The 71359-nt window shown below is 48.5% G+C and overlaps 2 protein-coding genes and 1 long non-coding RNA gene across 6 annotated transcripts; 2 read left to right on the forward strand and 1 right to left on the reverse strand.

Moving 5' to 3' along the window:
• Nucleotides 1-551: 551 nt before the first annotated feature.
• On the reverse strand, nt 552-11441 carry LOC122367108 (calcium and integrin-binding protein 1-like). 2 transcript variants are annotated; one of them, XM_043339921.1, is made up of 6 exons: nt 10765-11441; nt 7902-8448; nt 6571-6673; nt 2166-2313; nt 1695-1810; nt 552-1398 (listed from the first exon to the last, which is right to left on the reverse strand). In XM_043339921.1, exons 2-6 carry the CDS (start codon nt 7988-7990, stop codon nt 1285-1287), a joined length of 570 nt encoding a protein of 189 aa, XP_043195856.1. In that variant the 5' UTR covers nt 7991-8448; nt 10765-11441; the 3' UTR covers nt 552-1284. The 2 variants fall into 2 exon arrangements, with proteins under 2 accessions (XP_043195856.1, XP_043195857.1); XM_043339922.1 differs by having other exon boundaries at nt 11071-11432.
• Nucleotides 11442-16472: 5031 nt separating this feature from the next.
• Nucleotides 16473-27637, forward strand: LOC122367109 (L-threonine 3-dehydrogenase, mitochondrial-like). 3 transcript variants are annotated; one of them, XM_043339923.1, is made up of 9 exons: nt 16473-16924; nt 21036-21190; nt 22945-23058; nt 23687-23836; nt 24302-24450; nt 24710-24824; nt 25014-25119; nt 25723-25883; nt 27013-27637. In XM_043339923.1, the coding sequence occupies exons 2-9, from the start codon at nt 21043-21045 to the stop codon at nt 27177-27179; spliced, it is 1110 nt and encodes a 369-aa protein (XP_043195858.1). In that variant the 5' UTR covers nt 16473-16924; nt 21036-21042; the 3' UTR covers nt 27180-27637. The 3 variants fall into 3 exon arrangements, with proteins under 3 accessions (XP_043195858.1, XP_043195859.1, XP_043195860.1); XM_043339924.1 differs by lacking the exon at nt 16473-16924 and adding an exon at nt 20586-20659; XM_043339925.1 differs by lacking the exon at nt 16473-16924 and adding an exon at nt 20668-20706.
• Nucleotides 27638-29820: 2183 nt separating this feature from the next.
• On the forward strand, nt 29821-32226 carry LOC122367110. Its single transcript, XR_006253994.1, has 2 exons — nt 29821-29943; nt 31209-32226. It is a non-coding gene; the product is annotated as an uncharacterized LOC122367110 (long non-coding RNA).
• The last annotated feature ends 39133 nt before the right edge of the window (nt 32227-71359 follow it).

The following is a 71359-nucleotide window of genomic DNA, read 5'->3' on the forward strand; positions in this document are numbered from 1 at the left end:
GGTAGCTTGAGCTGAGACTAGCACAATTTTGAAGCTTTTACACCCAACGATCACCAAAGATATACCTATCGATTTTACTTCCGAAATCAGTCCCTTTCGGAGGAATGCGGTGCCTCACGGAAGAATGCGAAGAATGCGGCCACCTGTATCGGATCGGAGGCCAACCGTCAGCGCCGATCAGCATGCAGTTGGTTTAAAGCAATATGGTTGGTCAATGCGTTATAAACCTCCGTGGCAAACACTATTTAACCTCTGACAAAAATGAACAAAATAGATCTTTCTATATGATTTATTTTTAATTTCATTGGAAATATTTTTTTCTCTTCTGGTGATTTTAAGCACACAAAAACATAAACTGCCTAGCAAAAAAAAATGAAGAGTGGTTTGTTTCATCAACTGGAAATGTGCCAATTTTACTTTACTTGTGTCTATTTTGGTATCTTGGTTTTCTTCAAGTACATACCTAGATAGTAGATATGAGGGTCATTGTGAATTGTTATGTTGTCGAAATAGCTGAATCGTCCCTTATCCTGTTAGCACCAAACGTCAACTTTTCTGCAGGTAAAAGTTCATTTAGGGTCAAATTTGTGTTCAAACAAAACACCATATAGCCGGTCCGGTCTGTCTCGAGCACTAAAAGCCATCAGTCGAGTACCTACTCCAGGCCGAAGTGGCTAGCAGCGCCGTCTGTTCGCCGAACAGTGCTGCCATCTGTCGTAAGTGGCTTTACGGCAATGTTGGACGGCATCCGGCGTGCAGAATGCGGCTCTTGTCACCCGTTGGCTTACGTCTCATCTACCTGATCGCTTACCAATGACTTGCACCTTACTTCACGGTTTTCGTCTCAGTAAGAAATACAGGCAGAGTATGGATACAAAGTAAACAGTCGGAAATGTAAAGAATCGTGCCAATTGTGCGGTGACCCAGGCGATCATAATACATCTTTGCCGAGATCAGAACATAATATGCAACATTGATTCAAGCTCACTTATATCCTCCTACAAACACATATAGTCAGAAAAATACGGCGAATGTTCACTTCAACATATCACAAAAAATGCACCATTTATAGATTGATACCGCCTAACATCCCTCACCTACAAACACTCACACGTGGCATTGCACAAATTGCGGAGTCACTTAGGTACAAACGTTCATAAGCTCACTGCCCGCATCCAGCAATCTCATTTGTCCAGGTAGTTGGGCTCTCTGCGGCTCCGTCATGTTTTTAAGTAATGTCGGCGGGACCGGACCATTGGGACTAACACTGAGCACCAGACAACTTCAGACGAGCTCGAATGAGAAGGACTGGGTGAATTCAGGACAGCGGGCCACCACGTGCTGGAACTCCTGGAAGTTGATGGTACCGCTCCTGGCGATGTCTGACTCCTCCAGGATCTGGAAACAAGTTCAGATTCACGAGTCACAGGATACCTACAGTCACGAATGCTTCATGATAGGGAAGTTCCTTCGGGGCAGATTACAACTGGGTGTAAATTGCTGCAAAAAAAAAATATATAAAATATAAGGGTATAAAATAAATAAAAACAAATAAAAATAGACAAATTAAACCGGCCGCAATTGGCCGAGTGCTATAGTGCTATATTTATAGTCCCAACATCGAAACACGGCATTTTCACACCATATTAAAAGCACATAGAACGACAACTGGCTGCCTGCCGCTGAGCGTTTACCTTGTCCACGATGGTCTCCCTCTCCTCCTCGGAGAGAACGCTGTCCCCCTGGACGGCCAGATAGTTGAGCACGCGCTTCAGGTCCTCCTTGCCAAGCTCCGAGTCGCCGTCAAAATCTAAACAAAAATGCAGCATTGATTGGTAATGGTGAAATTTCAAGTCTCGGTTAACTTAGCCGTATAGCATTGAGCACACCACGGTTGAATTTTTTTTCTCTCTCTCTCTCTCTCTCTCTCTCTCTCTCTCTCTCTCTCTCTCTCTCTCTCTCTCTCTCTCTCTCTCTCTCTCTCTCTCTCTCTCTCTCTCTCTCTCTCTCTCTCTCTCTCTCTCTCTCTCTCTCTCTCTCTCTCTCTCTCTCTCTCTCTCTCTCTCTCTCTCTCTCTCTCTCTCTCTCTCTCTCTCTCTCTCTCTCTCTCTCTCTCTCTCTCTCTCTCTCCCTCTCCCTCTCTCTCTTCCCCCTCCCTCACTCACCGTACAAGCGGAAGGCGTAGCTGGTCTTCAGTGTGATCGGAGCCGCCCTGCTGAACACAGACAGCATGTCCAGGAAGTCCTCGAAGCTCAGACGTTCGTCATGCTCAGACGAAAACAGCATCAACATCCTGGTGCCGAACGGGTTGCACTGGAGCGAAAATACAAGCAAGGTCAGGGCCTCGGCTAACATGTTAACTGGTGGGCCAAATGGCCCACCAGTGACCCGAAATGGCCCACCAGCCTCAAAGATTTGGCCCACCAGTAATTTTCCGAAAAATCTAAGTTTTCACATTTCAAATTGAACTAGCAGATCTTATCGTACATTTCCAGGCTGTAAAGTACCCATCGGTGAAACATATTCTTGTGAAAAAACTTCAACCTATTGTTTGCAATATCCTCTTGGGGTAAAAAGTGGAAAAACAGACCAGTTCAGACAGTCGGGGATAAGCCTGCGAGCGATCTCAGACGGCTGGCCGATAGACACGATATAAGCCAGAGTCAAACTAGAGGTAGTGTCGGCGACTTCCAGCCGATTGAAGTCTGCAAGCGATATTAACCCGCGCCGGGCCGGGGGGTGTTTGAACACCCCCCCCCCCTGCGGTTTTTCGCAGATATCTCAAAAACGGCGGCGCGGAGCGCCGCCGTTTTTGGCACACCTGTTCGTACATCTTTTCCGCACATGTTGTGAAAATTTCAGACCCAGGTCGCCTTAGGTCAGGTCACCAGGTCACGCCAAGTGACCTCCCCTCAGAAAAAATAAGAATGCTCGTCATAGCTACACCGATTGATCGATTGCCTTGAAACTTTCAGCGATTGATTAGAGCAACAGTATCTACAAAATGTATATCTCGGAATTTTGATATCGGTGACCTAAGGTCAGGTCAATTTTGCGGCCTCTCCATTATAAGTCAATGGGAGAAAATTGAAAAGCGTCTGTTTTGCACGAACGCCATTCTAGACACTCTCAAACATCGAGATGTAGGTAAAATTGACACACTGAACCAGAAAATGGCAACTGTGACCCCTCGTTATGTCCCCGAGGTCATCTCAGGTCACGAACAGAATCTAACAGTTTTTCGCTAATAACTTCTGATAGAGGCGTCCTAGAGCGCTGAAAACGCCTTAGATGTGTTCGGCTCGACGTTGCGGATCGACTGATATGCAACATGACCTTTTCCGGTCAGATCATGACCTTGACCTGAGGTCAAATTTTCAAGTTGACCTTTCAAGGTCAACTTATAGTTCATTCGACGCGTCTCGACGAGAGGAACACGATGCTGGCAAAAGTAATGTCATGGCTCTTTTGAGTCAAAAGTTATCGCCGAAAAACCGATTTTCGTAAAAACGGCTATTTTTGGAGTTTTTGTCCTCTGGAGGCTAAACCGTTGACCTGAGGTCAAATCTGAGAACAATACTCAGAAAGGCCTGTAAAAGGGCTATCGAATGCGCTTTTCCGCGGCGCTGTAGCTCTATCGGTTCCCGAGATAGCCGTTGGCAGTTTCCAAAATGTTGAAATAGTCAACATTTTACCTTTGGTGACCTCTGGCTCTGGTGACCTGACCTTTGACCTGACCCAAAAAATGACCGAAGTGTTTTCGTCCTTATTTTGGACGTTCTTTCGATTGCCGCTTACTGCGTGTCGCTACGTGGCCCAGGAGCCGAGTTAGAAGGGGGGGGGTGTTCAGACACCCCCCCCCCCCGGCCCGGCGCGGAATCTCAGAGCACCGGCCCGGCGCGAGTTAACTGCCGAATTTTGGCCACGACCCTGTCGCCGAATCACGTCGTGTAGGAAATCGGCGAACAGTTTACCGACAGAGGCGAACAGTTCGCCGACATAGCCCGATTTGCAGAAAACGGGTGGGGCCCCCCTAATCGTGCGCGGGTCGAAGCTGATCCATGTTTCGGCGAACATCGCGAATGAATGGCGAATCTGTTGCGAATAGTCGGCGATGCCTTGGCAACAAGTCGACGCACGCAGCGACATGTCGGCGGCGACTCGGCGACTGTTTGGCGATCATGTTCGTTTATTATAAATTCGGCTAACGGCCACGAAATTTTCATTTTTCATGAAATATTCGTGGCGGTCGTGACAAACCGTAAAAGTCACGCGGTGGACACCGACTGGTCTGCGAAATGCCAAGACCGTGAAAGAAAGATCCCGAATCGGTCCGTGACATAGGATGACTTGCATATTCGTGCACATTCGTGTACCAAAATTCGGCTTTAAGGCCGTGTTACACTGCCGAATTTTGGCCACGACCCTATCGCCGAATCACGTCGTGTAGGAAATCGGCGGACACTGTTCACCAGAAGTGTACATAACTTTCTTAAAGAAAATATTAGGGTTGCGCACTCACGCGCAGTGCGCTTGGGCTTTTGAGTCAATTCTTTTCCATGCGACACCAATAGGCTTAATGATCATTTTCAGAGATGTTGGGGTTGCTGCTACAACCCTCTTTTGGGGTTCCTGCTACAACCCACTTTATATATAAAGTTGCACTCGTGCTGTTCACAATTCCTCCCGATCCACCCGACAACGCCCGATCTCTTCCGACCGCTTCCGAATCTCCGACTAGTCGGCGAGCGATCCACTCAGGGCTCGCTGATTTTTAACCCGCGCCCTGCTGGGGGGGGGTGTTTGAACACCCCCCCTTGTGGTTTTTCGCGAATATATCAAAAACGGCGGCGCGGAGCGCCGCCGTTTTTGGTACACCTTATCATACATCAATTCTACACATGTTGTGAAAATTTCAGACCAAGGTCATTCAAGGTCAGGTCACCAGGTCACTTGAAGTGACCTCACCTCATAAAAAGTTTCAATGTCTGTCATAGCTACACCGAGTGACCGATCGCTTTGAAACTTTCAGCGATTGATAAGGGTAACAGTATCTATAAAATGTATATCTCGGAATTTTGATATCGGTGACCTAAGGTCAGGTCAATTTTGCGACCTCCCCATTATAAGACAATGGGAGAAAATTGAAATGCGCCTCTTTTGGACGAAAGACATTATAAACACTCCCAAACACTGAATTACAAGTGGTTTAGACACAATGAATATGAAAATGGTGTCCGTGACCCTTGTTTATGCCCTGAGGTCATCTTAGGTCACGAATGGTATCTAACAGTTTTTCGCAAATAACTTTTGATAGAGGCATGCTAGAGCGATGAAAACGCCTTAGATGTGTTCAGCTCGACGATGCGGATCGACTGATATGCAACATGACCCTTTCCGGTCAGGTCATGACCTTGACCTGAGGTCAAATTTTCAAATTGACCTTTCAAGGTCAAGTTATAGTTCATTCGATGCGCCTTGACGAGAGGAACACGATGCCGGTAAAAGTAAGCTCGTACAAGGCTTGGGTCAAAAGTTATTGCAGAAAAACTGTTTCCGAAAAAATCGGCTATTTTTGCAGTTTTTGCCCCCTGCAGGCAAAACTGTTGACGTTAGGTCAAATCTGAGAGAATTACTCAGAAAGGGCGTTAATAGGGCTATCGAATGCGCTTTTCCGCGGCGCTGTAGCTCTATTGGTTCCCGAGTTATGCGTTGGCTTCTTGGAAATTTTCGATATTCGACCTGGAAATCGGCGAAATTTTGCCTTCAATGACCTCTGGTGACCTGACCTTTGACCTGACCAAAAAATTGACCGAAGTGATTTCGTCATTATTTTTGACGCTCTTTCGAACGCCGCTTTCCGCGTATCGCTACGTGGCCCAGGAGCCGAGTTACAAGGGGGTGTTCAAACACCCCCCAGCAGGGCGTGGAAATCCAGGACCCCCAGCCGGGCGCGGGTTAACATCCGACCGGCCGTAAGTTATCGTTCAAAGTTTTATAATCTGCGTCAATATTTTGTGCATACTTGTGCGATTTTATGTGCACTGCCGGAGTATCACCGTTGAGAGGGTTGTGGGTCCCTTGTCTCTCCTCTCCCTGAAGAATCGGGGGGGGGGGGGTCGAACCCCGTTTTTTTACATTTTTTAATGCCATCCTGACGTTTTTTGCAGAATAAAGTGGCCGAAATCTGGGGAGAAATCGAAAATTGGGGTGGGTGGGCTCAAGGTGGGCTATGGCTACGAAGGTCAGTCCATGTCGCTGCCCAAGTGGCCCACCAGTCAAAATTTTAGCCGAGGCCCTGAGCAAGGTTTAACAATTGCTGATAAATATCTTTATTTTAAAGGTAAAAGTGGAAAAATATATCCAGCCGTTATCAATATATTAACCTGAAGGAAAAAATAATAATTATGCCGAATCACGCTGACCTTTATTTGAATAAGCAATTGAACATAATTTGAAAAGCGATTTAGCTCATTTTTATAAGATGGAGAGTTATTGCATTTTTGATCAGGTTTCAAAACAAGTGAATTTCTCTTTACACGTGCAGCACATTTTAGTCGCGTATCTCACCTTGATTTCGGCCACATTGTCCCGAATAAGGTCGTATCTCAGGCGGGTCATGCTGTTCTCGTCCACCGTAAGAGGATCAATGCTCCGAAATCTCGAGAAGGCTCTGAAAAGGGCATAAACAGGATCATTGTATATAACGTTAATTTGATGGTGTCCTAAATTGTGATTTTTTAAAGTTATCCTCAACCTTTAGAACAAAGTTTGTTGCTAGCCGAATTTGGCAACCGAGAGACAGCGGGAAAGCGACGAAAAGAAAGAGGGGAGAGAGAAAAAAGTAGAGGGCGAGTGAGATAGACCCTTGGGGAAGAAGAAAGCAGGACAGCTTATTGGCATACAATCATACATACATGAAAGGAGAGGGTGGCAGCGAGTCCTAATTGCTTCACGTGCAAAGAGAGAAAATTAACAGATGTCGTTTAACTGATTTATTAAACGTCTAGTGACGATTAACAAATTGTTAAACGTTTAGTAGACATTCTTGCCATTTGACTGTCTCGTTATTTTCATCAGTATGCGCAGGGAAACGCAATGAAACATCATTTTCTTTTTCTTTTTTAGTTGTATTTGCGACTTGATCTTCAATGTACCTGTCAATTCCAGACCGATCACATTGTCTGGACCGTTTTTCAAAGATTCATCTGTCTCTGCTTCTCTTTGTCTCTGGCTCTGCTGAAATGTGTCGCATTTTTAAATAAAATGCCATTTTTACCTTTAAGCTCCCGAAAGATATCGGCGGTACGGGATGAGGTTATTAAACCGCTCGTAGGTAGAAAAATCTGTTAAACGTCTCGCCTATCGGCTCGACGTTTAAAAGATTTGTTCTACCTACTCGCGGTTTAATATACTTTATTGGACGTAACCGTACACAGCGAATGACACCCAATTAAAAAGATATCTGATCAGCCGGTGATTTGAGGCCAGGTTAATGACCATAAGGTCGAGGTTCGCTTTTTGGTCAATCACTTTCACAAAATTTTGGTACCTTTCGCGTTGGTATTGCCTGAAAGAAAAAAAATGGAGTGACTAAGGTCTTTCTGGGTACCTCAGGTCAAGGTAAAATCAAAGCCGGTCACGTTAGAAAGCTGCTCGAGGGAGGTCATCCTGTATGTCATTCGCTTTGGTGAAGCCCATTCTGAATTTGACCTTTTTCCACCCACCATTGACCTCTGTCAGAGGTTCATTTACCCATTGACCCATGTTCACTCACCTAGCGACCTCTGTGCAAAGTCAAACACACAATGACCTCAGTCCACTCACCCATTGACCTCTGTCCGCTCACCCATTGACCTCTGTCCGCTCACCCTCTGTCTTCTCGCCATTGACGCACTCACCTGATGATCTCTCGTTTCTTGAGGTAGGTCAGCTCGGCGTACTCCTCTACCTCCTCGCTGGTGAGGGAGGTCGAGTTCTTGTTGCCCATTCCTCACACCGACGACTGTCCTCTCTTAGTATCCGTCCTCCTCGGCCGCTTTCGCTTGTTCCTCGCAGCAGATCTTTATCCTAAGCCACAGCGATTTGCTTTGCTTTTCGTTGGATGGCTCCCTCAATGAGTCTATTCTTGCGACAGAGCCTCAATAGGTCCAGTCCTCCGCGTCTTTTGGAGTCCTCCCGGCTCTCACCGTCCTCCCGGCTCTCTCACTTTGTCCCACCTCTCTCACCGCGTCACAGCTCTCCTCTCTCACACCGGAGGTGTCTGGCTCTGATGACCTACAGAGTAGATATCAGTCCGCCGATAAACGACCACGCACTATCATGCCCCGATGACGTCACAGGTCGCGGAACGGGGCCGGCGGCGACCACCTGACGCTGCCGGTGACGGTGTGACGGTACCGATCCTCCGCCGTCACGGCCGTCCCGTGACGCCACGTCACGGCGCGGCTGCAGGCAGATAAACAAACGGGGACAGAGTGTTGTGTGGTGAGAAGACAATTGTGGATGGCAAAGGGTGGTTGGTATATTTGCAAGTGCTAGTTTCATGGGTGGGAGCACTTCATAACCAGGTGTCGAAGCACTGGGCAAGCATAATGTTCAAGCCGGCGTAGTCTGGTGTTATCGGTGTGGATAAGATTGCGGGAACAGAGACCTGTTGTAAATGTGCATCGTGCTGATCGCAAGACAGGCAAAGGAGCCTGTTGAAAAACACAGCACAGTGCCCCACTATCGCAGAGCACAGCACAATACAACACAACACAGCTCGGCTCTACACTCTACAGCCATAGGCGGCGGAACGGGAGGGCACCGGGGTACCGTGTCCCTTTGATTTTCGCATTTTAACATTGGCCCTATGGGCGTTGCATGGAAAGAAGGGGACCAAAAGGCGGCAGTGCCCCCCCCCCTTAATTGAAGGTGTTCCGCCGCTACTGTCTACAGCCTAAGCACAACACATCACAGCAATGAGATGAGCACACACAAACCTAGCTCATCACATGCAACGATAACTCTCCACACAACACCTTACCTCTCAGCCCTAAAAGGACGACACTGCACACTACACACCACTCGGCGGCTAACTGACGCGCTGACCGTTTCCATACACACGTGTAAAGCCGAGGAAAACGTGGCGAACCATACACGTCACTGAAACTGAGCCGTGCCGGTTCCCTGTATCGGCACCAGAGCCACGAGTTCACGGCCTTGGAGGGGCGCGCGAAACAATTGTGAATAGGAGCGGAGGATCAGCGGGCATAGCCGTGGAACAAGTCAATGAGGTCAATCGTGATGTTAGTTGGGTAGTTTGTATCACGGAGGTGTTAGGTATATGATACAGACCGGATCCAGTATGAGGAATGTGCAACTACATTATGTGCATTATGCATTGTGTAGGCCGGCGAAGTGATGGAAGGGGACAGTGACAGGAACAGAGGAGCAGCGAAGGACAAACCGGACGGACGGGGAAGGAAAACGCGGCGATGGAATAGCCGTTTGCCCAGCATGTTGACAATGGGCTGTTTGGTTGAAAAATAAGCCATTGGCAAAGGTAATGAAGTTATGTTTGTGTTTGGCGCGATATAAGGATTATAGTTATTTGTTTTTCATGTTCCTTTGAGAATGTTCTTAGCATGAATCTGTATACTGACTTGTGTAATGATAACGAGAAATGATATAATTGCCTACATTAGGTACATATGTCTGCAGTATGTATATTGTTTATCTTCCAATATGTTGCAATATGTATGTTTGCCCAAGTTATGCCTGAAAGATTGAGGGTTTTACTTCGTGAATGTTCACCGACGGACCCATTTAGGAAAAGAGTTGCCGCGAATTTCACCACTCCCAACTATTGACAGTTGCGATGAGACGTGCCCCGTTCCCCAAACTCTATCAGACAGCTGAGCTGGGCCCCGAGCCTTTCCAGCCCGACATTGGCGACTGGGCCCAGCCGTGACCTCACGGAGATATGGCGTCTGTTACTGGTATTGAACCAGCCGTGACCAGGCAGCGGCGCAGTGGTGCAGTGTGTCGGCGGGCCGCAGTGCAGGGTCGGTAGGAGATGCCGTATCTTGAATGCATGTAGGTGGGTACTTACCAATGGCGCAGTCACACGACACAACGGGAGTAACACGATAACAATAACGTTAGTGTGAGGTATACTTCGCATAGTATACTTTCGCAAGTATACTTCCTTCGTACGAAGAAAGGGGAGCACATTGGTAGCGGAGGAAATCACCGTATGGGTGTCATGTAGTGGAATAGGTCATGTAGTGGAAGAATAACAAGGAATGAATGCGCTGTAACCAAATGTGAATTGTGACAGGCATAAGGGCACAACACGGTTTACAGTATACATACAGTGTATAAGGATTCTCCGCATCCCTTAGTACCCTGCAGTATTTACTATTTATAATACTGGACGATGACTCTTGGCACGGCTGGGCACGACACAATCACACGTGTAGGGTAATGCATATAGGCAGAGGTGTTGGAGGGGGATCGGAGGAGGCCAGTTACGACTAAGATATCAGATATCAGCAAGTTACATATGGAGTGTAGTATCGCATATAATTTATGGACATATAGTACCTACTCAGCAGTTAGGTATAAGCGATGCCTTGTGTATGTAGATCAAGACGACATGTGCGCCATACAGATTCTCCAAAGTCGTTTTTATCAGCCGAATAGTACCCGCCACGATGCATAAATCACATTTTCTTTCCGCGAAATATCAGAGAACATTTATAAGTCAAAATATCTTGCCTGAAAGAGAATGTTGCAGCAGCTGGCAGGGTTCTTCAGGGGCGCTATAAATTTACACAGTGCTCCGTTGACCGCTCGCCAACCATAATGCACAGCTGCAACTTCAGCAGCCGAGCAAAGTCATATGACACTGAGTAGTGTGTATAACACGGCCTACTTGCTCATGCATGCAAAATTAAACGGTTTATCGGTCCGTGCGCGACGGCGCGGCGGTCGGGCGCCGCCTACCCAAAATCCCGACACTGTTCAGCGATGCGTGTTCCGTCTTTCAACTGCTCAGTGCTCATCAATGTTACCTCTTCTCACCTGCCAGCTGTGTTCCAGCTGCTCCAGGTGTTCCTGCCCTTCACGGCAGTGCTTCCTCTGTTCACCAGTGTTTTTGGAACACAAGGGTTCCAGCTGCTAAAAAACGTCCCGGCTGCTGACCGGTGTCCCCCACACACAAGTGCTCCCGCTGATAACGTATTCTCACTTCTCACTGCTGTACTCCCGGCTCCCGCTTCTCAACGGTGTTCTGCAGTGCTCTCCAATCGGCGACCCGTCTGACCCATGTGCTCTCCGTGGTTCCTGTGCTCCGAGAGCTGTCCCTGTTCCCAGCTCACCAGGCTCCCCGGGCAATGCCGCCGGTCACCACGAGACCCTCCACGCCAAACGCGACCGCGGAACTGTACCAGAACGTCGCCTGCTGGATCTCACTTTGGCCTGCAGTTGCCATGGCCAGAGGCGTGTCCAGCGCAGCAGCCCGGTAGGGCAGAGAGTGACATCGGTCAATGGTGACCACAACTGAGCTGTTTCAACGACAGATATCATAAAGTAAAACAACGCTGCATCGATGACTTACTATATAATTTATGACACCTCCGATAAAAATCGCCTGTGACCGCCACTGCGCAGCTTTGAGGTGATGGACGTTCTTTGAACCAGCGAGGGACGGCGCCGGCAGTTTGTGAGCGTCGTCGATGCCCCTCCCACTACCCCCTCTCCTCCCCTCTCCAGTCGATACTTGTTTATTGATAACGCCAGACTGTAGACGGAATAAGTCGAACCCACTTCCGGCTGCAACAGTCAGTGATGCAATGGCTGCGGCGCAGCGAATCGGAGCGGAGTGATTGTCGATTTGCAACATGCTCGAATGTAGCAGATCAATTGCTGATGGTCGTTTGAGTTGCGCCGGGGTGGTGTAAATGTGATCAATGTAGTCACTAGTCGTGTAATAATAAATGAGACATTGATGCAAAATGTTACGTTTTAATACGTAACGAAACATCATGACATACCGGGTGATCATTTTTGAATGATACAAAAACATTTGTTAATATCAGCCATGTGTTAAGCTGGATAGTTAAACCAAACACACCCATCGAACACGTACGGTGGGACATTTTATCTGGAACACACAGTCAGTCATTAATGTCAATAGCCAGCTTAGAGGAGCTACCCAAAGTATGCACCCCTCGCGGACCGCCGACCAGCTGAGCTCCGCTCGATGCCGGGTTTGTCTGACCATTTTCTGCTGATTATTGCCGTCCCATGCTCCGGGTAAAGTCTCCTTCTGGCTTCTACCACTATTAGATGTGCAATTGTCTTCGGCTCACATCTGACCACACCTGTCATAAAGTGAGGCCAGACACTCAAGTACAGTCACGAGAAGTCCGGGCTGTAAGATGGGCGGTCGTGCTCGCTTATTCGCAAGCTGCAGGCTTACCAGCTGTGGGGCACGGGAACTCAATGACAGGCGCGGATGTGTGTGGAGAAGCACACTCTTGTTGAAAAGAGTGTCGGAGACGCGTGAATTAGTCATACAAAGCCGGCCAAACGACAGGTTACAGCATTCTCTAGAAGGCCGTACCGTCCCCGGGTCCGCCAAAGCAGTGCACTCGAACGCACTTCCATCAACAATGTCCACTTCGGAATTTTTGTTATTATTAGTGTCTCCGTGCACTCCAAGATCCTTTGCAGGTTCCAGGAAGCCCGCATAACCGTGCTATTGCCTTTGCACATGCGCCATGAACTAAAATTTGTTGTGTTGCAAAGCCATCCAGCTGAGATATTGTATCGTTACACTAAGATGTCCAAAAAGGGTATGCTCTAAAACGGACGATATTTACCGTACCTTAGGACGGACTTGGACAATGTTGATAAAAAACAAAATGTCCAAATGTCCCTCATGTAAACCAGCACGTGAAATCAAAATATCTTGTCCTATCTTTGCACGTGGCGACTTTCTTTTTGTATCATTCAAAAATGATCACCCGGTAGAACCTGTATCTGAATAGCTTCATAGCCATCGCCGAGGGGAGAGGGAAGGCGGACGCCGCCTCTTAAGTCTTAAGTTTTTTTTCAATAGCTCCGAACACGCCGGCGATATACAGTTGAAACTTGGCAATCCTGGCCTTTGCTTTCAGCCGGATCTTGTGAGTTGTGACACCAACCGCATTTTCAGGTCCTATGCCGTCATTATTGAGCCTCTGCAGTGTCCTCACATGCCGTAATTTCGCAACACCCTCTGCAGTGCCAGCCAGAGGAACGTTCAAGGGTAGATGAAATTTACAAGGACTAGTACCCTCCAGAGGCTTCACAGCTTGTATATCTCGGATTTTTCCTAAAGGCCACATGAGGTCAGGTCGGTCACGTGCCCTCACCATTATAAGGCAATGGGGAAATTGGAAAATAAGAACTGCTATTTTGGCGGCGGGAACGATCTAAAACTATCTCAAGCACATGATAATCATGATTTCATGCACTCCTTGCAAGGTCCGATGCTTCGCTTTTGCATAGTTGACTAGGGCGAGTCCGTGAGTTAGGCCACCTGGCCTGTGTCATGTGTTCTGACCTTGCATCAGTGACCTCTTTTAGCAACAACCTACTAGACAGTCGACGGTCTGTCATGATTTTCGATAAAATGTGTTTTACTCGATGTTATAACACATTTCGTAGAAGGCCCTGAAAGGCGAAACATTTAAGCTTTGACCTGACCTGTGACGTCATCGGTGTCCACGAGGTCAATGAAATTAGTGTTCCCTTCACAGTTTTACAGGGCTATCGAGCACCGTTTGAGTTTTCCGGATCCGTCCAGTAGTTTCGGAGATACAAGGAGGAGATCATAACGCTACCCCACCAGTCAGAAATGTATTTAACTTACATATACAGTAGGGCATCCGTTTAACCCTCGCCCTGGCAGGGCATTTTTCATAACACGGCCTGGCAGGGGGGGGGGTCGATGCGACCCCCCCCCCCTCGCGATTGGCTCCTATGGCACCTAGAAACACCAAATTTGGTAGGTAGGTGGGCCCCCTGGAGTTCTCGCCCCTGTGCAAATTTGGTTGCTCTAGGTCAATATTTAGGGGGGTTTTGGGGGGTATAAATGTAAAAATTTCGCTAAAAACAGGTCAAAAGTTTTTCGCTTATAACTTTTGATCTAATTAAGATAGAGCAAAAAGAAAAGCACCAGTGAACTCAGCACGTCAAGGCGCGTCGAATGATATATTTTTTAGCTTGCTTAAGTGTACTTAAAGTTTTTCTTAAATTTTAAGTAAACTTAAATTAATAAATTAAGTTAAAATTGACCAAATTGCATCATATCGCATATCATTCGATTCGGCTGATCACCACGAACACAATGATACCATTTTTGAAGCTCTAGCGTCATTATGTGCCAAGTTATTGGCAAAAACGTCATTTGACCTCAGTTGACCTCATTTGACCTGACCCATGGATAAGTACACCAAACAAAGAAGCACCAAGTGACCTGCTGTTAAGTACTGTGGTTTCAAAGCACAAAAGTGATAAAACGAAGCGGATATCTCCAGTATTTTCCGAATTTAGTATTTTCCCATAGGCTTAACATTACGACGTAATGACCTCTAACTGACCTCAGGTCAGTGACCTCAAAAAACCCGAACTATATGTTATACAACTTGGTGAACCTAGCACATCCTGAAAGTTTGAAGGAAATCAGTGCAAAACTGTGAGTTGGACAGGTGCAAAAAGAAAATTGAAATTTGACCATGACCTTGTACCGGTTTTTCTGACCTGGTGACCTGACCCAAGGTCACCCGGACCTGAAATTTTCAGGTCATATGTAAAAAGGTTGCCCCATAGGCTGTGCCAAATTTGGCGGCGCTGCGCGCCGCCGTTTTTACGCTATCTTCGAAAAACCTTAGGGGGGGGTCGCATCGACCCCCCCTGCCAGGGCGAGGGTTAATAAATCCTCGGATGATAAATCCGGCCGCTTATTGTGGCCACGTGAGCTGTTCAGATTTATCTAAAGAAGCATAACTGACTCCGGTTAATAAAGCCACCGCTTAATAAATCCAAAACGCAGTGATACCAACGTGGATTTATCAAGTGGATTCTCCTGTACCTTTAAAATGTGGGGATTAAAGGAACTATCCCACCTTCTATAATGTTGTTAAAACCAGTTAAATTGTGCCCGACTTTATAGATTGGATGACCAGGAACACGGTTCTGGCATTTATTTTTCATTAAACATTTTAGGCTTCCCATATTCCAAACACAAACTTTCAAATATGTGACGTCACAACTCACAGCCCAAAATTACATCCTTCCCCAGGCCACATTACTGTCATAAAGCTGATTCTTTTTACTCTGTAGGCACCACAACAAAGTTCAGACCAAGTTTTAAGCGATTTTTCAACGAACAAACCCATTTAAATCAGAATGACTAAACGAGGTGACGTCACACTAACGGTCGCTCCATGTTGAAGATAGGGCCTTGCACAAGGCCCATTTTCAAATGAAGGGAACGAATTTCTTCAACACCAAGAGGCCGCGGGGGTTGCAACCTAGATAGATAGTGGTTTCTGAACCTCGCCGCAAACTTGGCTATCTCAACTCAAACCCCATGTTAAAGGTGGGATAGTCCCTTTAAGCTGTCGTTTTTTTTTCCTCGCGAAGTGCTGGGTATTTGAATGCTGTACTAGGAAAAATTAAGCTATTATTTAATTCATCCCGGCATTTGGTTTTTGCTTCTCACGTGATTTCTTTTTTCCTATTAACGTCATTCTTTTTATGGTGCGCAACCTTGGCCCTTTCAGCAGACGTCAGCGGGGAGGAGATTCCTCAGAAAACCGAACGACTACTCCAAATTCGTTTCTCTATGCGCCTTTATGCTAAGCGTGTCGTTCATCTTTGACCTTACCCACAGACTGGACAAGGGATGCCCGCCCCATTTAGTTGCTTCATTTAAGAAGAGTTAGCTGTAATTAGTTTCATGGAGTCGCCCTGTCCAGCCGTGCGCTTGGCACGGCTCCAGCACATCAAACGCCACAATGACGTCATAAGTTCACTGGCGCGGCGCCAGCGATAGTCACGCGGTCGACCAGCCCACCGCGGGAGCCTCGCGATTGGTCGAGAGCCTGCGCTGACGTCACCGGCCGCCGACGATTGGACGCCGGCGGGGGAGCGTCGGCTCCGACGATGAGCTGTGCACGGCCTGGGTGCGGTTCGGGTCCCATTTACACGCTCACCTCACCCACCGCATAAACTTTACAAAATAGATGCTTTATGCCCAGCAAAAACATCACGAAAGAAAAGTCTGATAATGACAGATGATGCACGTCATGCCACGCTAGAAATACCAGCCACGATTTCTCTCCATCGCGTCGCTCCGGCTCCCAGCGCTGGCACCGACGGAGCCATGCACATCTCTAGCGGGGTACGTTTCCGTCTCGTCGTTCCCCCTCCACCGCAGTCGGGCCGAGTCGCCTCAGTCAGGGGCCGGGTTCCGACGACACTATCACCCTGTCGACCGGTGCCGTTCGTGTAGGGAGAGGCGTACAGCTGTGTGTCCGCACCTACTGGGAACACCGAGGGAGCAGTGCCGACGACGGACAGACAGACAGACAGACAGACAGACAGACAGACAGACAGACAGACAGACAGACAGACAGACAGACGGACAGACAGACAGACGGTCAGACGGACGGCGTCGCGGACGACGCGAGCCCCTGGTAACGGCGGGGCGGCTCCACGTGGTGACGTAGGCCTGTGGCGGGGCCGTTCGATACGGTCGCCGGCTCCGACGGACCAGAAGCGCGTCAGGAGCAGGGCAGGCGGTCGCAGGCACGTCAGGAGCGGGCAGACGGTCGCAGGAGCCGTCTGGGAGCACACGGTGCATCCAGGACACAGGAGAACACAGGTGAGATAAAATCAAAGGGAGTGACCTACCTCAAAGCTAATGACCATGCCAAAACATGACAAAATTTGCGTGATATTTCTGTTTTTAGCTTAAAATATCAATGGAGTCATGACAAGAACCACACAATTTTCGAACGGTGAAAAGTTCCGAACGGTTTTGCCTGCAGAGGGCAAAAAAAAATGCCAAAAAGGCGATTATTCGGAGTTTTTCTGCAATACCTTTTGAATCAAACCATGCACGAGCTCACTCTCACCGGCATCGTGTTCCTCTCGTCAAGACACATCGAATAAATTACAAATTGACCTTGAAAGTTCAATTTGAAAATGTGACCTCAGGTCATGGTAATGACATGACCGGAAAAGCTTATACCTATTGCATATAAGTCGATCTGTGTTGTTGAGCTGAACACATCTAACCTCTAGCATGTCTATTCTATCAAAAGTTATTCGCAAAAAAACTGGTAACTAAATACCATTCGTGACCTTAGATGGCCTCAGTGACATAAGGAGGGGTCATGGGTGCCATTCTTTAGTTCAGTGTGTGTCATGTTTACTTTTAATCCGGTGTTTGAGAGTGTTAAGAATGGCATTCGTCCAAAAGAGGCACCTTTCAATGTTCTCCCTTAATTAAACTGACCTTAGGTCACGGACATCGAAATTCCGTGAGCAACATTTTGTAAATACTGTTGCTCTTATCAATCCCTCAAAGTTTCAAAGCTATCGGTCACTAGGTGAAGCTGTGGCAGGCATCGAAATTTCCATAAAGTGAGGTCACTTGACATGACCTGGTCACCTTAGGTGACTTTGGTTTGAAATTTTCACAACGTGCAGAAAAGTTGTATGATAAGGTGTGCCAAAAACGGCGGCGCTCGCGCGCCGACATTTTTTGAAGTATTCGCGAAAAGCCGCAGGGGTTCGACCCCCCCCCCCCCGGCAGGGCGCGGGATATTGAACGTCTTGCTGACTTCTGTGATCTGCCAGGAACATACAGAATTGCAGAGTGCAGAGTATTTGCATACCCAGAGGTATGCAAAATTTGGCGACGCTACGTGGCGCTACGTGCCGCCGTTTTTACGCTATCTGCGGAAAACCGGTGCGAGCGACTTTAGCGAGTGTCATTTGAGCGAACGTCATTTGAGCGAATCATTTTCAGCGAATGGCAATTCAGCGATTATCAAGTTCAGCGATTATCAAATATAGCGATTATCAATTTTAGCGAAAGCTATGTTTCAGCGACATCTATTTCGTCGACTACAGTTTGAGCGACTGCCAGTTCAGCGAAACACTTCATCGTCCTGTAACGTTCTTTTTTTTTGCGAGCGTATACGCGCGAATGTTTCCGGAATTTCTCATGATTATCCGGAACTGGATGGGCGATGGCGAATGTCACGTCCAAAGACCTCAGACATTGAGATCCAAATGTAATGCTACATTTCTAAACAATTCAATTCCAACGGTTCATTTTCACCCCCTGTTCTTTATAGAATTTAACAAATAGAATAGTTATATTAAGTTTTGTCCAGACGGTACCTACTCATAGGCGGCGGAACGAAGGGGGGTACCGGGGCACCGTGCCCTCCTTGATTTTGGCATTTTAACATTAGCCCTATGGGCGTTGCATGGAGAGAATGAGACCAAAAGTCGGCGGTGCCCCCCTTAATTGAAGGTGTTCCGCCGCTACTGAACGGTAGCTAATCCATTGTATTTAATTTTGTCTTTACCTCTGGTGGATTACAAACTGTTAGGTGTTATCATGACGTATGATATAAAACAAAAAATTTAAAAACGAAACGTTGCAAGATCAATGATTAAACGTTGCGAAATGAGGCCTGATATTTTTTTGTGGTTTCAGGTTTCCAACAAGATTACTATAAGATAACAGATTTTCAAGCTTTAAAACAATTTTTTTTTATTTTGTCGCGCGCAGCTTGAAGCATGACACAAACCAAACGGGTATTCAAAGGGCAAGAATTTCCGAAAAGTAGAAATGATTGACTTTCGTCGCGTTCGGTTTCACTGTAACTGTATTCGCTCAATTGGTCTCCCATTGACCACCATATATTCGCTCAATGTGGTTTCGCTGATTCTGGTCCTCGCTTACGTTGATAATCGCTGTGATTGAATTCGCCGACTTGACAATCGCTGAAAAAGTCAATCGCTTAAATTGATAATCGCTGAAAATGTTTCGCTCAAATGTCGTTCGCTGAAATGACGCTCGCTCAGGTGTCGCAGAACCGCGAAAAACCTGACGGGGGTTGCATCAACCCCCCTGGCCGGGTGATGGTTAACTGCACAGTCGCTGTACATACTAATTTGAGAGGAAGTTGACAAGCTTTACCCCAAGGTAACGAAATCTCAAAATGACAAACTTATTATGGTAAATGGTTGCTGTCGCGCTGGCTGGCAACGACTGCTGACGTTTCAGGCAAAGTGAGCGAAACTTTTAACTTGAACGGAACAATGGCTTTCGGTACCAGGCAAAAACAAAACTCAAGAATTTCGAACAATCTTTATACGTTGTTTTGTGTGGTCAAGCCCTTCTTTCAATAAAAACCCTTTCAGACCCATGAATCGGCCGACGACTACTTGTGCATGTACCGCACTGGCCGAAACCATTCTGTAGAGACCGAAGTGGCCGGTGGGGACTGGCCGTCCTGTTACTCAAACGCGGCGGCATAAGTAGGCATACTCGTATGCTCGCTATCGGATGTCACATCCACTGGTTGTCGGATGGGTTATGGGACGATCGTCAGCCTACGTAAGGAGAGTCATGAAGACATTTATCAGCAGCAACATCCGTCAGCTGAAGCCTTGCACATTTGTCTTGTGCGTGTATGCAGTTGTATTACAGGATTGTGCTCCACGAGAGATAAAGGCCGAAAACGGCACTGTCTGTTGTTATACAAGAGCTGCAAGCAAGGATCGGCGAGGAGGAGCAATGCGCGGGGAAGAACATATTTGCGCTGTTGCGGCTGGCGTTGCTGAGTTTTCTGAGTCAGCAGCGAAAAAAAAATACGTAACCGTTTATTATAACGAAATTAGTCACCTAATAACAGTGTATGTAAGCAGGCAGATTAGTTTCACTTGCAATTGACCTTGGATTTCTAGCGTGTTTTCTCGAGTTCCACTCCAGCTTGGTTACCTCAACCTATTTTTAAGGTAAATATGGGAAGCCCACTAAGAAAATATTTTAGTGTATTTTTCTCATGACCCTATTCTGACCAAAAATAGCGCTAGCCACCAGCACAGCTAACCCCGCAAATTTGACAACTCTGGGGCTGGCATGAGGTGACCCGAGGCCGGATGGTGACACAAGTGGCGGCCAACTGGGTCATGGGCCGCCGGCGCGTCCCTACTCATGGCACCCTGACGTCACCCGTCGGCAGCCAGCTGTCTGCGGGGGGAGGAGGAGGGGGAGGGGGTGCCATGCCAACAACTGTAACGCCGACGGCGCCCCACACCGCGCACTCGGGCTGCCTCCAGCCAGTCGCCAGCAGTTCCTAGGCTGTAGCTAGGGGCGGCCGCCCGGGCTCCCCGTGCCGTCGAGCCCCCGGCCACGCCTTCGTCGGGTCGAAGACGACGCTGGCAGCGCGCCAGGTGGTGGCCCGACGTCCCCCCCCCCCTGCTACTCGACCCCTGGAGGGCGGCGGTCTCATGTGGCACACAGATGGCCGGGCCTGTGTCGGCCTTCAGGGGGTCGTCACCGTTAGTGGTCGCTCGCTGTGAGGGAGCAAGGGTTAGTGACTGAGAGTGCAGTGTGCGGTACCGAATTTGTGTCTCGGTGTGAGGAAAAACATCCTAAACCATTCCAAAGAAGCCTAGCTAATTTTGAGGAAAAATTAAACCGAGCAATTTTATACCTACTAATATTTCCTTTTTTCAAGAGCCGACGTTTTGAAGGTTACGACTGCTAGTCTAACCTTGCTATCTGATGCGTCACACATTAATTTGTCATGCGTGACGCAAGCACATGTTTTCAACGCTATACATAGGTATATTTCACCTGTCATCTGTACTCTGGAAGGTCAAGGCTCTAAGCCTAAAGTGAAAAAACGAAGCTAAATTTCACCTCACTTTCCAATGTAATCTAACGAGCCACTCTCGGTCCCCAGGAGCACAATGAGCGTGGCTCTACACTCGTCGCCATGCGCGCGGCTGTGCGCCCGCGCCCTGTCTGCGCCCGCTCAGCAGAGGAGGACATTGTCGTCACGGAGAGGATTCGCAGACAGCCAGCAGCAGCAGGAGCCGCCGCGGATCCTGATCACAGGTGAGCAGACAGCCAGCAGCAGCAGGAGCCGCCGCGGATCCTAATCACAGGTGAGCAGACAACCAGCAGACAATCAGGAGACAACCAACAGACAATAAACAACCAGCAGGAGCAGGAGTGGCCGTGGATCCTTATTACAGGTGAGCAGACTAACAAAACCGGGGGAGATTTACCTGCTCTTTCCGTAAAACAAGGGCATTCCATATCAATGTCACACATATAAATGTATGCAAAATTATTTGTTATTTACCGTCAATTTCAGGCAGCGAAAGTTCCGAACTATAGCCGGTGCTGCCAAAGAGCCGTTTCCCGTGTCCCGCATTGGGAAGTTTGTACCCCAGCGCCAAAAATACAAAGACACGGTTTCGTTGGGCGACTGGTTACCGTCGCGCTCCATAGATGTCGCTGGTGCCGTGCGCCTGGAGGTACACTGTACCGCAGCGCTCACAAGCCATCGTGCTGCTGCCAAAGCGGAGACGGTGGAGGAGGGAGACGCTGATTTAATCTGAAAGCTGTTCTCACACACTTTACAAGACGGCTGAAATCATTGGTATTGCTGCTGACCTTTGCAATCTGCATAGCACATAGATATGTTATACATAATACACAAGGCCGGTTGTTTCAATGTTGTTTGGAATAACACATCTGACACCATGCAGCCTGTTTCCTTGTAATCCTGACATCACTCTCAACTGATCAAACACAGCATGAGTCCTGTTTTAGTTGCGGAGCAAGTGAAGCAAGCGAAGTCTTCCGTAGATTAACGGATTTTTTTTTAGTATGAGCGGCCGGCCGTGCGCTGAAAGTTGGCATGTAGGTAGACAGTAGACACCCACTGCTCACTAGTCAATGAATTTCCATGTGCCACATTTGGGGTGCTTCTGCACGTGCGCAGGGGTCGATTCCAGATCTTGAGAACGGCTGAAATCAATGCGCTCAAATTTGGTACACGTTTAGAGACCGGTTAGTAGGGTGCCGTGCAAAAGTCAGTTGGGACCCATTTTTTGGCGTGCGCACGTGAACGGTGACGCTTCCAGATCTCGAGAACGGCTGGGCCGATTGCGCTCAACTTTGGCACATCCAAAGTTGAAGACCGGTTAGTAGGGTTCCGTGCATTGCATAAGTCATTTGGAAGTATATACACCCTCGCAATTTCGCAGGTGCCAGGCTCACGCTCTCGCTCGCTCCGTTGGTCGCCCCCAAATGCGTTTTACTGGTTTATTTTTTATTGCTGGTGCTTCATCCAGCACAGTGTTTCCACTTCGAGGCCTTTATCTAAATACTCATCTTCTTAGGATGCGACATATCTCCAGAAATAACATTCTCTTAAGCTAAAACGTCACTCAGCCATCTCCTTGCGTTGAAGACAATCAATCTTTTTATTTGGGTGTTGAATGAGTAATTTGGGGGACTGATTTAAATGAAGGGAGGTAAAATGAACTCGCATTTAAGGTGAATTTCAATGAAAATGTTGGCGCATTTTACATAATTCGACCATAGCCTCCGGAATACTCGATGTTTTTGCTTCTGTTCGACTGAACGTTTCAAACCTTTAGTTGAGCATGCAAAGATAACCTTAGTATTTTTCAGCTTTCTCCCTCTAGTAACCTTAGTATGTCTAATCGACATAGATGCTTATCATCTAAATCGTTCAATCATCCTAAGCAGTGTCCACCAATCACGCCACGCATCGCTAACGGATGGCGGTCTTTTTACCGCCGCTGATTGGCTGACGGTCGCTGCTCCCTTTCCAGGTGGCCTGGGACAGCTGGGTACTGGGCTGGCCAAGCTGATGAGGGCCCGGTACGGCAGGGACAACGTCATCCTCTCCGACATCATCAAGCCCGAGAGAGAGATTGTAGAGGCAGGTGAGCTTATCTGTAGAGGCAGCTGAGCTGGTCTGTAGAAGCAGGTGAGCTGGTCTGTAGAAGCAGGTGAGCTGGTCTGTAGAAGCAGGTGAGCTGGTCTGTAGAGGCGGGTGAGCTGGTCTGTAGAGGCGGGTGAGATGGCTTTCAGGGGCAGCCGAGATGGTCAGGCGGCTGAAATTAATGGAGTGGATGGCAATTTCAGGGGTGTGTGTGCTGGTCTGCGTCTCTGTGTTTGTGCCTGTATGTTTGTGACTGTGTCTCTGCCTGTTTGTGTCAGTCTGTCTGTGTATGTGTTGTGTATGTTTGTCCGATGGTGTGTAATGTCTGACCGGGCTGCCCTATGTAGTTCATCTGGAAGCTTGGATCAATATTGGTCAGAGTTCCGACATCCGATCGGAGGCCTGGAGGGTGGGCTATTCATAGAAAAAGTAATAAGCCAGACCGATGAAGAAACTTAGCGCCGTGATTCTCATGTAACCTGATAAGGCTAAAACTCGACATCTTTTCAAAAGGATTCATGCAAAGTTCTGTTAGTTATTTGAGTAATGATACACCAAAAACGGCGGAAAAACGAAGCATATAAGCAGCATTAGCGCAAACAATGACGCTGCCTGAACCCATTCCCCAGGGCCGTACGTGTTCGCCGACATCCTGGACTTCAAGAACCTGCAGGAGATAGTGGTGACGTACCGTATCGACTGGCTGGTGCACTTTTCCGCGCTGCTCAGCGCCGTCGGCGAGGACAACGTGCCGCTGGCCATCCGAGTCAACATCGAAGGTCAGCTGCAGAGCGCTCCGAGAAGAAGTAGATGTAGAAGTAGAAGTAGCTGTACTGTAGAGCCGGGCTATGACCTTGTACGAGAACGGCCACGACACCCCCGGCCCCATCGCGTGTCGTTGGTTGAACTCTGATAAGAGGACCGAGAGCCCTTCAGTGCATCACGATAAGCTGCTCCATTCCTGCCCGATCAATAGTGATGACGCTTCGGCGACTGATAGGGTGGGCTACAGAATCTCAGAGGACTAATAACCTGAGCTAGCAGCAGTTTAAATGGGCCATGTCGTCCGCCAATAACTTTCAGCGGCTGTAATAAAAGTCAGATGGTATCGAAACTTATTGAATCTCTTTTGACATAACCATGTTGGGCTGTATCGAATCGAATAGCTCATTTGTAAATATACAACGAATATATATCTCTACTTATCTTCTTGGTTCGACGTTTGCCTGCCCCTCTCGCTTCAGGTCTTCATAACGTTATGGAGCTGGCGAAGCAATACAAGCTGAAGATATTTGTACCGAGCACGATCGGAGCCTTTGGTCCGACGTCCCCTCGCAACCCCACCCCGAACCTCACCATTCAAAGGCCGGAGACCATTTACGGCGTCAGCAAGGTACGCTGCGGGGCCGTACGTACGGGTGGATGGGTACGGCAAGGGGCGGCGTGACACAAAGCGAAGGACTCCGGTATGGCCTGCAATACGACACGATATTATGATACATGGTTATTTAAATGAATAGATTATGTCTTGGTAAGATGTTAAAATATTTCATTATCATACAAATGTTTTTTTTTTAACGAAAACATCGTTGCATTCGTCCATATGCAATATGCATGTCCATATTATGCAATATGGTATAATCACATTTCAGGTGCACGCGGAACTTTTAGGCGAATATTACCACAAGAAGTTCGGACTGGACTTCCGCTGTCTGCGATTCCCGGGAGTGATATCCAGTGACACCGCCCCGGGAGGGGGCACCACAGGTAATCTATGTGTGACAATCTGAGGTCACTTTAACGATTAACCCAGCCTTTTAGCCTTTTGGTGCCTCAATTGTTTTATTGTATCGCGCAAATTGTTTTACTCCCTAGTTTATTGCTGTACGTGCAATCATAACGCCCAAAACTCATTCAGTTTACTTGGAAATGTCACCTCTGCACTCGTGTTTGCAGACTACGCCGTCCAGATTTTCCACGACGCCGTGACCACGGGCAAGTTCAGCTGCTACCTGAGGCCCGACTCGCGTCTGCCCATGATGTACATTGACGATACGCTACGGTTAGTCACATCTCCTCCCCCTATTCCATCCTCGGGATAGTCAAATCCTTCTCCTCCACGCCTCAACCCCTGTTCCCGGCTGGACAGGCAGCTTTTGTCCCATGCGGGAATGCCCGTAAGAGCACTCCCGTAGCCGGGTGCAGTGAGTCATGAATGCTTGGGGGGGGGGGGGGCTGGTCGGCCTGTCACCTGAACAGGCTCAGTCCCGGCGGGTCGCCAGGGTTCCCGTCCAGACCAATGTCTCCCCCCTAATTCGTTTCATCTTTCCGGCACTGAAATGGTCTCGTTCGGCCGAAAAAAAAGACACCACAACGGGGAGCCGCCACTAACAGGCAACAACATTGAGGGTGCTTCACATAACTAATTGCGACGCGAAAGGGTCAAACGATAGATCGCCAGCATGCTCATTTTCAACTTTGGAACATGCATGCAATATAATGTTAGCGAATTTGACATGAACATATGTTAAAAAACATTTGGGAATTGAAATATATTTATCGGAAGTTAGATCTACAACATCAGTATTCAGTGCCAAAATTCAGCAGTCCCCGTCCTCCCGACCACCCTGACTGACCTGGCTGACCTCTGGCGGCGCTATTTCAGCGCCCTCTGGGAGATCATGGTGGCGCCCGAGTCGCAGCTCCGCTCGCGCACCTACAACGTCACCGCGATGAGCTTCAGTCCCGAGGAGCTGGTGCGCGCTGTGCGCGAGCACGTGCCCCAGCTGGAGGTCACCTACCGACCCGACTCGCGGCAGCAGATCGGTGCGTAGTGCCTGCATCGGAGTAGGCATCAGAGCGGCAATCAGTCGCAAATCATTCAGGTATATGAAGGGCATCTGTGTAGACTGCTTAAATGACATATCTGGTGATAATGTTTAGCCTTATCATTATCCAGCAGCCTGCCCTGTTTTCTATGCATGGAATACCCGCTCTAGGCAGAGCTTGTGTCCTTACTGTGTGGTCTCCTCTGCAATAAATAAATATCTACACGTTCAATAGCGTTCTGAAAGTTGTTCTTACTTATCGTCCGCACCCACAGGTCACATACGAGCAGAATAGAAATTTGTATTGCTCGTAATTGTATTTTCTGTCTGTAACTTCTCTCTCTCTCTCTCTCTCTCTCCTCTCTCTCTCTCTCTCTCTCTCTCTCTCTCTCTCTCTCTCTCTCTCTCTCTCTCTCTCTCTCTCTCTCTCTCTCTCTCTCTCTCTCTCTCTCTCTCTCTCTCCTCTCTCTCTCTCTCTCTCTCTCTCTCTCTCTCTCCTCTCTCTCTCTCTCTCTCTCTCTCTCTCTCTCTCTCTCTCTCTCTCTCTCTCTCTCTCTCTCTCTCTCTCTCTCTCTCTCTCTCTCTCTCTCTCTCTCTCTCTCTCTCTCTCTCTCTCTCTCTCTCTCTCTCTCTCTCTCTCTCTCTCTCTCTCTCTCTCTCTCTCTCTCTCTCTCTCTCTCTCTCTCTCTCTCTCTCTCTCTCTCTCTCTCTCTCTCTCTCTCTCTCTCTCTCTCTCTCTCTCTCTCTCTCTCTCTCTCTCTCTCTCTCTCTCTCTCCTCTCTCTCTCTCTCTCTCTCTCTCTCTCTCTCTCTCTCTCTCTCTCTCTCTCTCTCTCTCTCTCTCTCTCTCTCTCTCTCTCTCTCTCTCTCTCTCTCTCTCTCTCCTCTCTCTCTCTCTCTCTCTCTCTCTCTCTCTCTCTCTCTCTCTCTCTCTCTCTCCTCTCTCTCTCTCTCTCTCTCTCTCTCTCTCTCTCTCTCTCTCTCTCTCTCTCTCTCTCTCTCTCTCTCTCTCTCTCTCTCTCTCTCTCTCTCTCTCTCTCTCTCTCTCTCTCTCTCTCTCTCTCTCTCTCTCTCTCTCTCTCTCTCTCTCTCTCTCTCTCTCGTGACACCACCTCCTCTCTCCGGCAGCGGACGCCTGGCCTCAGGTGTTTGACGACTCGTGCGCACGTGAGGACTGGGGCTGGCGCCACCGGTACGACCTTCCCGCCATGTGCAAACTGATGATCAACGACTTGAAGGCAGCTTACGGCACTGACGCAGGATCGTCTGGCTCGACGGGCGAGTCAAGGACGTGATCTCGCAACAATGGTGGCCACAAATGGACACTTAGACAAAAAGAAAATAAAGCAGCGTGTAACGACCTTAAAATGCGCCACCGGGCGAGTGGATGATTGTGATGGTTTGAGTGGCGAGACCTTGCGCAGTTTTAGTCCATATATTATGACGGCGATCGAGAGATGAAACGCCAGCTTGCAGTTAGCAAGACTGGTCTGGAAGGTAATGGTCGATGGATTGGGTGAGATTTATTTTCGACGAGGTCTCTGGTGGACGCCGTTGCGGAGATACACTCCCACCGATGGTTGGACTCTCGGGTACGTCTCTAGTCTCCGGGATGTGCGCTGCAGATCACTGTCTACCCGAGAAACATGTGATGGAACCATCGGAACGTGTCGCTTTTGTCCGGGTGTCGTTTAGGCTATTTTTGTCTTGCAGCTGTGCTTCTTTTGCCAATAAAACGACAAATCTGAAATCATATACATGATTTTATATTCACTAGCAGGAGTTAGGAGTGAAATATATGAAACGGAGGTGTGCCCGGGACACTGTCCCCGAATGACAATGAAAAATTTATACAAAAAAAATCAACAAAAACCGTTGCTCTTAGATTATTTATGACATGTTAGCGAAAGAGCTTTGATGAGCTGCCATGCAACCGTTGACAGCTATTTATTGGTCGTTTTTCCGTGTCAACCCGCGCCCCGCTGGGGGAGGGCAGAATCTGCCCCTCCCGTTTTTCGCTAATAACTTCTAAACGCGTTACGCCAGCGACGTCAAACTTTCAGTACCTTATCATACATCAATTTGACACGTTCCCTGAAAATTTGAGCGAAACCCGTCAGAAAATGTTTGAGAAAATGACATTTTAGTGACGTCATGTTCGCAATTTTCGCCTCAAAAACGGCAAACTTTCAAACGCCGCTAACATCTTCATTTTTTAAAGGAATCAAGATGTAACAAAAAGGTTATACGTGATTCTACTTTGTCTATCAAATGGCTATCTCGGTTTTTTGAAAATTTTGGATTTTGGCCCAATTTTTTTCTTCAAAAAAACTGACTTTTTTGTGAAATTAATTATACAATCCAAAATTTTGAGTGTATAAAAAACGGAATATCTGTCAGAGAACTCGTCTATGTGCACCTACATACCAATTTTTAGAAGAATCGGTTCAAAAATGTGGGAGTTATTCAAAATTTTATGACCGTCACGACTCACGACACACAAAATTATTGAAAAAAATGTTTTTTTGGAAATTCTAGACCTCGTACGGAAACAAAAATAGCACCATTCGATTCGCCGTGAAAAACTGCATCTGATAGACACCTTTTTAGGCCTTAACAACAAACTTCAAATTTGACCTCACTTGACCTGACCTTGACCTGACCTCGACCTGAAATTCATCCAGATGTGGTCCACATCACTTATTAAGTGTGCCTATTGAATTCTATGAATAAAATGACCCATAAAACATGTGTCGCACATGCCCTTTTCTATATTTCGTTTTTGGTGACGTGACCTGACCTTGACCTTGACCTTTGCATGATATTTTATGCAACGAATATTGTCTTGGTAGCCTAAGGACACGTTTTGGGCAATCAGTCTCAGTCCATTCTTCGGCAACTACGGTGCAAGGCCGATACTGTAGAAACTTGCATTTTGTACCCTTGACCTGACCTCTGACCTACTTAAGCAAAAAAATGGTCTCTTAAGATCCGCCTTGTTGAGAGCTTTCGATTGCCGTTTTCCTCGTCTTTCTACGACCATCGGTTCGGAAGTTAGACAGGGGGCAGAATCTGCCCCCCCCCCCCAGCAGGGCGCGTATGGCTGAATAGCTCAGCGGGGCGCGGGTTAAGCTTTCTCAGTTTTCGAAATAATCATGTATGACCTTCTACGAACTCTTCCACCACTCCATAGCGAAGTAGACTGAGAGCTCGAAATGGGCACAGGCTAAAACTGTGTGCCAATTTGTTGCGTATACCTAGTGACTGGCAACCGGTACGATTGCTTTACGAAGCCCTTTGTAGTTATGAGTGGAACGATGCATGGGACTGTTATGCCCGCCCTCTCCTTGACTGGGGCATATGGTAGAAACGCGATGGGTTCGGCAACATCCAAGTTGCACTTGCAGCCCGTGCATAAATGTTCACTATCGCTGACGGGGGTCGGGGGAAAAGACGGGGAATTACCGCGCGTTAGAGTAGCGAGTTTTCTCCAGTTCGACAGCGCTGGATAGCCGATGTGTCCAACTTCAAATCAGGGGCAAGTAGGGCGCGAGCCGCGAAACTCTATGCAACATGGAGTCCATGCAACATTCTTCGTGTAACATTGACAAACTGGAGATTTTGAACTAAGAGAATTATGTTCAATGAAAATGTAATGACTAAGTGGGTAGCAATGGTGTATGGTGTATCATACCAAGACTTTTGGCATCTGACAACCGTAAAAATGCATAGTCGATTTTCACGCCGTAGATTGGACAGATATCATGTGATGTATGAGCCTGTTTGTGAGTCCCTTCCCTGATTCCCTCTCATTCTGGGTCCGTGGCGAGGCGGTAGACTGCAGCGGTCCGCTCTGCGCAAACATATCTGCAGCTCTGCAGTGAGTCACCAGCGCACCCGCTGACGTCAGTGACTGTGGAGCCCTCTGCAATACGTGGTTGAAGCACTGGCGGAGAGTGCACGCCGCACCCCGCACGGACGACTGGTGGGCGGCTCAGAGACCGTCAGCGGACTGAACAACACTCAACGCCGCTTCTCCACCCATTCGGCAGAAAACAGGTGAGAGTCTAAGCTTCATGGCTTCACCCGTAACTTTACTGTCTTCTTTCCAAACATAGGGGGACGCGGGAAACGTCTCAAAGAGTTGAGAGGGGGGACTAAACCTCGCATGAGACAAACAAGGAGTCGACATCTTAACGTTTTGTGGATCAATGATTCTTAACCCTCGCCCGTATTGGTGTTTTGCCGGCTGCGAACGTATAGGGTGGGGGGTCCATTGGACCCCCTTGCCGTTTCGCCCCTGATCGAGCTAGAGTTTCGCGGAAAAAAAACTAATGTGATGCCCGTGACAAGAGGAAGCCGATGATACCCAATTTTAAGGTCCTAGGTATTGGTTGACCTTTCAGGTCAGGTCAAGGACCCAAAAAGTCGGGAAAATCGGAACCTGTTAGAATGTCGTGACGTGTGGCTATTATAGAGCTTTTCGGGTTGCTGATCACGAATATCATGTTAATTTTGATCACAGATGATGTCTTCATGCATTTAGGCCAGGTCGGGTTAGGTCAGGTAAACCAGTAGGGGTTTTGCCGGGTATTCGTAGTAGGTGTCAACAGCCTCTGACAGCTTCGTTACATGTGACGAAGGCACCAAAACTACTTCGTTAATGTTCTAATGGTTGCTAAATTCGAATTCAGCTAAAAAAAACTAGCATAGAAATATGTAAAACTCGAAAAAGTGGACCGACGTCATCACGGATCAATGAACTGATCTGACCTTCAGGTGACCTTGACACCCGCCCTTATGCATGGGAGCGAGTAGCAACAACAGTACCTACATATTATGTTTGAACGCTTGAAACCACGAAGACTGCAAACACGCGGCTAATGCGAGCCGGCATACGCCGAATCGCGATTCCGGCCAAACATGGTCTAGAAAAGAAGGTCAAAGGTCAAAGGTCATTTGGTTCAGGGTCATGAAATTTTCAGGGTAGGTGTAACTTGTTGCGATCGGCCGCTCTTTACGCAAGTTATACGCGAAAAACCGAGGGGCTCCGTTCGACCCCCCCCCCCCCCCATACGGGCGAGGGTTAAATGAGGCGCTTAAGGTTAGTGGCGCAGCTAAGGGTAGATAGCATAAAGGGCACGTAATCATTATGTGCCCTTTTACGGTGCGCCCCTTGGTATCACTGCATTTCTTCTTCAATTAAGTTGGGAGGGGCGGTGCTCCGAACCCCAGGGTTTAAGTTAGGGGGGGGGGGGCTCGAACCCCGCGCCCCGGTTTCCATGCGTACCTGCGGCAGACGACTGACGCCTATTCCCTTTCAGGGTGGTCATGAATCCGACGGCCATGAGTACCCTCCGGTCAGCCACTCCCCTGCTGACGGCAGCCGCCGCCACACCCTGCGGGCAGGCCGCTCTGGTGCTGTTCGGCGCGGCAGCCGTCATCGCTTCAGTCGGATACACGGCCGGGAAAATCGCCGAACTCATCAGAGAACGCAAACAGAAGGCTCACCAGTACTGAGGGCATCAGAGAACGCAAACAGAAGGCTCACCAGTACTGAGGGCATCAGAGCAGAGGCGGATCTAGCTCAGAGGTTTGGGGGGGGGGCAAACCATAAAAATTTATCGATTCTTTCCATGCATCGTCCATAGGCGTAATGTTAAAATCATGCCGTTTGGGGGGGGCAAATGCCCATTTTGCCCCCCCCCCCCTGGATCCGCCACTGCATCAGAGAACGCAAACAGAAGGCTCACCAGTACTGAGGGCATCAGAGAACGCAAACAGAAGGCTCACCGGTACTGAGGGCATCAGAGAACGGAAACAGAAGGCTCACCGGTACTGAGGGCATCAGAGATCGCATGCAGAAGGCTCACCAGTACTGAGGGCATCAGAGAACGGAAACAGAAGGCTCACCAGTACTGAGGGCATCAGAGAACGCAAACAGAAGGCTCACCAGTACTGAGGGCATCAGAGAACGCAAACAGAGGGCTCACCAGTATTGAGAACGTCTCTGAGTGTGTGGGGATCTCGCTGGTACGGGGAGACTTGAGCTTTTGTTTTTCAAAGACTTGATACCAGTGAAAGATTGGCACGCTGTGGTAGCAACTAGCAATGTCCTGTAAAGATTTTCAGATGTTTCCATGGCTTGCGTCGTACGCTGACATGAAAAACATCTTCAGGCTCGGATGATACTGAGAATGAGATTGACTCAGGGCACACTTTTGTATAAAGATAATGCTGAACATGAGGTTGATCTCGATGGCAGTACTATCGATGTACCATCGATAGTACCATCATGGTACATGGTACATGTACATTAATAAAACGCTTTTTAAATGTACAGTTCTGACTGGCTTATTTTGATAATGACCGGTGGTCGACTCGAAACATCAATGATTATTTCATTATGTCATCAATCGGTATTTAATTGTAAGGAGGCCATTTAAAAGCGGCTTTCTCATACAACTTGTATTGTAATGTGATGAAACACAAACCAGCAGAGAATCGGACGAAAGAACCACCAATTAAGAACCCAGGCCAGAACCAGCAAACGCCATGTAACCAAGAGCGGCCAGGAACTTGTGATAGCCTTCAGAAGACCTTGGAGGGCAGTAAGCAATCATGAGATTCTAGAAAACCAGAACTTGCTTGAAAACGATAGCAGCCAGGTAGCCAGATGTCGGCTGGAACCATTTCAGATATAGATCCTGGTGCCCATGACAGCTTGGAGACATGGTGTAAAATGGTGTACCTACCTTTTAACCCGCGCACCGACTTAGAACCGACGGGGGGGGGGGCGGTCATCCGCCCCCCCCCCCCCGAGATCTCGAGAACGAAGCAAGATAGCGACAAGCGGTAAACGGCATGGGGTACGCACGGACAAGGTCTACATTTTTTTACTAGGTCATTTTCAGTTCAGGTCAAAGATGACGTCACAGGGGTCAGAAGTCAAAATGGTCGCGCTAGATATGGAAAGTTTTTTTTTCTCGAATATCTTTCGAACTCGTCAAGATAGGAACACACTAAGGGCATCATCGTGATCCTCTCGTCAATCCGCATCGAATGATAAATATGTTGACCTCGAAAGGTCAAGGTCAAGTGACCTCAGGTCACGTGACCTCGAAGTCATCATGTATATCATTCGATGGGCCTTACCGAGCTGAACACAATGAGACCATCCGCGCGGCTGTATCTTGTTCCTGTACGGAGTTATTGGCAAAAAAAACCTTGGTGACCTTTGATGACGTCACATGACCTTACAGCTGCCCAACAGCAAAATAGACCTCAAGGTAGTGAAGGTTGATCGTATATGAAGTCATGTATGGTTTATGGGCCATTCCGACCCGTTTTAGTGGTAGGTACAAACAGGGAGTTGATTTTTCCCCCATTGACTTATAATGGGGAGGTCGAGATATTGACCTGACCTTAGGTCATCGATATCGAAATTCCGAGATATACTATTTGTAGCTACTAATGACCTTATAACATCCTGCGACTTTCAAAGGCCTCCAACATCTACTGTAGCTCTGGCACGGCGACAAAGTTGCAAAAAAGTGACTTGAGGTTGGGTCATTCAAAGTGACCTGGTGACCTGACCTTAAAAGTTAGGAGATTCAAACTTGCACGCCATGTGTAAAATTGATAAGAGAATAGTCGTACCAAATTTCGCGCTGCGGTTTTCCCGCTATCTACGAAAAACCTCAGGGGGGGGGCGGATATCCGCCCTCCCCCCCCCGTCGGTGCGCCGGTTAATGACTTTAAGGACCACACATTTCAATATCGACCGAACTGTATACTGTACTAGCAAAATTGGTTCAATTATTGTTTTTTTATCTGCACCCTTCACTGCCAAAAAAAACACTTATAAGTAAAAAATAGAATACCTGATGTCTTTTTCTACTGAAAGTTAATTCTATTAGTGGCAGGAGATGTAGAACAGAAGGCAATGAATTACCTTCTCTTCATTGAAATATAATAGCCTTTGCTCATTAAGTTCCAAATGGTAATTGAACTGCAAAATTCTTTGAAAAATACCTTTATTTCGTCCATGAGACTTCTTCGGGTCGCAATAAAAAAATGTTACGGTTACAGAGAAAAGTGGGTTTTGAATTTTAAGATAAGACAGGCATGACACGCGACATACGAGGGGCGTTCAAAAAGTTCTCGGCCCGACCATGAAGGAGCAGAGATACGACGTCAACTTATTAGACCAAAAATGTTAATTTAGTCAAATAACCAGCGTTAAGACAAAAATATTTCGCGCAGCGTTTCGCAAGAGGCCCCTGGGTCTCCATAGCCAAGTGGGTTTTGGACACATCTTGCACGTCCAAGACGGCTGCTTTTGTCTCCTTGCTGTCAGCGAAGTTGGCACTGCTAAGCAATTTCCTTATGTTGGGGAAGAGGTGGCAACCTGAGAGTGCAAGGTACGAAGAAAAAAGTGGCTGTGACAACAACTCGAAGCCACAGCTCACTGCTTCGCTGATCGTCACCCTGCTCATGTGTGCTGGTGCGTGGTCCTGGATCAGGCGCACACTTTTAGTCAGCTTCCCTAGTCTCTCCTTGATATCTGCTGCTCGCTACTGTTATCGAAGGGAGGTGTAGCATTCATCATTAATTGTGCGCCCCTGTTTTTGAAAGTTGACGAGCAGAGCCCCGCCATCATCCAAAAATGCAACCACTGTCACCTTGCCGTCTGGCTTTAACACGTCGCACACATTTGGTGGCCTTTACTCAGTGTGCTCCACTTGTGCAACTCGGTCACGCCCTGAGGGTCAATGTGTGACACCCACAATCCCTCCACGGTAACAAGTAGTTCAATGAACTCTTTTGGATCTTCGATATAGGGGCCAAAATTTTCGCGTTACGCCTCCTTTCGAGTTTGCCTTTCCTTTGGAGTCAGCAAACGGGGGATGCACCTTGCAGAGATCTTAAACATATTAATGCGCTGTCGAAGAATGGCGTTGAGGAACCTGATACACAACTCCGCTTCTGCTGCGTTGTTTCAGACCAGAACATTTGTCATTTTTCACAAAGAAGTGCTTATTTTTCATATTTTCTTGAGTCAATGCTGTTGATGGCTGGCCACTGCGGGGGGTGACCATTAATGATCTGTTGACCAAAATTGAACAGAGATGCCCACTTTTTGACGTTACTGTAAGAAAGACAAACCTCAACATGTGTTGGCACTAGCTTTTCGTGAATAACGTTTGGTGCATTTTTCTGCAATACATGAACCAAATCACTGTTCCATTCTGGGCGTCACCCATTCTGACCGGGAATAGCAAACTATGTTACAATTAATTAGCAGCCTGAACCAATCACAGGGCAGATTGGTTAATGGCAACGTAAGTGGACATCCCAATAACACATCATTTAACACACCGCGTTGCAGGCCGAAATTCCAACTCCTTCATGGTTGGGCCGAGAACTTTTTGAACGCCCCTCGTACCTACATAGAAAGTTCCACCGTTTCAAAATTATCGGATGCAGACACATGCATGCAATCAAAATAAAGTAAGTACCTACAGAGTCAATAGTCAAACAGTACCTGTGAAACTTAAATGAAGTAGGTAGGTACACTGCAAATGAAGACTACGCAAATTAAGACCATTTGGGCGAGCCCCTACTATATCCGTCAAAATTTGCATACGGACACTTAACATGTTCTTCATTACGAATATGAAGCGGCGGCCGCTTCCTGGTCTGCACATTTTTTTTCTTTTTTAATGAAACGAAAATGTATTTCAGTAACAACTTCAGCAACAGTAACCCAGGTCAACAAACGTTTCCAACAAAAGGAAGACTGTTTCAAATGGGAGTCTTCGTAGGTAAATAACCAATATGTGACACCAACGAGCGTGTAGGTCGATGACATTTTCGACAACGCATTTTAACAATCGTTTCCCATAAGACTACGAGAAAGCCCATTAGTTGTACGATAATCACCACTCTGTGACACCATGGCGTCGCAGCTGACGCGGGAGTATGTTTCAGGAACAGTTTCGGTAAGCCATTACACCAACACTTCCTTCAAGAGGAACACTGAGAAAGCCCACGATTTGTACGACATTCACGACTCGACACCATTACGTCACAATTGTGATGCCAGCGTGTGCTTCAGGAACAGTCAACGGTCGTCCAAAAACTAAGACGAGCAAAATACTGGTCTGCTCTGGCACGAAAATAATCGCACGTGAAAAGTACAACTTAATAAAAACTGAACGGTACAACTTCCACGGACCAGAAACCATGTTGATCTCGCATCGGTCAACTACTCAAAACTCATGAGATATTCATCAAGAAGGTCGTTGATTTTGCGCTTAATGATTTTGATCGCTGACTCGCTTCGATGCTGAAACTCGGCATACAGGTTTAGACAAGGCCCTATATACCAGGTAGGGTCGTCCGGCGATTCTACCTGATCGTGACGTCAGCTCGTGACGTCATCTGGGGGCAAGTCTTGAAGTCCCGTTTAAGTCCTATGCAAATGGGCGATTTTTGAAGCGTTGTAGAACAAACTCTGCTTAAGCTAGCTCAAAACTAAGTGCATCATCGGAAAGCCGAGACATTTTTCTTTGAATTATCTAAGAATCGTTTTTCACTAAACCCATTAGTTTTTCCAAAAATGCGTAAAAAAGCCCCCATGCCTCCGCAGCCTCCCTTCCGCCGGCCGCCACGCCGCCGCGGTAGTGTAGTGGTTAGGATGCTTGCGCCGTAATCCAAAGATCGTGCGTTCGAATCTAGGGGCGGGTCGTACTTAAATCGAAATTGCAAGCAGAATAAGTGTTTTTTTCTTGATAAATCACTTATATTACAGCTAACCGTTCATGAAACTATCGATAACAATTGACTGAAACCCAAAATATAGAATACATTCTAATAAAACAAATTCAAATATGGCGGCCGTTGCGCCAGGCTCCGCCCCCGACTCCGCCCCTTCGTGTGACGTCATCTGTGCACTTGGACACACAGGGAGATAGGGGACGACATGGGCCTGGGTTTAGACAGTATGTGTAATTTCTATCCCTCTCGCGCTGCCTCCCCTCCCTATCTCTTCTAATATCGCACTGTCCACTTGATCTGGGCCTTTGCGCTTCCCTGCCTTGCGTGAGCCCTGAGGTATGTCCGGTGTTGTGGACGATGTGCTTGCCAGGTGCTTGCTGTGAGTGTCGATGTTGATGCGTTTGGTGTGCGCGTCGGTGTGCTGTAAATTGGTCGACATTGTAGGCTTTGACACAGCTGGGCTTCATTAGCAGTATCTGCTTGCAGCGGTGTAGTGACGCAAGTGGTATGTTGTGCGGCACATTCTGTTGCGAACCATTTGTTGTCAGTTGCACTGTAACTTATCAGCAGGGTTTTGAGTCGGTTGCTCCAGTTCAAGGCCATCGTCCTGCACTTAACCCGCGCATGACTGGGGGGGGGGCTCTACAGAGCCCCCCCCCCCCTCATGTTTTTCAGCAATATCTTCTAAACCGTTTGACGGATCAACACGAAACTTGCGGTACCCTCAGAGGCATCAATTTGACACCTTGTGTTAAACTTTCAACTTTCTAGCTACCACAGTATAGCCGGAAATGACGTCAGAGTGACGTCATGTCCGCCGATTTTAATGCAAATTACTGAAATACAGCAAACGCTCTCAAGAGCTCAGTTTTAAAGCTAGATCCATTTTCTTTGCATGAGTGGACTACAAATAGACGTAGCTATCTAACTGTTACCTCGAATTTTCGAAATTTTGAAAATTTTGAAAAATAGTCATTTACAATAACAAAAATATATTTTTTGATTTTTTTCAAAAAGTTTTTGATTTTTCGCAAAAACTGGAATATATGTGATAGAACACACACTGATAAACTACATTTGCAAGTTTTAGCCCAATATCTTCAAAAATAGCCAAGTTATTCGCATTATTGTCAAAATTTTACAATTTCATGTTTTTCAAATCCATTTTTCAGTACGTCTTTGACGTCGTACAGCAATATAAATGGCACCATCGTATTCCTGAGCTCAAACTGCATCTGATAGGCACCTTTTTTGTTGAAAAATTTCATTTTCAAAATTTGACCTTTTCTGACCTGAAAGTGACCTGACCTCCGGTAAATTCAGCTGACAATGACCTCAAATGACACAGACGACACTATTTTCGAAATCTACGAGTAAAATGGACCATAAAACATGCGTCACGTGACCGATACATGATATACAATTTTCGTGACCTAGGATGACCTGGCCTTGACCTTAAAAATTCGAAGTAAAAGTTCGGTACCCTCAGGGTATCTAAGGCCTCCGTCAAGGAGTGCGTAAACCAAAAATGAGCCTGATCGGACCGGCGGTCCGGCGGTCAGAGCCTAAATTGTGAACTAACAAAAATGTCGATGATTTTTACTTTGACCTGACCTGTGACGTCATCGGTGACCTCGAGGTCAATGAAAATAGGTTTCGCCCGACAGTTTTCCAGGGCTATCAGACGCCGTTTGAATTTTGACGATCGGCCCAGTAGTTTCGGAGATAGGAGGGGGGGGGGCTCTGGAGAGCCCCCCCCCCCGTCACTCGCGTTATGGAAAATACCCCAGTCATGCGCGGGTTAAACCTCCACAACAGCTGGATCGTCTTCGAAGTATAATGTCTCCTGCTTTGACACAGGTCCGATGGCCTGAGGACGGTTTGACACAGGTCGGATAGCCTCGGGACGGTTTGGATCAGGACCCATGGCCTCAGTATACGCACGGCTGGAGAAGACCGCGGACGGTGTTTACTCCACGCGCGTGGAGTAAACACGTGCTTTTTTAACGCGTGCACGCGTTAAAAAGCCCCCATGCCTCCGAAGCCCCCCTTCCGCCGGCCGCCACGCCGCCGCGGTAGTGTAGTGGTTAGGATGCTTGCGCCGTAATCCAAAGATCGTGCGTTCGAATCTAGGCGCGGGTCGTACTTAAATCGAAATTGCAAGCAGAATGTGTTTTTTCTTGATAAATCACTTATATTACAGCTAACCGTTCATAAAACTATCGATAACAATTGACTGAAACCCAAAATATAGAATACATTCTAATAAAACAAATTAAAATATGGCGGCCGTTGCGCCAGGCTCCGCCCCCGACTCCGCCCCTTCGTGTGACGTCATCTGTGCACTTGGACACACAGGGAGATAGGGGACGACATGGGCCTGGTTGAGACCACATCCAGAAAGCTGAGCAGGCGACCTTAGGGTCCATGGCCGCGAGTCGCATCTGTAGACGAGCCGCTTGGCGGAGTTTTGCGGCGACGTGATACATTATAGTCCCTCAAGGACCTCCATTTATCTCTGACAACAGCAACATCCTCCCCACACTGTGCTGCCACATCTAACCAGTATTGTTCCTTCAGGAACTTCTTTTTCATGTACTCTTGACTTGTTTTATCCCAAAGTGGTGGTCGTGTACGCACAGCCTCAATCAACGTTTCACAAAAGTCACCTTCTTGTTTTCTTTTACTCATGACTAAAAGTCCATAGTCTGACAACTGGGGTCACGCAGATTCGGTCATACCTCCTCCAGATTCGGTCATACATACCTACATAGAAGTTCCACCGTTTCAAAATTATCGGATGCGGACACATGCATGCAATCAAAATAAACTAAGTGCCTACAGAGTCAATGGTCAAACAGTACTGAACCTGTGAAACTTAAATGAAGTAGGGACACTGCGAATGAAGACTACGCAAATTAAGACCATTTGGGCGAGCCCCTACGATATCCGTCAAAATTTGTATACGGACACTTAACATGCTCTTCATTACGAATATGCAGCGGCGGCCGCTTCCTGGTCTGCACAACATGGCGGCACCGTTCGACACCATCTGGCGGCCGATACGCCTTCCACATTATATATACCGGGGTTACATGAGCGATCCGTTCCAAATACGCACTACGCTAATACGCATCAGCTCCCCACAAACGTATCTACGGCACCGGTTACATGAGACTAATTCGTTTTATCTACGTCAAACGGATCTTGTTTGGCTCACCCGGGCTGACTCCCCGACGGCCGGTAATTCGCATCACAAACGGAATAGGATTAGTGCACAGTCATGGCGCAGTTGCGGCATTTACCGGGACGACTGAACTAAATTTTCAATACTTTTATCATTTGATAGGCTCAAAAACATTTAAAATTAACATGAAATCAAAAAATGAAAACAAAGTTTTCTTGTTTTAAGTCAGTGGGCACTGATTCGCCATGCAGCGACAGCAGGGTGGTCAGAAAAATTATCTATCAAAATATTTCATTCATTTTATTTCACATGCAAAGACTAAACCAAAATGCCAACATTTTTTTTGCTATTTTCTACGAGGCAGCCAATAAAAAAATGCTTAGTATTTTGCATTTTGACGCTTCCAGTCAGCAAAGAATAGTTCTTGTGAAATACGGCCCGAATCGTGTGCCTCGGACGTTTCGGTTACATGAGCGATCCGTTCCAAATACGCACTACGCTAATTCGCATCAGCTCCCCAAGAACGCATTCAGTGCACCGACTACATGAGCGAATTCGTATCAGTGACGTCAAACGGATCTAGTTTGGCTCTCGGCCCGATGCGCATTATTAACGGAATAGCATACAAATGTGGCGCAACTCCGTAGCAATAGAGGTGACTAAATTAAAAATTTATTATCTTATGTCTTTTTTGCATTTAATCTGCTCAAAACATTCTCAATTAACTTAACAAAAAAAAAGTTGAACATAAAATTGTCTTACTTTGACTCATTGGGCAATTGCCTCTCTTGATTCGTCTGTAGTGCTGTCAGAAAAATGTTTCAGCTGAAATAATATGGATATTTACTATTTGGTTTTCACTATATTTATTGTTGAAAACTTGACAAAATACCAACATATTTTTTAATATTATTTCAAAGGAAGAAAATGAAAAAAAAATACCTATTATTTTGCATTTTAATGTTTCTTTTTGCGAAGAAATAGTTCCTGTAATACGTATCTTGGTCCTATTCGCTTCTAAGCCTCTTTCCCAGCGGATTTTGTTCGGACCGCCGATTCGTATTAGCAGGTGGATACATGAGTCGGTAATACGCTCCTGATTCGCATTAGCGGTGAATCCGATCGTGATACGTATTTGCTTTGCTCATGTAACCGCGGATCGGATCGCCGATTCGTACTAGCAGGTGGCTACATGAGTCGGTAATGCGTTCCTAATTCGAATTAGCGGCTGAATACGTATTTACTGTGCTCATGTAACCCCGATAATAGTGTTCAGTGGGCGTGAAGATGCTGCCCTTCCAGCGTGGTATTCTGCGCAGTATGGCATCCCTCCGTGGCCAGTATGCCGACCTGACTAAAACGACCGAGATAAAGCATGCGATGACGTCACACTTAAACCAGGATCTAGTGGAAAACTGCTTCTCGCAGCTACGGAGCCTGGGAGGATCTCATACCACACCGAACACCGTGTAAGAGCGGCCACTACTTCGCGTGATGCTTATCGTGCGGGCTCCGACGGCCGCTGTCGGCGACAAATCGAGTAGCCGTGCCGTCCTGCAGCTGGAAATTGGCCATCCTATCACCGAGCTACGCATTAGTACCAACTGAGTTACACGCAAATTCCTAGTTACGTACGAGTAATGACTTACCATCACCGCCTGAGTTGTGTGAGTAGATCAAGAGACACCCACGAGCAAGGAGGTAACGGAGGTAACAAGAAGCCAACTTGTAGATTTGGTTTACAGTGTATCTGTCGTATCATGTGGTGGGCGTCGGAAGATAAGGCGCCCAAAGACAGGGTCAGCCAGCGCTTCCATGGTGAAGTCATGAAGCACATCTAGGTAGTGTTACGGGCACCGTCTGTTTCTCGCCGTGAGCGTGGCCCTGGAGGGTGGCGCCGGTGCGGCGGCCCGGCAAAGTACGGGTAGCCGCCGGCGTGGCGTTGTTTGCAGCTCCTATAGTCCAAAGACCGCGTTTCTTTTTCTGGCATAGAGCCAGACTGCGTAGCATAGATGGCATGATGTGGAAAACTAGTGTGATAATATTTCCTGTCAATCGTGTGTAATGAGTTTATGGAAAATTACGCTCGGAAATGTTATTTGGCGTTTTTTTTTTAATAAATGACCTGAAAATCAAACTTATCTTTTTAAAGCTTTGGTCGAGAGGCGCAAAAATTTCGCTCGGAAATGTTATTTGGCGTTTTTTTTAATAAAGACCTGAAAATCAAACTCTTATCTTTTTAAAGCTTTGGTCGAGAGGCGCAACGGAATATCGTACCTATGTGAAGTGGGTGGGAGGGGGGGGGGGTGAGGGAAGGGGGTTAGTACCAGGCTAGTGAATACCTGGTATTTGGGTTGGTAAGCTCGCTGTATTGACTTGGTACAGATATTGTACATCATAAGTTGCTCGGTCTCCTACCTTGTACAGACATGATAGTGGGTTAGTAGGAGAATGCGCAACTGTTAGTTGTACCTTTGGTGGCATTGCTAAGTGTATGTTAAGCATTGGTTTTTCTATTGTTTTACAGTTGTTTCCCTTTGGTTTCTGTAATGCCTGGCACTAGTATACGCTTTGTTGTTGCTTGGTTACTGGGTGCTCGCTGGTTGTGGGTTGGTTAAATGACAAAGATTTTGGAACGCAAAGTTTTCCCTTGACATGACTTCGTTTATTAGGTCGTAGTTAGTCAATATTTTTTTCAGTGTTACGTGCTGAGTTTGGCCAATGGCCTGAGATAAGTGAGTTTCACAGTGGGACAAACGACAACTCACGTTACTCAGAAAAAAAAATGAACAATTATTTTTATCAGTGGACATGCAAGGACAAAGCTCCTCGTAGATGCTTAGGACTCTGCCCTGGAGAATCAAGCGGAAAATGGCAACACCACAGCATTGCTGCCTGTTGAAGTCCTAAGAAAGGCTGGAGCAGAGGCACGAGCGCGGGAGCGATATTCTGCGAAGCCAATGGAGGACCTCGAGATTACCAACCGTCTCAAGGATCCTGGACCATGGACAACACGAAGTCAAACACAAAGAACACGCACAACAGATCGCGGACTACCCTCTCATTGAACACGTGTACGGGAAAGACAGAGTAAGGTGTAAGAACGACGGCTCAGCACAATACTTCGAGGCTACGGGCTCGGTCTCCTACCATGTCGGTGAACAGGCGGAACAGGCCATACCTCTACTCTGTCATCGCCTAGCCCAAGCCTAGCCGGTTAACGGGGACTCGCGCCAAATTGCGCACCGGCTCTCAAGAGGCGCACTCGGTGCAGACAATCGCATTTTTTCAGCAGCAGAGCTGGCGCATGAATTTCGACAGTGCACAGGATCCTCCCGAATCCCGATAAAAGCAGCCGTCGGCGGTGGTTTCCGACTTTTCCTAGGCGCCGCTTCACGCAGTCAGCTTGGCCTTGGCCCTGGCAAGCCCCAACCTACCAGCCTATATTGACGCAGCGGTTCACGCCAGGCCGTATATAGGGTTCACGGAGTGGCCCTGAAGGCCGCCGTCCGGCTTTGAATCTGTCATAGCGCACAGAACATCGCGCGGGCTGCCGCGACGCACTTGGAAAAACGGCATCCGAGCGGCAGGTGGTGCCGCGGCAACTTATACGGCCTTGCCGCGGCTCTACGGGCGGATGGAGCGATCAGAGAGCGTCCCGAGCTAATAAGCGCTGCTTTTCGGGACATATGCCACCCTCTACAGTCCAAAACCAAGCCACGTCTCGAACTGGCGAAACCGGGCGCAGATGACGCAGCCGTAGTGGAAGGAAACCCAGAAGCGGAACAGAAATAGTCCTAAAAGGACAGCACGAGATCAGGGCGTCACTTCGCTGCCATCCGGCAGTCCGACGAAGTGGAGCTGGCCCGAGGTAAAGGGAGGCAGATGAGGACTGCTGCAGCTCGTGCTTTAGTCCGCTCTGGTCACTGAACGATCAACACTGTCATCATCCCGCTCTCTCCACTACGGGGCTCGCTGGATGGCAGGACCCTATAGGCGATGCCTGCGTGGAAAGCTGGTCTCGGACGCCAAAACACAATCCGCCGAAACGACGGCGATTGTCACAGGGCGACCTGGCGGGGGTCCTTCCTGATCGACCAGCTGGTCGCGAAAAGTAAAGCGCACCTCATCTCTGTGCCCGGTGGGGAAGAGGGCGCTTGACCTGGCTGACCCGGAACAGGCATGGGATATGAAGCGGTGCAGGCGCGATATGCATGCACACAGGCAGCGTATCAACAATGTTTCTGTGCGCATTGCTTGCTCTATCAAAAGAAAGGACCACCATATTTCGGCTCACGCATTTAGTTTTTCAATTTTTATCAAGACCACCAAACCGAACTCTGGTATATTTTCTAGTATATTTTTGGAATAAATTTAAAGGTAGTTACTGATAATCCCATCTGGCATCGAAAACTGAGGCCACCAGCTGATGCCCAGTGACAATAACAGCTAATCGCAGTGTTCGCTTCGCTGATGCTTGTCTAGGCAAACGACTTCTTGCACCAAATCTAACCCAGTCTTACTCTCCTAACTTAACCAAAACCAACGGTTGCTTATGTCGTGAACCTGAAACCCTTCAGGAAATGACTGTGACTTGTGAGCATCTAGTTTTGGCACACAACTCGCCGATGAAGACTAGATAAGTTGCGAGAAAAACAGAAGCAATAATTGCAAGCAAAAATATATACCGTGAGGCATTCAACAATCAAAGGGAACTGAAAAAGTACAGGTACCCCAACAGAAACAGCATGGCTGGCAGCCACTAGGGATGTGGGAGGCGACTGCCGTCCGGTTACTTGTGATGGCAGTAAACACAGCTCACGGTTAACAGGGATGGTAGCCCAAATTAAGTCTGATGTGAGAAATCTTTGCTAATTGGGGCTTTCGGGCGCGCCGACTTCTGAAAATTCTACCAAGTCCATGATCTTTCATGTTCAATTGACTATATTTGAGAGGGATTAACCCTTGCCCGCACATGCCATTTTCCCATCCTAGAACGCACATGGGGGTTGCCACCCCCCCCCCCCGTGCCATTTCGTTCCTGTTGGAGATAGAGCTTCGCGGTAAAGACCACAAAAAGATTCTTTGGGAAGAGACAAATCCAATGATACCTAGTTTTACCTTCTCAGGTCAGTCATTGACCTTCCAGGTCAGGTCAAACTAAAAAATGTTGCTGTTTTGGGTCACCGTTTGATATCAATGCGATGCTTATCGTATACCGATGACGATGCCGTTTTCTGGTGCCAAGCCAGCTAGAACCTCTTTGTCACACTACCCGACCATGTTTCTGCTGCTGAGGTCGTTTCAGGTCAAGTTAGGTCAAGGTCAATGATATGTGTTTGTATGTCTGTGTATACTGATGTGCGGACCGATTGTTTATGTGTCCATATTACATGAAATCATGATCTGAGAAGCTTTTACCAAAAAAATTCAGTCAAAAAACTTCACGAAAAGTAAACTCAGTTTGCCTACAACGCAACTATTTTAGATGACCTAGGTTGACCTTGACCCTGACCTTGACATCTAGACATCGTCGAACAACATGTTCCATGATAGGTGGGAGGTAAGACTGGCAAGAAAGGCCGAAATCAAGGTGTCAAAAGCTCACAAGGCCCATAGCCAACGCAGGGGGGCGACACGGCTATTCGCGCAATGTATTCGTTTATGGGCCGCGCGGGGCCTCGCGATGACGCGGCTGGAGGCAACTGCTCAGCGCGCTAGGATGCTTCTGGCGGGGCCGGGCGCTGAACGGTGTGCAATGAATGGGTTATGGTCGGGCAGACAGAGATGAGGCATTGAATTTGAATTGACATCAGCAATCGGGTGGGGAAGGAGAACGTTTCTAATCGAGCTTGGGATGGGGAAAGCCGAAAATATCACGATCGGCTCATAGCTCCGACAGGGCCGGGTGCTGTACCATGTGTAGTATATTTAGGCGGGCAGACAGAGATGAGTTATTGGATTTAAATTCACCTTACCATCGGTTTCTGGTGAGGTTTGAAGACGTCTTTAGTCAAGCTCGGAGTGGGGCAACGGCCACTGGCGGATCCAGGGGAAGGCATTTCCCAACAACCAGGGCAGCGCCCGAAATCGATTTTCGAGAATAAATGAAAACTTCACAACTTTTCTGAGGAAAAGTTGGTTAAACCTTTTTCGGGTAAGCCCCAGCAGTGTCCAATACCGCTTCCTGGATCCGCCAGTTGTGAATAAGTCACGGTCGATACCGAGCTTCGGCGGGACCAGGCGCTGTACACGTTGTCTTTTGAATGAAGAGGTGGACAGACACCTAGCCCCACATCCTACTGCTATGCCCGTGCTTCTGTGGGTGAAGCACTAAAGCATCACGGAATCCCAGAGGACCTGCGAGTCGACGAGGTGGCCGCTTTGGCCGCCGGGTACTGCAGCTCCCTGGAGTTGCCTGGGACCGATGGCAAAACAACAGCTCCGGCGGTGCCCCTATGGGCCGTAGTAATTAGTGAATTCCCGTAATGTAGAGATCATATCCTCAATGATCTCCATTACCATTTTATATTCCTAAACAACATGACAGACCAATTATGCTTGCCTACGTTCAGGCATTACCTCTGATGGTCATACGCCCAGTACAACATATGTTGTCTGTCAAACAACAATCGACGACTGGATCCCTTCTCATCATCTCTTAAGCCATCGGTTGTCAATTCACCCACCCCGTTTCCCTAAAAATAGACGGTCAGATTCGGCCTGGGTCCTTACGACCCCTCTAAATTCGCCAGAGACGGGATCGGATCGCCGTTATTGCACCCGTCTTAGTGTCTTAAATACTATGACAGCTTCGACCACGGACGTCGGACGGGGTGATCGTTCCACGAATGTACGCACCATCCAGGCCTAGGATGCATCGAGGTTTAAAAGGATGCAGTCTGTAAATCAATCAACAAACAATGGTGGTATGCAACCACTTTAAAATATCTCCCTCATGGCTCCGGCAACGTTCCAACGCCCCTCCGTTATGCATTCGCCCTGTGTGTCCGCCGAGCCGGCTTGCCTCCAATGACGTCATCGGCCGGCCGGCGGCGTTCAAGGTCAAACGGCTGGTGTCCTTACCTGGAGTTCTATAGCCTTGAGCCAACGCAAGAAGTTGAGAATTGGTCATTTGGGTCATGACATGACCTGAAAACAAGGTCATATCTCCAAAACCAAAAACCACAGAATCGTGAAATTTTCAGTGGACATCGAGAAAGGATAGAGGAGCAGCTATACGAAAAATCAGGCTTCTAGCTCTAAAAATGTTGAGTGCAGAGTAGAAAAGCTACCTGGGAGTGGCACCCCCCCCCCCCATGTGCGGGCGAGGGTTAACCCGCGCCCCGCTGGGGGGGGGGCAGAATCTGCCCCCCTCCCGTTTTTCGCCAATAACTTCTAAACGCGTTACGCCAGCGACGTCAAACTTACAGTACCTTATCATACATCAATTTGACACGTTCCCTGAAAATTTGAGCGAAATCCGGCGGAAAATTTTGAGAAATTGACGTTTTAGTGACGTCATGTTGGCCATTTTCGCCTCAAAAACGGCAAAATTTCAAACGCCGCTAACATCTTTATTTTTAAAGCAATCAAGACGTAACAAAAAGGGTATACGTGATTCAACTTTGTCTATGAAATGGCTATCTAAGTTTTTTGAAATTTTGGATTTTGGCCCAATTTTTTTTTTTTTTAAACTGACTTGGGAAAATAATTATAAAATCCAAAATTTTGAGTGTATCGAAAAACCGGAAAATATGTCAGAGAACTGATCTATATGCACCTACATACCAATTTTTAGAAGAATCGGTTCAAAAATGTGGGAGTTATTCAAAATTTTATGACGTAACGACACACAAAAAATCCGAAAAATGTTTTTTGGAAGTTCTAGACCTCGTACGGAAACAAAAATAGCACCATTCGATTCGCCGTGAAAAACTGCATCAGATAGGCACCTTTTTAGGCCTTAACAACCAACTTCAAAATTTGACCTCACTTGACCTGACCTTGACCTGACCTCGACCTGAAATTCATCCAGAGGTGGTCCATATCACTTGTTGAGGGTGCCTATTGAATTCTATGAGTAAAATGACCCATAAAACATGTGTCGCACATGCCCTTTTCTATATTTTGTTTTTGGTGACCTGACCTGACCTGATCTGACCTTGACCTTGACCTTTGAATGACATTGTATGCAACAAATATTGTCTTGGTAGTTTAAGAACACGTTTGGGGCAATCAGTCTCAGTCCATTCTTCGGCAACTACGGTGCAAGGCCGATAGTGTAGAAACTTGCATTTTGTACCCTTGACCTGACCTTGACCTGACCTCTGACCTACTTAAGCAAAAAAATTTGGACTTTTATGATCCGACTTGTTGAGAGCTTTCGATTGCCGTTTTCCCCGTCTTTCTACGACCATCGGTTCGGAAGTTAGACAGGGGGGCAGAATCTGCCCCCCCCCCCCCCAGCAGGGCGCGTATGGCTGAATAGCCCAGCGGGGCGCGGGTTAATGAAGAAATGTGGCTAGATACGGAAAAGTGGGATGCTATCATGCAGATTAACTTGTCTGCTATTTGGCCCATTTTCAGTGCTAATTACCAAACGATTTATTATAATGCTTCATTTGAAAGCTCGACACAGGCACAATCGTCGGTCTTTGCATTGCTCCTTCATAGAACCAAAAGAAATCACGTTTTTTATTTTGAATATTGACTTTTTTTTCATCGACGGGTTCGATCTCCTTTATCACGCAACGATTTTCCGGGAAGTCAGCGAAACTTGTTGTCTTTTTGTCTCAAGTTGCTAGGCGGTCGCAAGGTAGCGAAAGATACTTTTGCTCTGACATTTGTAGGTACTTATTTTTCCTCATGATATTGACATGTTGCTGTTTCTGAGAACCTAATTCTCGCTGATAAAAATGCAGTTTTCTTGAAATGTGTTTAAAAGTGCCGTAGCATGAACACAACTCTGCAATTCTGCTCGGAAACCTGCACAATCCTGACTTCCCGGAAAATCGTTGCGTGATAAAGGGGATCGAACCCGTCGATGAAAAGTAAGTCAGTATTCAAAATAAAAAACGTGATTTCTTTTGGTTCTATGAAGGAGCAATGTAAAGACCGACGATTGTGCCTGTGTCGAGCTTTCAAATGAAGCATTGTAATAAATCGTTTGGTAATTAGCACCGAAAATGGGCCAAATAGCAGACAAGTTAATCTGCATGATAGCATCCCACTTTTCCGTATCTAGCCATATTTCTTCATTAACCCGCGCCCCGCTGGGCTATTCAGCCATACGCGCCCTGCTGGGGGGGGGGGGGGGCAGATTCTGCCCCCTGTCTAACTTCCGAACCGATGGTCGTAGAAAGACGGGGAAAACGGCAATCGAAAGCTCTCAACAAGGCGGATCATAAGAGCCCAAATTTTTTTGCTTAACCCATTAGTGCCCAAGGTCCTTAAGGTGGTGTAAATTGTTTCATTTTTGCTGTATATACTTATCAGGAGTCACTGATTGCCTGTGATTTTTTGGAAAAAATTGGAGATATTTTTTACCTGTTTTTGGGGGTGGCAACATTTGTGACCAACGGGTCAATAAACACCATGAAATGGAATTTTAACCACTTTTTCTTACTTTTGTTTATAATAACGTCCAATCTTTCTGCGAAGACTTAAAATGTCAGCATCTGTAGTTGAGCACCTGTATTTTACGGCATTACCACACACAAAATCCAACACAAGGTAAAAGATATTTGACCTGCTTTGATGTCGACAAGGTCACGCCCACTGCGCATTTTTGGGCTTGTTCAGATCATCAGCCATACGTAGGAATCCAACTAGTGCTGATGCCCCTCTTGATCTTCCGTGTGCTCATGGAGTGTGGTACACCTTCATGCACTTTGGGTGCAGTGGAACGGCGCACTTCTCGCAGGACATGTTGGTTCGGCTGTTGCACACCTTGCAACGGTGGAACCTGGTTTTGAGCTCTGCTGGCCAGTGATGTAGACCGTCGTAGCGGAGGTCTTCTGGTGCTTGGTGGCGGCCAGAGAAGCTTGCTGGAGGACGCGGCACCGTGTTCTTCTTGATGAGGACGTACGTGAGCTCCCGCAGGAAGGGAAGTTGCGGTCCCTTGGCATGCCGTTGAGACAGGAGTCAGGTGTTTGCAAGGCTATAGAACTCCAGGTAAGGACACCAGCCGTTTGACCTTGAACGCCGCCGGCCGGCCGATGACGTCATTGGAGGCAAGCCGGCTCGGCGGACACACAGGGCGAATGCATAACGGAGGGGCGTTGGAACGTAGCCGGAGCCATGAGGGAGATATTTTAAAGTGGTTGCATACCACCATTGTTTGTTGATTGATTTACAGACTGCATCCTTTTAAACCTCGATGCATCCTAGGCCTGGATGGTGCGTACATTCGTGGAACGATCACCCCGTCCGACGTCCGTGGTCGAAGCTGTCATAGTATTTAAGACACTAAGACGGGTGCAATAACGGCGATCCGATCCCGTCTCTGGCGAATTTAGAGGGGTCGTAAGGACCCAGGCCGAATCTGACCGTCTATTTTTAGGGAAACGGGGTGGGTGAATTGACAACCGATGGCTTAAGAGATGATGAGAAGGGATCCAGTCGTCGATTGTTGTTTGACAGACAACATATGTTGTACTGGGCGTATGACCATCAGAGGTAATGCCTGAACGTAGGCAAGCATAATTGGTCTGTCATGTTGTTTAGGAATATAAAATGGTAATGGAGATCATTGAGGATATGATCTCTACATTACGGGAATTCACTAATTACTACGGCCCATAGGGGCACCGCCGGAGCTGTTGTTTTGCCATCGGTCCCAGGCAACTCCAGGGAGCTGCAGTACCCGGCGGCCAAAGCGGCCACCTCGTCGACTCGCAGGTCCTCTGGGATTCCGTGATGCTTTAGTGCTTCACCCACAGAAGCACGGGCATAGCAGTAGGATGTGGGGCTAGGTGTCTGTCCACCTCTTCATTCAAAAGACAACGTGTACAGCGCCTGGTCCCGCCGAAGCTCGGTATCGACCGTGACTTATTCACAACTGGCGGATCCAGGAAGCGGTATTGGACACTGCGGGGGCTTACCCGAAAAAGGTTTATCGGAATTAATTTAAAAAACTCGGATTTCGATTCCTTGCGCACTGCTGTGCGGTGTGATTAACCAACTTTTCCTCAGAAAAGTTGTGAAGTTTTCATTTATTCTCGAAAATCGATTTCGGGCGCTGCCCTGGTTGTTGGGAAATGCCTTCCCCTGGATCCGCCAGTGGCCGTTGCCCCACTCCGAGCTTGACTAAAGACGTCTTCAAACCTCACCAGAAACCGATGGTAAGGTGAATTTAAATCCAATAACTCATCTCTGTCTGCCCGCCTAAATATACTACACATGGTACAGCACCCGGCCCTGTCGGAGCTATGAGCCGATCGTGATATTTTCGGCTTTCCCCATCCCAAGCTCGATTAGAAACGTTCTCCCTCCCCACCCGATTGCTGATGTCAATTCAAATTCAATGCCTCATCTCTGTCTGCCCGACCATAACCCATTCATTGCACACCGTTCAGCGCCCGGCCCCGCCAGAAGCATCCTAGCGCGCTGAGCAGTTGCCTCCAGCCGCGTCATCGCGAGGCCCCGCGCGGCAGAGGCGGATCCAGCTCAGAGGTTTGGGGGGGGGGGGGCAAACCATAAAAATTTATCGATTCTTTCCATGCATCGTCCATAGGCGTAATGTTAAAATCATGCCGTTTGGGGGGGCAAATGCCCATTTTGCCCCCCCCCCCCCCCTGGATCCGCCACTGCCGCGCGGCCCATAAACGAATACATTGCGCGAATAGCCGTGTCGCCCCCTGGGTGTTTGTCCGGGCAGCGTCAACTCCCCACTGGAAGAGCGGCCACCACCACTTCTTGCTGCGTATGGTACTGCGGTAGAGGGCAACACACTGATCAAACAGATCCACACCGCCCATGTGGGTGTTGTATGCATGAAGAGGACGGGGCATCTGTACAGAGATCCTGCCACCTTGCTTCTTCACATACCGGCTGGCGGTAACGAGCGGCTCCAGCGGCTCACAGTTCGTCGCCACCGTCACGACGCGATTGTCGTTCCACCGCACAACCAGGTTGTCACCGTCAGACAGCCACTCCATTGTCCCACGCTGCTTCTTCTCCAGCACCTTCTTGTCTGAAAATGGAGCGCCACCAAGCCTGTTTTCGCGGACGGTTCCACACCCGCCAAGACCCATGTCCGACAGCACGTCCAGGAGCTCGAGTGATGTGAACAGGTTGTCGAAGAATATAGCATGGCCTGGTGGGACGGCGCACTTGTTCAGCAGGCCCAGCACCACGTCAGCTCCCTTCCCCAGGCCCGTGTCAGCCAGTTGGGTGTCGGCCCCACAGTACGGTTCCGCATGATAGAGATATCCGGTGGAGGCTGCCAGACACGACAGTTTGTACCCGTATCTTACAGGTTTGCCCCTTATGAACTGCTTGGTGCTGTGCCGTCCATAGTACGGTACCATTGTCTCGTCAACGCTCAGGTTTCTGGTGAGAACTGCCGTCTTGAATCCGGCGTTCAAGTGCTGGAAGTTCGGACGTACCTTGTAGTATCTGTCCTTGCTGATGTTGCTGTTGTCCGCTAGGTGCAGATTCTGGAGAAGTTCAAGAAACCTGTTCCTAGGCATGAGCTCCTGTGCCCACACAGATGACACGTAGTCCTTTGCAGACCACAGATGTTTCTTGTTGTGCGTCGTTCTATAGCCCGTCATCATCATCACACCGATGATTCCCAGCAGTTCCTCCATCGTCATGTTTAATCGTCTTCCGTGTTGCGTCGCGTACAAGTTGCTCTGCTCCAGGATATTTTCCAGCAACTCTCTGTCTGCCTACTACATATACCCCTTCTCATCCCCATTATCCACAATTTCCGAGAGCCCACTCACCCTTTTCGATGGGGGGCATGAGGATAACATCGATTTGGTCCTTCTCGACATCTTCATCTTCAAGCCAGCTGTCACTCTCCAGAAGGTCCAATATCTCATTTGCCGTGAGCCTGAAATGTGAAAAAGTCATTTATGTTGGAGTTTCTGCCCGTTGGTCACATTTGTTGCCATACATTATTTGCACGTGTGCCAGACAAAACAAAAAGCAAATGGAGTGAAACTAATAATTACAGGTTCTAAATAGGTTTAAATTCCACCCATACGACGTGCAAAAAATGATTTTTCTGAGAAAATATGAGTTTACTTACGGTTTTTTCGTACGCGGTCCGACCGAGCTCCAATCGGCGCCGACATCTTGCTGACAATGCCGAGATAGCGTCGCTTGTGAGGTTGCCATGCGCAAAATAGTACTGGGATCCTCCAGCTGGAAGATGCCTGAACGCGGGCGAAGTGGACCTTCCCAAAAGATGAAGCACATTTGACCGACAAAAAATCATTAACTTTGTGGTCACATATGTGACCAACGGGCTCTAATGGGTTAAGTAGGTCAGAGGTCAGGTCAAGGTCAGGTCAAGGGTACAAAATGCAAGTTTCTACAGTATCGGCCTTGCACCGTAGTTGCCGAAGAATGGACTGAGACTGATTGCCCCAAACGTGTTCTTAGACTACCAAGACAATATTTGTTGCATACACTGTCATTCAAAGGTCAAGGTCAGATCAGGTCAGGTCACCAAAAACAAAATAGAAAAGGACATGTGCGACCATGGGCGTCACCACCACTAGGGACACTAGGGACATTGTCCCTAGAAGTTTTGAAATCATCGAAAACTACTATGGATTGTCCCTAGAAGTTTTTGGAGTTCCCTCTACTGGGGACACGCAAAGAACCCGGGACACGATAATGACGCAACTTGCTCAGCTCTCCGAACACATGTGTTTTGCCTTGCGAACGGTCGCGTCAACATCGCCACGGTAAATAAAAAGGCCCGCGAGCGGTGTGCCTCCCCACAGATGTGACGGTGCCCTCCGGCCTCCAGGCACGTCCGTGTGGTCGCCGTGAAGCTGGATACGGCAGGCCAGCACTCGTCCGAGAAATTGGTCGAGTTTGTTTCCTAGTCACCCGAGGAGACACCCGAGCCGATTCTGGAGGTGCCCAGCATGATTGCTGAAACGAACTCGGCTGGTTACATACTGGTCCAGCTTATAAACCCGACCGATGACGATATGCAGCTGCCCGCCGGTTACGAGCTGGGGCAGACTCATCTGTATGAGGGGCTGGTCGCCACAGTCTGCGTGGACCCGGCGGGAGGTCAGGATCAGGGCAGTACTGGGCAGCCGCTCTGGGCCGGCCGCTGGTCAAGCCAACATTTCCTAAATCAATTCCCTCTGGAACATCGGAATGGGGATCGGAGACGGCGGGTAGAGGGGGAGGCATCAGGGCTATGCCCCCCCCCCCCCGAGAAAATCAGGGATCATCATAGAATTTGCCCCCCCCCCCCAAAAAAAAAAACAATCGATGGGGCCCCGGACCTTATTCGATTGTCACGAGGCTCAAGAAACCCACGCCAGCTATTAACAGCTCCATACCGGTCTCCGAGGGTCCTACACTGACCTCTGAGTGCCCTTCCGTGGTGGTCAAGCGCCCACATTGACCGTGGAGGACACGCATTGACCTCTGAGGGCCCTCCACTGGCCTTTAAGAGCCCCTAAACCGGCCTCAGGGGCCCATCTGGCGTCTGAGGGCCTCACATCGGCCTCTGGTGGCATTTCTGTCTCTGGGGTACCAAGGTCCAAGACTAACCTTTACGTGTCCCTGACTCCTGAGGGCCCTGTACTGGATTTTGAAGACCCGATGCCGGCCTCTAGTAAGGGCCTGCATCGGCCTCTGAGGGCCTATTTTGGCCTTTGGGGCCCTCTGCTGGTCTGTGGGATCTAACGCTGGCTCATGCCGGTCTTTTAGGAACCAACGCTGACCTCAGATGCCCCAATGCTGGCCTGTAAGGCCCATATTAGCCTCTGATGGCCCCGCACTGGATTCTAAAGACCCGGTGACGGCCTCTAAGGGCCCGCATCGGCCTCTGAGAGCCAATCTTGGCTTTTGAGGGCACTCTGCTGGTCTCTGGAGTCCAACGCTGGCCCATGCCGGTCTTTTAGGACCCCACACTGACCTCTGAGGCCCCATGCTTGCCTGTAAGGGCCAATATTAGCCTCTGAGGGTCCCGCACTGGATTCGGAAGATCATCCAATACCGGCCCTTTTATGGCCTGCATTGGCCTCTGGGGGGCCATCTTGGGCTCTGAGGGCCCTCTGCTGGCCTCTGGGGTCCAACGCCAGCCCATGCCGGTCTTTAAGGGCCCCGCACTGACGCCTGAGTGTTCCATGCTTGCCTGTAAGGACTCCTAGCCTCTGAGAGCCCAAGTCGGCCTCTGATGGTCTCAAACTGATTAGGCCTTTTACTGGTCTCTGAGGCCGTTAAACTGGTCTCTGAAGGCCCACACCGACCTCTAAACACACCGACCTCTGATGGCCCAGTTTCTGCCCTTGAGACCCAAGACTGGCCCTTATGTGCCTCCGAGGGCCCCGTACTGGCTTCTGAAGGATCGATGCTGGTCTCTGAGGACCCATACCAGTATTTAAAAGCCCCACACTGACATCTGAGGCCCCACGCTAGCCTCTGAGGGCCCACACCGGCCTCTGGGGCCCCATAGCGGCCTTTGACGCCGGTATGGTAATAATGGGACCCCTGCAAGCTAGCATTGGGCCTCCCGATGGTCGACAGGACTTCTTTGCTAAGTTGCCCTCCCCCCCCCCCCAAACGCCAAGTCTGCGACCGTCCCTGCATGCATAGGCAGAAGGATGTGGGCACGCGTTTCATGATCGAAGAATATGCCTACTACCGCGTAGCTTCTTCGTTTTTTTTTCAACTAAATATTAATTATTCTCCCTCGTTTTAAAAGTAGAATGGCCGAAATCCAACGAGGTACGCAGATTTGGGGGTAGGTGGGTACTGGCGACCAGACTCAAGCAAAGGTTTGTGGCGACGCCCTGGAAAAGTGTCCCTAGAAGTTCTGAAACCGTGGTGACGCCACTGTGTGCGACACATGTTTTATGGGTCATTTTACTCAGAATTAAATAGGCACACTCAATAAGTGATATGGACCACATCTGGATGAATTTCAGGTCGAGGTCAGGTCAAGGTCAGGTCAAGTGAGGTCAAATTTTGAAGTTGGTTGTTAAGGCCTAAAAAGGTGCCTATCTGATGCAGTTTTTCACGGCGAATCGAATTGTGCTATTTTTGTTTCCGTACGAGGTCTAGAACTTCCAAAAAAAAATCATTTTTCGAATTTTTTGTGTGTCGTGACGTCATAAAATTTTGAATAACTCCCACATTTTTTAACCGATTCTTCTAAAAATTGGTATGTAGGTGCATATAGATCAGTTCTCTGACATATATTCCGGTTTTTCGATACACTCAAAATTTTGGATTTTATAATTATTTTCCCTAAAAAGTCAGTTTAAAAAAAAAATTGGGCCAAAATCCAAAATTTCAAAAAACTGAGATAGCCATTTGATAGACGAAGTTGAATCACGTATACCCTTTTTCGTTACGTCTTGATTGCTTTAAAAATAAAGATGTTAGCGGCGTTTGAAATTTTGCCGTTTTTGAGGCGAAAATGGCGAACATGACGTCACTAAAACGTCAATTTCTCAAAAAAATTCCGACGGATTTCGTTCAAATTTTCAGGGAACGTGTCAAATTGATGTATGATAAAGTATTGAAAGTTTGACGTCGCTGGCGTAACGCCTTTAAAAGTTATTGGCGAAAAACGGGAGGGGGGGGCAGATTCTGCCCCCCCCCCAGCGGGGCGCGGGTTAACCCTCGCCCGCACATGGGGGGGGGGTGCCACCCCCAGGTAGTTTTTCTACTCTGCACTCAACATTGTTAGAGCTAGAAGCCTGATTTTTCGTATCCCTTTTTGTGAGCTAATGAAGGGTCGAATGCGCTTGAAAACAATGAAGCTGCTTGAGGAAGGTTGTTACCAATCCCCATGCAAAATTTCGACTGTTAATTTCTTGTTGATTCAGAATTATTGACAAAAAAGCATGGCTGGTACCTGTAAACGAACTTTTGAGACACCCTGTACGTTCGCGGCTGGAAAAACACCAATACGGGCGAGGGTTAAGGTGGGATGGTCACTGCGGTGCCTGCGTTGGCCGCGTTCAGCCACCGAACCCATGTCGGCGTTCATGTGTGAGGAGCGTGTGACCCCTCAAAAGCATGTCGCACATATTAGAAGAGTCAGACATTTCGTTTTTCTCACAGACAATGACAATAGGTACAAAAACAATGTAATAAGACCAGACGTTTCGACAACAAAGTGCCTTCGTCAGTGGAAAAACAAGATAAAGGCTTTACATCGATAAAAATATAGAAGACGACCAGCCTGCACGAAATACAGTTTTACTTTTTTGAAATACAGGTTATATCTAATCTCGCACTAAAATGTTATATCGTTCTTCTGTCTAAACTATTCTGTAAGTCATAATCACAGCATTGGAATCGACACATTGACACATTATAACAGAGACACTCCTATGTATAGATATAGCTATTTGTTTTTTAGCACCATTTTCGCACCTATCCTGGACCAGCTGTAGAAGCCTGGCTTTATGTTAACGGTGTCTTCAAGTAAAATATATGCAGCTTCCATGGCTCTCCTAATCGGTTTTGGCATGCCCTTTTCCATCACTGTAGCTGAATCCCAAGCTGGAAGATGATGACACTTTTCTATATGAAGCACCATCGCATTGGATAGATTATGATTTCGAACATCACGTTTGTGCTCTTGAAGTCGTGTTTTCAAACCCCTCCCCGTTTCACCGACATATGATTTTAAACATGGTCCAGAACAAGGTATCTTATATATAACACTGTTGTCTGATGTGTTCACCTTCTTCGGTCGCACTAAATCTTGAATCTTGGATCCTGAAACGATGGCTACATTGGTTCCAGCTGATCGTAGACTAGTCGCTATAGGAGCTTTAGAGGCGATCGCCAAAGCCGTTAATAATATAGATGAAAGATCTCTTCCTCTTCCAAAAGCGCAGTATATGGAACTAGTAACACTTTGCATGCAGTTTAACACGTTTACTTTCGGTGACACTGAATACGTTCAGTCAAATGGTTTAGCCATGGGATCTCCGTTAAGTCCAGTAGCGGCTTGCTTGTACATGGAAAACCTGGAGGAAGAAAAGTACAAACATATCATGGGTCCTGAGTGCACTTGGATTCGTTACGTTGACGACGTGCTCGTAATAGTTCCACACGATATGAACCTGAAAGAGAAGGTTATTGCCCTGAATGCCGTCGATCTGAAAATCCAATTCACAATTGAAACCGAAAACAGTGGAACGATTCCTTTCCTGGACACACTGGTTATTAGATGCGGAAGTACAGCAAAATTTAAGGTATACAGAAAGCCTACAAATAAAGAAGACTACGTCCACTTCCTTTCAGGACACAGCGATCGCGTAAAAAGTGGCATAGTCATCGGCTTCTTTCTCCGAGCATTCAGGATTTGTAGCGAAGAATTCCTCGACGAAGAGATCACCCATATATACGAAACGTTTACAAGACTTCATTATCCAAAAGGTTACTTAATTCGGCTCCAAAACAAGGCGAAGGAAATAAGGAGGAAGAGTGTAAAAGAAAAGAAGAAACAAAAACAAGAACAAAAGAAACGAGGACGATTCATAACGATTCCCATCTCGAAACAAGCGAACGGAATAGCGACTAGTCTACGATCAGCTGGAACCAATGTAGCCATCGTTTCAGTTCAGGATCCAAGATTCAAGATTTAGTGCGACCAGGGGCGGATCCAGAAAAACTCCAAGGGGAGGGCCATGAATCGAAGTGGTGCCCCTACCTATACCCAAAATTAAAAACTCAACGGATTTCGTCCACTTCATTTTGGTGGTGCCCCCATTTTCAGTTTTTTATTTTTATTTTTTTATTTTTAGTCAGTATCTTAACTCTTAGCCACAACCACATTTACCAATTGTAAGCAAGTATATATGATTGTGCTATGTGCATAGATGCTATGTGTATATATGTTGTGGACGCTGAGTAGTGAGTACTTACCAGGAACGTTATCAGGTAAGCAAATCGTTGTCAGTCCGACGAACTTGACCCTGGCGTCTAAAGGGTCTGTCCTTGACACTTCAGGCTTGTCAGGGGCACCAAAGTCCTTCCAGGGACACCACAAACCTTTCAGGGGCACCTACGGCCTTGTAGGGGCGCCACAGGCCCGCCAGGGGCACCACAGGCCTGCCAGGAAGTAGGGGCACCACAGGTCTAGCAAGTATACACGACAGGCCTGTCAGGGGCACAACGGACCTGTTGGGCCCATGAGCACCCCTAGGTGCAGGGGCACCACAGTCCTTCCAGGGGCACCGCAGGCCTGTGAGGGGCACCAGCGGCCTAGCAGGGGCACCAGTCAACACAGGCCTGCCAGGGGCACCACAGACCTGCAAGGGGCACCAGAGGTCTGCCAGGAGCACCACCGACCCCGCAGGGGTAACTTGGGCCTGTCAGGGGCCAGGGGCACCACGGGCCTGTCGAGAGGCACTTCAGGCTTTTCAGGGGCACCATAGTCCTCTCCGGGCGCAGGGGTAGCAGGGGCACCAGAGGCCTGCCAGGGGCACTACAGGCCTAGCAAGGGCACCACTGGTCTATCAGGGGCACCACGAGCCTGTCATAGCCAGGCATCTCAGGCTTGTCAAGGCCCAGGGGCACCACAGGTCTGTGAGGGGCACCAGCGACCTAGCAGGGGCACCAGTCAACACAGGTCTGCCAGAGGCGCCACAGACCTGCCAGGGGCACCACATACCTGCCAGGGGCACCAGAGGTCTGCCAGGGGCACCACCGGCCTCGCAGGGGCACCTTGGGCCTGTCAGGGGCACCACGGGCCTGCCGAGGGGCACTTCAGACTTTTCAGGGGCACCAGTCCTCTCCGGGCGCAGGGGTACCAGCGGCCTAGCAAGGGCACCAGAGGCCTGCCAGGGGCACCAGCGGCCTAGCAAGGGCACCAGAGGCCTGCCAGGGGCACCACAGGCCTAACAAGGGCACCACGGGCCTGTCAGGGGCACCTCAGGCTTGTCAGGGCCCAGGGACACCACAGTCCTTCCAAGGGCACCGCAAGCCTGTCAGGGGCACCAGAGGCCTGCCAGGGGCACCACAGGCCTAGCAAGGGCACCACTGGCCTGTCAGGGGCACCTCAGGCTTGTCATGGCCCAGGGGCACCACAGTCCTTCCAGGGGCATTACAAGCCTGTCAGGGGCACCAGAGGCCTAGCAAGGGCACCACAGGCCTGCCATGGACACCACAGGCCTGCCATGGACACCACAGGCCTGTCAGGGGCACCACCGCCCTTGCAGGGGCGCCTCAGGCCTGTCAGGGGCACCACGTGCCTACCGGGGACACTTCAGGCTTGTCAGGGGCGTTACAGTCCTGTCAGGGCCCAGGGGCACCAGGCCCGTGGTGTCCCTGCTAGGCCTGTGGTGCCCCTGGCGGTCCTGTGGTGCCCCTGTCAGGACTGTGATACCCCTGATAGGCCGGTGGTGCCCCTGGCAGGTCTTTGGGCCCCCGGGCCTCAAGGGGGGGGCCATGACCCATGCGACCCCCCCCCCTTGGATCCGCCCCTGAGTGCGACCGAAGAAGGTGAACACATCAGACAACAGTGTTACTCGAGGGCAGCGCTTTTCGAGGAGCGCTGTGGCCCGAAGGTTTGGACTTTGAATTGTGAAAAACGCCCGCCCGCCGGAAAACGCAAACACCGCAAAACGCGCAAAACGCACGCCCGAAACGCCAACGCAAACGTCGCAAAAAATAAACAAACGCCCGCCCGCCGCAAACCGCAAATAAAAAACGCAAAAACGCCGCAAATCAATAAAACCGCCCGCCAACCGCAAACAAATTTAACACCGCAAACGACGCAAAAAAAAGAAGAAAACCGCCCGCATCGCCCGCCCGCCCGCCCGCCGCCAAAGACAAACACCGCAAAAAACACAAAACGCCCGCCCGCCGCAAAACGTAAACACCGCAAAACGTGTAAAACGCACGCCCGAAAAGCCAACGCAAACGGCAAAAAATCACCCGACCGCCGCAAACCACACAGAAAAAAACGCCGAAACGCCGAAAAAAATAAAACCGCCCGCACCGCACCGACGCTAACTGCTAACCGAAAACGACTAAAAGTCGCCCGCCAGCCGCCAAACGCAAACACCGCAAATAAGCGCCCGGCCGCAGCAAGATAATAATTTATCAGCGGCTGGCATACCGCTAGGCTGGTCATTTTCACAAATCAAAAAGATATCTGCAAAAATCTCCTAGATGAAAGCGCCCGATTAAAAAACGGATGGCACGTGCGTGTTCCTCGCCCCCAACTTCCTTCAGGTCAATCGTCATTTGGGTCATCTAACGCATTGACGTATCTGCAAAAATCTCCTAGATGAAAGCGCCCGAGTAAAAAACGGATGGCACGTGCGTGTTCCTCGCCCCCAACTTCCTTCAGGTCAATCGTCATTTGGGTCATCTAACGCATTGACGACCGGCTGGGTGGAATGAACATTGCGCCAAGAAACGTAAGTATATTGTCAAAAAGAATCCCCAGAGTGGTGGATCCCAAAAGTTTGAAACTACCACTTTGGCCCACTGGACGACACCTTAAACAGTTGCCGACCGGATGACACCCATTGTTTGGTCACCCACGCCATAGTATGCATCATGGGTGCGCCGAAATGACCAAAAGTCCCAATTTCCGGTGTGCAGGGTCATTTTCAACGGCACGTGGCACGTGGTTCTGGACTTTTCCGGCCACTTTGCGACATACCCATGGGTAGTGCACCGAATGGTGGTTGATCTGCATGTAAGAAAATGGGGGGTCGTTTGGATCGTTTTCGAGCAATCTGCCGTGGAACGCATTTTTTCATTTTCCCCATTGGCTTAACACGGGAATTTTTAAAGTCACGTGGCACGTGCACCAGATGGTCCGCGGAGGGGAGACCCATACCAGAACGTAGATCACCTGGCCCACTAGAAATCCTGAAAAAATCAGAACTTTTGGACCAGCCGTTTTCAAGAGCATCAAGTTGTACTGATCTCAGGCAGCTTTTGCCAAATTGTCAGGGAACTCAGATTTGTTTTTCAATAGAAAAACACAATTCTAAAGAATAGTGTTTTACTTATTCTTCTTGACTTCGGCAGAAACAAGTGAAGATAAATACATGCAAACAGATCGGCCTCCACCTAGAGATGATCACGAATGATCCTTTTCATGGACTGTCCGGGAATTACGCCAAAGACACAGCGTTCGCAATTCAAAGGAAAGCATGGCCTGCGCCTTCTCAGAAGCCGATGTCAGCGGGCCTCCAAGCTTGGGCTCTCAGTCTGCGGGCAGCTGTGGTGGCTGTACCAGCCTATCGGCCAGGAAAGCGGCCATCCTCTGTTCCGCATGTGGCACGCGATGGCACACTGCGTGCGCAGGCCTGAAGGTCAAAGAAGCGCAGACACTGCCGGTCTGGCACTGCCGGAACTGTCGCTCAGACCATGTCAACCTCGGATTGCAGCTCTCACAGCATACCATTACACAAGGTACACGACCGTCACCGTCCCCCGATGGCTCTACGCCTACAGAACTACATTCAAGACTGGCAAAACTGCGTGATTCTTGTCCTGTCGTGAAGCGGATTCCCAAGGCAGCTCGTGCCTCTGTCGCAGATGCCCTATCCTCCATCATAGACACAGCTCTCTCAGAATCCAGTCTTGAAACATGGTCGCGATTTCTGTCTTTCGCTTTTGTGGTTCTTCGAGCACCCAACAAGGGCAGACGGTCTTCCATCGTCAGCGCTATCAAGCAGCAAATCAATGACATCAACGCTAACCACCAGTCGTGTCCTCCACCTGCACGGCTGACATCTATGACGTCAACTCAGCCTGGTCGCGAGACCGGTGATGATTCGGTTGCTCGCAGAGTCCATGGGAAATGCGCAGATAAAGACATCAAAGGCGCTCTCCGCATCCTTACGTCTACCGAAGAGTTCACTCAGGCTTCTCCCGAGGTCTTGAGTGTTCTGCAACAGAAACATCCACCAGTGCCCGCTGACGAGGTCCTCCCTCCTGCACCCAACACGTCGGACTTGCCTATCCTCACCGTCACCGAGGAGCAGGTTCAGGCTGCCATCAGGACCATGCCACCGGGATCTGCAGCCGGTCTGGACGGAATACGACCCATGCACCTAAAGCAGCTCACCTCGGCAGAAGCCACCGAGCCAGGAAGACGGCTCCTAAAATCCATCACGAATCTTATCAACATGACCCTCAGAGGTGCTGTACCGGATCATGCCCGGGACAGCTTCTTCGGAGCCACACTCTGCGCCCTAAGGAAGAAGGATGGAGGGCTGAGACCCATAGCTATCGGTAGTGTCTACCGCCGACTAGCTAGTCGCATGGCAGCCCATCACATGGCCAGCATCATCGGCCCAGAGCTGAGACCAGTTCAGCTGGGTGTTGGCACACCCCTCGGCTGCGAGGCGGCTGTCCACGCCACTCGTGAGGTGCTCACTTCTGATGTGTCAGTCCCGACAGCGGTTATCAAAGTGGACATATCCAATGCCTTCAACACGGTCAGAAGAGACCAGATGCTGAATGCGGTACGAACTCGTTGCCCAGAGGTATACCCGCTTGCCTATCAAGCCTACAGCGCTCCATCGCCGCTCCACTTCGGAGATCACGTCATCATGTCCAGCTGTGGAGTCCAACAGGGTGATCCACTGGGTCCAGCCTTCTTCGCTCTGGTGGTGGATGGCTGCGCGCGATCCCTGAAGTCTCCATTGAACCTTTGGTACTTGGATGATGCCACAATTGCAGGACCAGTGGAAACAGTGGAGGAAGACCTTAGAACTCTATGTACCGAACTTCCAAAGCTCGGCCTAGAACTAAACAAATCAAAGTGCGAGCTAACCACCATCGGTGGCACTCCAGCCGAAGGCCACAGCGTCATCAGCACCATCTCGTCAGTCCTCGCCGGCATCAAAACCACCCCTCCTGAACAGCTCACACTGCTCGGCTCACCGCTACACGAGGCTGGGCTTGGCGACTCTGTCAGATCAGCCCACACGACTATCAAACTGCTGTGCAGTCGACTCCGCCTCCTCGATCGACACACAGCTCTGTTCTTCTTATCGAAGTACGTAGCTGCCCCGCGAGTGCAATATCTCCTACGTTCATCGCCAGCCTATCGGGAGCCTGCAGAGCTATCCCGAATCGACAGCACAGTTCGTCTCACGCTCCAGGAAGTTGGTAACGTGGCACTGACAGACGAGGCCTGGGAGCAGGCTGCACTGCCCCAGAGGCATGGCGGGCTCGGCGTGTGCTCCGTGCACGCTCTCGCTCTGCCCTGCTACTTGTCGTCTCTCACCGCTGCAGCACCGCTGGTCTTATCTATCTGCCCTTCAACCTTCACGGGCCCTGAGCCAGCGGCACTGCAACCAGCCACGGAGCAGTTCATGGCTGCAACAGGCATCGAGACTGTTCCAGAACGCCCGGCGGCCAGCCTCCAAAAGACCTGGGACGACATCGCGTCAACTGTCACCGCTAACCGCCTGATCGCCGGAGCCAATCAGATACATCGCGCTCGTCTCGGTGCTGCTTGTATGCCGCATACTGCAGCCTGGCTGCAAGCACCTCCAATCCCCAGCCTGGGACTGTACATTGATGACGAGACCATTCGTATAGCGGTAGCCCTCCGACTAGGCCTGCCCATCTGTGAGCCCCACCAATGCAAGCTATGTGGATGCCCTGTGGACAGGCTGGGACACCACGGCCTATCATGTAAGAAGAGCGCCGGTCGCTTCCCACGGCACGCAGCCCTAAATGACGTCATTAAACGAGCACTGGCAAGCGCTGGCGTACCATCGGTCTTAGAACCTGTGGGGCTAGACAGAGGAGATGGAAGGCGCCCCGACGGACTGACAACGTTCCCCTTCAGTACCGGTCGAAGCCTCACATGGGACGCCACATGCGTTGACACGTTTGCTGAGTCACACGTGGTGAAGTGTGCAGTGGATCCCGGCGCAGCTGCAGCCGCCGCCGAGAACCTGAAGCGCATGCGCTACGCCAGTCTTGCAGACCGCTACATCTTCACTCCAGTAGCAGTGGAGACTACCGGCGTAGTCGGAGAAGCAGGGTCAAAGCTGCTCCGGGATATCGGCGGTCGGATTTCTGCGGCGACTAAGGACCCCAGAGAAGTGTCATGGCTTCTACAAAGAGTCTCGATAGCAATCATCCGGGGAAACTCCGCCGCTATCCTCGCCACAGCCCCTCCTGAAGCTGGTCCCCATCACGTCGGGTGTGTCGCAGGACGCGCGTCTGGCCCGGCAGAAGAGTCGGACTTAGCCGTAGACGCAGAAGTAGCTCCACCAGCTTCTTCATCAAAATCCAGCGTATTTGGCCAGCTCATCGAGAATGGGAGAAAGCTAGCCCCAAGCGACTTCGAGGTTCCATGGGGCGAAATATTTGGTGCAAAACCAAAGCACTAACGGCATATGAGTGGTAGTGTCTAGTGTGTCATCGAAATGTACCCTGTGGTAATGTTTTAACTATTGACAACAAACCTTCGGTTATTACGGAGCGAGCGAAGCGAGCGTAGTCTTTCCTTAGATTAATGGAAATTTCTGAGTATGAGCGGCCGGCCGGCCGGCCGGCCGGCCGTGGTCACGCTTTTGCGAGGCTTATATCTCAGCAACCACTTGACCGATTTACATGCGGTAAATTTTGTAGGGTAGCTTCATTCCTTCTACCAAGTATTGGACTATTCCCGATGCATGTGGGTGACCCCTTATGCACGTGCCACGTGCAAAACGAAGAGGTGTCAGTTTTGTAATTGTTGCAATATCTCGGTAACTACTTGGCCGATTGCGCTGAAAGTTGGCATGTAGGTAGGCACCCACTAGGCACTGCATATCCATGTGCCAGAGTTGGGGTGCTGCTGCACGTGCGCACGTGCAGGGGTCGTTTCCAGATCTCGAGAACGGCTCGACCGATTGCGCTCAAATTTGGTACACAGTTAGGGACCGATTAGTAGGGTGCCGTGCACAAGTCAGTTGGGACCCATTTTGCACGTGCGCACGTGCAGGGTGCCGCTTCCAGATCTCGAGAACGGCTGGGCTGATTGTGCCCAAATTTGGCACATCGCTAGAGACCGGTTAGTAGGGTGCCGTGCACAAGTCAGTTGGAGGTACCCCCTCGCAATTTCGCACGTGCAAGGCCCACCCTCTCGCTCGCTCCGTTAGTCGCCCCAAAAGGCGTTATACTGGTATATAAGATACCTTGTTCTGGACCATGTTTAAAATCATATGTCGGTGAAACGGGGAGGGGTTTGAAAACACGACTTCAAGAGCACAAACGTGATGTTCGAAATCATAATCTATCCAATGCGATGGTGCTTCATATAGAAAAGTGTCATCATCTTCCAGCATAGGTGGGCACGATCCGTTCCTCCGTTCCTCCGTTCCGGAACGCCGTTACAATTTTTAGGAACGGAGGAACGGACTCGTTACATTTTAAAAAGGGTAACGGACCAAGTAACTTCCGTTACATTGGTTGTTCGTTCCTCCGTTACAAGTTAACAGTTTAGTCCGTTCTTTCGTTCCTCCGTTACTTTTCGTTGTCCGAGCGGGTTGATCTTTCAGCTAACCCACAGGCCACAGACATTTAATGCAGCAGCGTAATAGTGGATTATTGAGCAGCCCTGACTTGAAGACGGAAGATGGCCTCAGTGTACAGTGTACTGGCTTTCCGCAATGAGCCGGCGTTGCAGTATGTGTTCGCAAAGTTCAACACGGGCGTCCCTTCAAGCGCTTCAGTAGAGCGCATGTTCTCAATGAGAAAAGATGTGCTACGTGCAAAAAGGGCTACCCTCTCAGAAAGTGGCAGCGGAACATCTTCAATTAAGGGAGAGGGGGGGGGGGGCACTGCCGACTTTTTGTCCCATTCTTTCCATGCAACGCACATAGGGCTAATGTTAAAAATTAAAATGCCAAAATCAAAGGGGGCACGGTGCGCCGGTGCCCCCCCCCCCCCCCCCCGTTCCGCCGCCTATGCTCTCAGATGCCAACCTGGAACGTCTAGTGTTCGTGAAGGGCAACCGGCATCTGGCCGGGGACAAGTGATGCGCATCAGTACCACCAGACGTTCCAAGGTTTAGTGTCCAATCAGTGCCCACTGTCTTGGTAGATTTGGTGGGCATTCCGCTTTCTCGGTAGGTTTAGTTTGTGTCAGAATGGTGTCAAAAATGTGTGAAATGCCTAACATTTTAACGTTTTTTATTTTGCTGTAACGGAGTAACGGACTAAAAGAACTTCCGTTACATTATATGCAGAGGAACGGAGGAACGAGTAACGGAAGTCACGTTTTGAGGGAACGGAGGAACGAGTAACGAAGTTACAATTTTGGGGAACGATGCCCACCTATGTCTTCCAGCTTGGGATTCAGCTACAGTGATGGAAAAGGGCATGCCAAAACCGATTAGGAGAGCCATGGAAGCTGCATATATTTTACTTGAAGACACCGTTAACATAAAGCCAGGCTTCTACAGCTGGTCCAGGATAGGTGCGAAAATGGTGCTAAAAAACAAATAGCTATATCTATACATAGGAGTGTCTCTGTTATAATGTGTCAATGTGTCGATTCCAATGCTGTGATTATGACTTACAGAATAGTTTAGACAGAAGAACGATATAACATTTTAGTGCGAGATTAGATATAACCTGTATTTCAAAAAAGTAAAACTGTATTTCGTGCAGGCTGGTCGTCTTCTATATTTTTATCGATGTAAAGCCTTTATCTTGTTTTTCCACTGACGAAGGCACTTTGTTGTCGAAACGTCTGGTCTTATTACATTGTTTTTGTACCTATTGTCATTGTCTGTGAGAAAAACGAAATGTCGCACATACTTGCATGGGTGTAGGAGCGCCAAAAATATTAGTGAAGGATGTCACCTGACCCTTCTGAGAAAGTACAGGACCTTGCCGAAGTGGAGGAGGGGGGGGGGGGGCGAATTTTGACAACCCCTCCTGTTTTTTTTTCTCGCAAATATCTCACGCCATTATCATCTAATTAACCCGCGCCCTGGTGGGGTCTGTTTATAACGCGACCTGGTGGGGGGGGGCTATTTTTTGCCCCCCCCCTCGTATCTCCGAAACTACTGGACGGATCCGCAAAATTCACAAAATTCAAACGGCGTTCGAAAGGCCTGTCAAATTTGTCGAAGGAAACCAAATTTCATTGACCTCGGGGTCACCGATGACGTCACAGGTCAGGTCAAAGATGAAATGTTTCACCGTTCACGGGTCTTCTAGGGAATGCGCTATAACACCGAGGAAAACGCATTTTGGTGAGAATCAGCGATAGGGCGTCAGTTGCCTAGTAGATATGTTGTTATTAGAAGTCACTGACAATACCAGGTCAGGTCACAGGTCAGGTCACCAAGGGTCACAGGTCAGGTCACATGAGCCCAACTTTACTAAGGTTGTGTGATGCATGTTTTATGGCCAATTTTTCATTTTCAACTCAATGGTGTTGGTTATAAGACTATCAGGTACGGCTTAGGTCACTTTCTGGTGAAGTTCAGGTCAAGGTCAGTCCAAGGTCAGGCCAAAAAGGTCAAATTTAAAAGTTGATAGTTGCATAATAGTTGCATAAAAAGGGTATTTATTCGATGCAGCTCGTCACGGGGAGTCTAATGGTGGTCTTTGTTTTGCGTTACGGGGTCTAGAATTGCTAAAAAATGAGTTTGAAAATTTGACGTCATCAATTTTGAACAGTTTTTTTTCGCTATAACTTCGCCAAAAAAGGAGTTATCAATCTCAAATTTGGTATGTGGATGGAAGATGGTAAGGACTATCACATATATTCCGGTTTTTGCGAAATTCAAAACACTTTTTGGATTTTTCGATTATTTTATCAAAAAAATTTATTTTTTGATTTTTGGGGGTCAAAATCCAAACATTAAAAAAATCCGAGATAGCAGTTTTGTAGCCCTGTTGATTCTACAGCTTTTATGTCTTCATCATTTTTCTGTATTTGCAAAGCTATAGGCCTGATAGCTCTTCCCGCGAAACCCTTTTTTGGGTCGAAAACGGCAGAATATGACGTCACTCTGACGTCATTTTCGGCCAACCTATCATAGCCTTTGGAAACATATTTGGTCACAATGTGTAAAATTGATGTCCGGGAGGGTACTGAAAGTTTGGTGACGATCGGCGCAGCGGTTCTGGAGATATATAGAAAAGTCTGGAGGGGGGGGGGCAAAAAATAGCCCCCCCCCCCACCAGGTCGCGGGTTAACGTCAAATTTTCAGTACAGTACATGCCTAAAATTGAATTCTGCATCTTGCCATGAAAGCAATGAGTAAATCGGTGTGCAACCTCTTTTTTAGTAACAGGGGTGTACAGTCAAAAATCCCTCCGGAGTGGCGACGCGGGCGGTGCCGGCCGATTTTCACTGCCGGCGCCGGACGGTTACGTCTTTGCGTTGCGCTGCTTACCGCTGCTAATGCTCGATTCGCGTCAATATATCATTGCAACTTAAAAATGTACGGACTACAAGCAATGTTATAGTGAAAGAAATACGAAAATCAGCCGGTAACATTATGAGTCTCGTCACTCGTGTGTGCAAAGCAAACACAAAACTGACTGAAACGCTTCCACTAGCACACTAGTGGTGCTAATCGGAACTTGGACCTTCGGAGTTCCGATTTTGTCCTACAATACCCAATTCGGAATTTGATTGGACACAGGCAGCACGCTTTGGACAAACTCAGTCGAACCCAGTCGTTCTAAGCATCGGTGAAGACCCTCACATGCATTGCTCAACATTGGTGAAGGATCCTTCACCAATCTAAAACTTTGGTGAAAGGTATCATTCACCAAAGAGATACGTTGCTACACCTAGGCATACTTGGTCTATAAGAGATATACGTTTCACTGATTTAACAGCAGAAATCGCGCTCGACTTTTGAAGACCCACTACACTCTGTTAGCGCTACTGGATTTGCCAGATGCTGTTGGAGGCTTATACCTATACTTAAATGATTGTAATGGAAGTGCGGTTCATTTGTCGACGCGTGAAATTGTGCACGACAAGTGGAAAAGTAAATAATTATTTTCTGGGTCAATGTGGGGAGGCGTAAAGGGGCAGGGCTGTCTCATCCCTATCTCCGTAACGTGTCGTGTGCGACCAATGACGTCACGGCATTGCGGCGTTCTGATTGGGTGGCAGCTCCGAATCGCCCGACTGGTGGTCCCCGCTCGACAAGCGCACGTGCACCGACTATAGGCATTTGTAGTGGCATTGACGGCAGAAAAAGTGAGCTAATGCAGAGCTCTGAATATACTTGAATAGTGTCTAAGCCGGTAGTAATACGTAAAAACGTCAGATAGGTTTCTTGTTCGTCTTGATTTGAGCTTTTATATGATACGATTTTTACCTTGGTGTCGAGTCTGGCAGCTATGTGGGAGAGCCCTAAAGTTGGGTCATTTTCCATAGGATTGCATTACAGCCGTCCGACGCTTCGTACCTGTGACGTCACGGAAATCGCTGCTTTGGCCTAATGAGCATACCTTCTATATAGGGCCTTGGTAAAGGGGAATGACGCGGATCGAGTTGAAAAGGATGTGTTCTTACCAATATAACGAATACGAACGACATTTTATTGCAAGCTATTTCGGCTTTATTTTACGATAGTCGAATCGAAGAGTTGGCAGTTGAAGAGATGGCTACTGGAGACCTGTGTTATCGGTCATTCGATACTTTAACTTGACTGGAAGTATGGTCGAATTTAACTGGCGTTGCTGGCGAGTGATGCTCGCAGCGACAGGACTGGTGGCGGTGGAGGCCCAGTTGAAGTTAACTTGAAGTGCTGGCGAGTGATGCTCGCAGCGACAGGACTGGTGGCGGTGGATGCCCACTGGTTGATGTTAACTTGAAGTGCTGGCGGTATATAGGGCCTTGGTGCTGGCGAGTGATGCTCGCAGCGACAGGACTGGTGGCGGTGGATGCCCACTGGTTGTAGTTAACGGAAGTGCTGGCGAGTGACGCTCGCATCGGGTGGTGTGATTGATCAGTGATCACGTATGCTTCTTGGTCACTTATGTGTGGCTTGAAACTAGCCAAGTGGCGGTGTAATGGAAGTGCGGTTTATTTGTCGACGCGTGAAATTGTGCACGAGAAGTGGAAAAGTAAATAATTATTTTCTGGGTCAATGTGGGGAGACGTAAAGGGGAATGACGCGGATCGAGTTGAAAAGGATGTGTTCTTACCAATATAACGAATACGAACGACATTTTATTGCAATGATTTAATTGCAAACTATTTTATCATGTTTCCAATCCATAGACGAGGATTGCTTATTTTTTACCATTATTCGGTCCACAAACAACATCAATGGATCTCATGTTATATTTCACAATTATGCTAAACACCATTAGCACTGTG

The sequence above is a fragment of the Amphibalanus amphitrite genome, unplaced genomic scaffold (assembly GCF_019059575.1).
Source record: "Amphibalanus amphitrite isolate SeventyFive unplaced genomic scaffold, NRLGWU_Aamphi_draft 000851F_arrow, whole genome shotgun sequence".
Taxonomy (NCBI): Eukaryota; Metazoa; Arthropoda; class Thecostraca; order Balanomorpha; family Balanidae; genus Amphibalanus; species Amphibalanus amphitrite.

Coding starts and splice junctions, on each gene's coding strand:
- LOC122367108 (XM_043339921.1), bottom strand. CDS start 7,990: ATGGGCAACAAGAACTCGACCTCCCTCACCAGCGAGGAGGTAGAGGAG. Junction 6,674..7,901: donor AAGAAACGAGAGATCATCAG/GTGAGTGCGTCA, acceptor TGCCCTTTTCAG/AGCCTTCTCGAGATTTCGGA. Junction 1,811..2,165: donor CTACGCCTTCCGCTTGTACG/GTGAGTGAGGGA, acceptor ATTTTTGTTTAG/ATTTTGACGGCGACTCGGAG.
- LOC122367109 (XM_043339923.1), top strand. CDS start 21,043: ATGAGCGTGGCTCTACACTCGTCGCCATGCGCGCGGCTGTGCGCCCGC. Junction 21,191..22,944: donor GCCGCGGATCCTGATCACAG/GTGAGCAGACAG, acceptor CTCCCTTTCCAG/GTGGCCTGGGACAGCTGGGT. Junction 23,059..23,686: donor GAGAGAGATTGTAGAGGCAG/GTGAGCTTATCT, acceptor CCCATTCCCCAG/GGCCGTACGTGTTCGCCGAC.